Source organism: Vitis riparia, chromosome 11 (assembly GCF_004353265.1).
Source record: "Vitis riparia cultivar Riparia Gloire de Montpellier isolate 1030 chromosome 11, EGFV_Vit.rip_1.0, whole genome shotgun sequence".
NCBI lineage: Eukaryota > Viridiplantae > Streptophyta > Magnoliopsida > Vitales > Vitaceae > Vitis > Vitis riparia.
Window position 1 is genome coordinate 8916387 of NC_048441.1, and position 72089 is coordinate 8988475.

At 31.9% G+C, this 72089-nt stretch overlaps 2 protein-coding genes across 2 annotated transcripts; both read right to left on the minus strand.

Annotated features, from left to right (window-relative positions):
• Nucleotides 1-12506: 12506 nt before the first annotated feature.
• On the minus strand, nt 12507-33484 carry LOC117924473. Its single transcript, XM_034843088.1, has 4 exons — nt 33240-33484; nt 32996-33151; nt 13877-14032; nt 12507-12958 (listed from the first exon to the last, which is right to left on the minus strand). The coding sequence occupies exons 1-4, from the start codon at nt 33403-33405 to the stop codon at nt 12930-12932; spliced, it is 507 nt and encodes a 168-aa protein (XP_034698979.1). The 5' UTR covers nt 33406-33484; the 3' UTR covers nt 12507-12929.
• A 16446-nt stretch (nt 33485-49930) lies between these two features.
• LOC117925113 (very-long-chain aldehyde decarbonylase CER3) lies at nt 49931-56296 on the minus strand. The gene is made up of 11 exons (XM_034843979.1): nt 55908-56296; nt 55573-55793; nt 55230-55462; nt 54887-55106; nt 53914-54041; nt 52890-53146; nt 52676-52783; nt 51432-51638; nt 51172-51282; nt 50500-50673; nt 49931-50336 (listed from the first exon to the last, which is right to left on the minus strand). The coding sequence occupies exons 1-11, from the start codon at nt 55962-55964 to the stop codon at nt 50154-50156; spliced, it is 1899 nt and encodes a 632-aa protein (XP_034699870.1). The 5' UTR covers nt 55965-56296; the 3' UTR covers nt 49931-50153.
• Between the last annotated feature and the right edge of the window lie 15793 nt (nt 56297-72089).

Below are 72089 nucleotides of genomic sequence, written 5' to 3' on the forward strand. Positions count from 1 at the left end.
ATCAATCATCATTTTTCTCTTCACAAGACATAAGTCTTTCAAAAACTTGGCATAGAGTGGTTCTTGCTTCACTATGTTCAATATAATAATATTTACTTTCAATTGCTTTAAAATTTTAAAAACTTATAAGTGTTTGTTCTCATTTTTCTTCCATTTTAAAGCTCGAGGAAATGGCATAGAGATATGTAATATGTTGTCCTCTTTTCATTCAATTTATCTTTTTTCTTGATTTTTTCATTTAGTTCATCTTTCTTATTAGTAATAAGAGGAATTGATTCTACTTCTTGTTCAATTTTTATTTCTTTCTTCCTCTTTATTTCCAACACTTTCAAAGTTTCTCTACTTCTTAAAGCAACTACAATCCTCACATCTTGATGATCAAGTGTTAAATTTCTAGATTCACTTGCTTCACAAACTGCCTTAGGGTTATGATGTGGTTAAGTTGGAAATTTACATCTCTTCTCAATTGATTGCATGTTCAATTTATTCAACATAGTATAAATGTTTGTAATGACTTGAGAGGTGTGAGCATTAAACCTCCTCTATTCCTCATTCCAATTATGTTTTTGTATAACTAATTTTCTAAATTCTTCATTGGTTTATCCTTCTTCTATAATGAATGATTGCATGAGAGTTTCCAATAGAAATGGTACTAATTTAGGTTGTTGATGATTCTAAAATTAGTTTGGATTTTGGAATTGTTGTTGAGTTGGTTAAGCGAATTTATTGAATTAATTTTCTTTATTTTCTTGGTATTCAAAATTTCCTTAGAAATTTATAAATTATTCCATGGTCATTGTCTAAACATACATACCCTATTTCATTACAACTAGACATCCCTACCACAACTACCTGTTCACTCAAAATTTCCTTAACTATTGGAATTGTTGAACACTCACCTATGGTGTCCTTAAAATCATAGATAGCACACTCACAAACTTGCTCAGCATCTCATCCATAATTTTTTTCTTTTAGTTTCTAACTCTTCTACTCTTCTAAACAAAGTTGTGGTATTCACTTGCAAGTCCATATCTTGATTTACTATATATATGTCCTACCAAGATTTACTAGTTGCATTAGATTCTGATGTTTCCTTTGGTACATTAGCTATGCATTCTAGGGAATTGAATAGCTTCATCATGGCTCTTACCCATGAAGTCACCCCCACACATAGTTTCAACTAGTTGTTTCATTTGGGGGGGCATACTCTCATAGAAATAGGAAATCAACATCAAGTTATCAAAGCCATGATATAGACATGCATTAATCATTTCTATAAAATTTGTCTCAACAGTTGGTTTGACTTGGACTTTTTAATAAAAATAGAAAACTTGAATTTTCCAAACCAAGGTGGAACTCTCTTTTGCTTCTCAAACCAAAAAAAATCTAAAAAGAAACAAGCTACTATAGTAATAATAATTTGGTCTATCCCACAAAGAATCTAGGTATGTTAATCCAATTGCATTTGTTGAAATGATTAATTATTGAGAAAAGTGAGTTTTGACTCACTAATTTGAAAAAATTTTAGAATAAGGAACCTCTACTTTTATAAATTAGATTTATCTTCATTCATTTAAAAATATCTAATACATGAAATTTTTCATAATTCAGATGATTGTTTCTTGAAATACCTTTTTACTTGATAATATTAAATAAAATTATTAAAAAATTAATTTATCATTTTAATTTGATAAAAGTACCCTACAAAAAATATATTATAAATTTTTTATTATATAATATGAGATACAAATCATTGTAGAAAAATTCTCCAAGATCCTTAAGTGATAAATAAAATATTTCTAATTTCCTAATTAATAATGAATTTATATCCTACATTATATAAATCCACTCATCTTCTTATATATATTTTTTAATAAAATTAAATAAAAATTTTGTTAGTTGATATCAACAATAAAATAAGAAATTTTAAAAATTAAAAATATAGTTAAAACTAAAATACTTAAAAATTAAATAAATTAAAACAAAAAAATAAAATTAAATACAATTAAAATTTAAAAACTTAAAAATTAAAAAAATAAAATATTGAATCCTATTGTATTTTCAACTCTTTCTCGAATCTATATTTTCTACTAGTATGATTTAGCGAAGTGAAAGTTAAAATTTATTTTTATATTTTTAGCTTTAAAGTTTTTTTTTTTAGTTTTAATTGTATTTTTAATTTTTAAAATTTCTTATTTTATTAATCTCAAATAAGTTTTGACAATAAAAAAAATGTCAATTAATGTTATTAACCTAATAAGTAAAAGGTTATTTTATGAAATAATTATCTGACTTGTGAAAAAGTGCATATATTTTAAAATATTTTTAAATTGATGAAAATAAAACTAATTTATAAAAGTTGGAATTCCTTTTTCTATATTTTTTCAAATTAGTGAATCAAAACTCACTTTTCCTTTAATTATTGATGCAACCTAACAAAACTAACATGAAATAAAAACTAAATTGATTTATGATAAATAACAAATAAAAACATCCTAAAAATAGGGACAACATTGCTTACCTGAAAATGCACCTTGTGTTTGAGGACCTTCCAAAGCAATCCTTCCATTGAATCAAAAGAACTTAGCCAAATATAGAGAAAAGATGTATCTTTACAAACATGAGTGAATGAGAGGAAGAGAAAATAAATGAAAAATATAAGAATTTTTAATATATAGATATATATATACATACGAGGATCTTCTGAAGCAATCCTTCCTCTGAATCAAAAGAACTTAGTCAAACATAGAGAAAAGATGTATCTTTACAAACATGAATGAATAAGAGAAAGAGAAAATAAATGAAAAAATAAAAACTTTATTAAACATGGAATTATGGAGGAGAAAATAAATGAAAAAAAATAAAAACTTTATTAAATATGGAATTATGGAGATGCACTCACACATGGACAAAAACCTTGAAAAATATGTATTTGGAAGAAAACAAGTTAAAATGGGTCGAAGTCCACCTAGTCTCAAAGCAAAATGTTGAAATTTGCGGTCGCAAATACTTCAACTTTCTAAATCTTACCAATCCTATAAATTTGGTATCTCCATGTCTTGCAACATATCAAGATATGATGTATCTAAATTCAAGTCTCATATCTAACTTATGCTGCAATAAAGTGCAATATGTTTTACCTTATATCTAATTTTTGAGGTTGTATCAAAACTGTATTTTTTTTTATCGAAATTGACACCTTCTACTGAAATTGTATCTTCTTGTATCAAGTTGTGTTGAAATTCTCTTCTTGTAGCAAAATACATATGAAATTTCGACAATGCCTCCTTTTCTTTTCATGATTTTGTGCATCTCCAACCTATATATGTATTTCAAGTTTATCCACCTTGCTTCCATCATCCTTGGATCTTCAAGTTGCCTTGATACTTGCATTTATACATATTTTATCCCTTTTTTATCGCATTATTTACCAAATTCAAATCTTAGTCCATAATGGAGGCTTAGCATACATTCAAGTAAAAAAAAAAAAAAACAATGATTGCACTCAAAAGCTTTACAAAACCCTATTTTTATACATGGAAAAATATTAGTTTTGAGTGCTAATCAATACCTTCCATTCAATAAAAACCTATTCTCAACCAATTAAAACTTAGGATATTATAAAATACTAATATTTTTAATCTTTTTATTTATTCAACTGTTTCTTACATGATTAAATATTATGATCATTTGTTTGTTTTTGGACTTTAGTTTGTTGTCATTTATTTTTTAAATTGATCTTACTTTTTAATATTTTGTTTATAAAAAAAGTCAAATATTTTAACATTATTGGTCTATAATTAAAAGTCTAAATCATACTTTTATGTACATCTCTATTTAGGTTTTGGACAAATTGAGAGTCATTTGACAAAAAACAACAAAAGACTCTTGTATCTTTATTTTATGGATCATAAATTATTTAAAAATTAAGACGTAAAAATTGTTAGATGTTGAAATTATTAAGGCATTTATATTGTAGCAGAAAACATATTATATAGAATGTGTAAAAATCAAATGGGGTGTGTATTACAACTTTGAATTTTGTTTAGATAGACAATTCCACAAAAATTGATGGAAAACCTATAAACATCTAAGCCAAAATGCAAGGGTGTAGGTGTGGACAGGAACAATTAATGGGAGTTGAAAACGAGACCAAAGAAAGAAAATACTAGAGATAGTGATCGATGGGAGGCAAAAAATCCCCCGTGATTTAAGCATAACCCTACACTCATTCTTAAATTTATTTATTTTTATTTTATTTCATTTTTTTTTTATTTCCCTTTCATTTCTTATTTTCTTTCTTTCATGCTTACCTTTGACTCTCCATGAAACAAATAAATTATTTAATTCCATTTCATAAAAAATAATGCTTTTAGATAGATATATGCTTAGAGAAAATATTAGAATTTTGTATGATAAATATTAAAATAACTATTTATTTATTTATTTATTTATTTAAAATAGTGTGAAGTAATGAAAGAAAGAGATTAAATTACAAGTTTAAAAGAAAGATGAAATTCCAGAAGTAAATGAGAAGAAAGGACTAAGGAGGGAGAAGTGGATGAATAATAGGCAGGGCGTTGCAAAGGAGAGAGGAGAGAGTAGAGAGCAGCATTAAAGTTGGGGAAAGGGGTAGGGGAAGGGGGAGGTGAAGAGCAAGGGGAAGGCGGTGGCAGACCTCATGTGCACACATGGATGGACCCCAAGTCTGTCCTTGCAAAGCTTTACAACTCCTACATGCTTCAATCATCACTCCAATTCCCACCTCTTGTTTTTCATTTCTACCTTCACCCTCTTCGCATTCCTTCATTTCTTTATTTGTTCTTCCAAATCATAATCTTAATGGCCTTTCTCCTTGCCCTCTAAAGTGAAAACAATTGGGGCTTGGGTGGCTCCCACATTTCCAATTTCAAGCTAGCCAAGAATTTTGTGTATAAATTTGTATAAAATATTTATTAATATTGACATTTGTTATATCAAAAATATTATTTTTCAAATTTCTTCTTAAAAGCATCTCATATTTTTTTAAGTCATATTTTAAACCACAATAAGTAAAAATAATTAAATTTATTCTCTCCTCTATTTTATTAACTGATTTTATATCATTCTTCTTTTCATCATATTTGAAATGATGAAATAATTTATTTTATTTCTCGTTTCTCGTTCATTATGTAATTTAAATTATTCATTAAAAAATATGAATTAATTTTTTTTTTTTTTTTATAAACTAAAACATATTCTTATTAAAATTTTAACCCCTCTTTTACATAATGTTATAATTTACATTCATTCCCATTCCCAGCTCTAATCCTATCCATCAAATTCATCATATTTATGAGCTAATACCAATTCAATTTCAACTTATTTATTTATTTTTATTTTTAAATTCTTAGAGAATATTTTACTGTTCTCATGTAAGCATTGGATGTATGTTAGAAATCTTTTTCTTTGAAACTTGAAACCTCTATGGTTTATCCATGTCCTTGATGTGATGCTTTTAAGTTGTGTAAGTTGAATCCATAATAATTCATGTTCTAATGTCAATAATTCTCCTTTCTTTCTGCATTTATAAAACCCACTTTAGTTAGAATTTTGATTCCTCCTTCATATCATAAAGTTTCCTTTTGTGATGCTCTTGAGTTGTGTACGTTAAGTCCACAGTAAATTCAATACTGAATATCATAAGTCTCTCTCTTTTATATTTTTTTAATTTACATAAGTCAAGAGTTTTTTAACTTGTCAGCGCACTTAAAAGCAAAAAGAGTTTATTGAATCCCATTTTGTCAACGACATTGTCTTTAGATAGATGAAAACAAAGCAATGTCTTCGGGTACCATGAAAAGTATCCTCAAAAAGTCAGATTAGAGATGAGATTGACAAGTTTGGAGCTACGTTTAGTACTACTCCTACATCGTTACAGTAAGATTTGTATGGATTAGTGTCTGGAAATGGTTTTGCTACTCTTTTAATTATTTTGTTTTTGAATTTAGTTTTTGTTATGATATGTGGAATATGGATTTATTTATTTATTTATTTTTTTAACTTATCACTACTTTTTAATATTGCGGACTGATATATAGAAGGGAAGAACACATGAACACATGGGAAGCCTAAAAGCTGCAGTGTGTGAGTGGGTCTATAAGTCAAAAGAAACAGAAGACATGCTTCTATGTAGGAGTAGTGGCGTAGTCAAATAGGGAGTTGTGTTTGTTTGAAAGACTTTACAGCGAAAGGTCGGCTAAGTGTCCATTTGAATAGTGGTGTTATGTTCCCTTTAAAACAGGGCTTTGCTCCCTTCCCACTTATTATAGAGCAACTTTTTTGCCCTTTTTTTCTTCTTCTTGTTCAAGCAATGGCCTCTTTCAAATGTGGGATGCAATATCATTGGTTTGCTGGAGATTTTTTTTTTAATTTTTTTTTTATAGTGCTATTTACATTTTTCTTTTTAAAAATGTGTATCATGGTTATGGGTCACATCAATATTCTATCATACAATTGAAATTTTAGCATGAGAGACATTATCATTTAATTAGATGTGGGCCAAATGCTAATTTTACTTATTAAGGACAAAAATAATACATTTTGTATGTCAAAATATGAAGGAAAATAGACTCTTGAAAGAATTATAAAAATCTTGAGAGACTTAGGGTCTGTTTAGTCATTTTTTTAAAACTTGTTTTTAAAAATTATTTTTTTATTCTTAAACTTCAAAATAAGTTTCAAAAAACATAATCAAATAGGCTTATATTTTTCTTTTATTTTCTAAAAATCGTTCTCTATTTCACTTTATTTTAAAAACAGTTTTCTATTTTTAAAAATAGAAAACTACTTTTAAATCACACAACCAAACAAGCTCTTATGCTCTTATGTTGCGTATCAAAATTTAACTCTTATGACTTATTAAACTAGGCAATAGTTCTCTTGAAATATTAGGTGTGCAAGAAATGGACTAATAATGAATACTAAATTATCAAATTGGCTCATAACTAATTGTGGGAAAGAAATTTTTCCAAGTTGAATGCTCCCTTTTGTATGTCTCATCATTTTAAATGGGTTGTGTTAATCATTTAGACTCACTCAAGTGTGGGGTTCGTTTGAATTAATAGTGGTTTTAATAATGTTTTTGCAAAGAAAAATGCTGATTAAAATGGCAAATGATTAAGAAACAAGCAGTAAAATCAAGGGACCTAGCAAAGACTTTTGGAGAATTTAGGTGTTGCAAGGGTGGTCCAATAAAAAAGGACGTGGTACAGAAGGAAGGGGGCATTCAAGACATTCATCAATGTGGCATTGCCTCTTTTTCAACCATATAGGACATTAATAACTTTTATGGCCATGCCCCCTTCTTCAAATTAAACAAAATAACAAAATCTTAGTGGAAATACACCTATTAGAAACCCATCCATTTCCATATACAAAATATTATTGATATAAAATGGTGATCAGCCTCATTCTTATACGGCATGTTTGTTTGTTAGTTTTTTACCCTTTTATGAGCTATGCATGTTCTTTCGTGGCTCGGAGATCTGGGCGCCGAGAAAATGAAGGAAAATTTTGTTAGATTCTACCATTCCTACTTCAAATAATTGTATGAACCTAAAACCTAATGCGTCAAATAAATGGACAGAGCCAAAAGCAGTAAGGAGACATGCTATATATGACCATAGTACATTACATTAAAGAAGGCGGCCAAACATTAATTCATCACTTGATGTACAGCTAGCTGAGTAGTAGCTCCCTCATCAATTCTCTCAATCAGGGCTATCTATTACATTATTCAATTAAGTTTGTGTAAGAAAGCCAGTTGGATTTGTGAAGCTGAAGGACCATGGAGACTTGGGGTTTTTTTTCTTCTTGTTAAATCCCATAAAAACTGGACAGTTTCCTGAGAAAACTCACTTGGGATTCCAGTAACAAGATGTAACTTGCAGTGGTTTGAAACAAGCTGTCAACATCCATATCATCAGACCCTGGGATGATCTTCTGCAGTTGCCTAAGCTTCCTTTGCAGAGGAGTAATACTTCTAACAGCCTTTGCTTTCTGAATGGAAGAAAGCTTCATCCTTTTCCTTACTGATGATCTCATATGCACCACTCCTCTTCTCCAATGGAGTGAAGAACTGCTCCTTGATGATCTCATACTTCCTCTCAGAAAGAGCGTGTGTATGTGAGTGAGTGAGAGAGAGAGAGAGAAAGAGAGATGGGGTGATAAAGGGTTGCAGCGGAGAAATAATATATAGGCAATTATAAGAACTCTTCCATTAAAAAGAAGAGGTAAAAAACCAGTTCCCTTGGTGAAGAAAGTGAAAAAAGAAAAAAGAATCAATCACCCATTCAATCATTCAATTGAAATGAAAGAGCTGAAAGGGCTAAAAAGTGAACACAATCTTAAAGGGTAAAACCAGACTCTCTTCATGTCTAATCCTTAAAAAGGTTCGGGTGGTTGGTTTTGTTTTTGGGTGGAATAGAAGCATGGAGTAGCTAGTGGCCAAGGTGGTTCCACTCAATAGTTCATATATGTAGACCTACCATCTACCAATAAGTGCTTTCAGTTCCTCTCTACACTAAATAAATACGTCTATGGATCGACTTTAATATTAGTGAGGAGATTATTAACTCCTTTAGAACTACAAAGTTTACACCCTTCCCATGAATTAATTTCGGTACATAAGAATTCGATAAAGAAACTAAACTCCAACATTGATATCATGTTAATTACCCATCACTGCAAAAACTTAAATTATTAGAAAAAGAGCTAACAATTTACACATCAAATTTAAGCTACTAGATCATGATATAAATACTCAAAGCACTTACATTGAAAATATAAGTACTTTCATCATAATCTTTTTATTAGCAAATTGCTTTCGCTAGTACTTAAAATTCAAGCAAGTTTGATGTACATTATTATATTTCATTATCTGATGTGGCTTACGTTTTTAGGTTAATTAATATCTTAATGAAGTATCACAGCTTTGTATTAAGGAAGATCATGTGGCTCTCTCAATCTCCGCTTTAGTAACCATTGAATCTAGGCAAGAGCTTCTGACCATGTAAGCCTCAGTTTATTTAAGTTTGCATCATGGTGTAATTACTAGAATGATGAAAGAAAGATAGATAGGAAATTAAAAAAGAAAAGAAAGGGAAGAAATTCTGCTAAAAAGGTGAATTAATTTGTAGAAAGAAACTTGCAAATTTTATTAAAGTCCAACCTAAAAACTTTTGGTAGCAAAATTTGGACGTAAACAAAAGATAAAGTGCAGGTGAATTGTCATTTTCCAAGTTGATCTGAATCTTAATTAATTAGGTAACCCATACCTAATCATATTAATTAGACTACATTACAATTCACTATTATTGAAGGCTATTTGACATGTAGTGTACACGTACGTGCTTATCCTTCATGTCTCTTTCCTATCTTGATTCATCCCTACAAAACCTTATGAGGCCACTCAGTTCTCTTTCCCACCATATCTCGCTTTTCTACCAACCCAGAAAGGATAATTTGTGAGAGTAAGCCTTTGATTCATACATTTTCAGATCATGATAAAAGTCTGAAATTAAAGTTCAATCTCTATCAAACTGGTAGTTGTAGGAGAGAAAAATGCTCAAAATTCACATGGTTAGGTGGAATAACCATCACACGACAACAATGTGTTTTTTTACATTAGATGCATGTTATTTGTATAAAGAATGAAGAAAAGTCGGAAGTGACTACTAAAGATTTGGAACTCTTTAAAGACTTCAGAAATTATGAGTTTTATCAAAAACACTTATATAGATACATCAGAAAAGGTAGTTTTGAAAAGACTAACGCCTATCATGTGGTAACCTAAGATCTCTTCAACTGAATTTTGTATTACTAATTCCCCCAATTTTTATAATTTTGTGTTAGTAAATCGGTATATAAGTCAATTGCCCAAAGGTTAGAGGGTAATGGGGATGGAGGAAATTAAAGGAGCGAGAAGCAGTGAGGGAGGTGAATCGGAAGAAGTGGCGTGCATGGACGCATGTAGAGGGTGTAGGTCAATTTGTAGGGGGGAGTAGGTGTTTGAAAGTGGCCAACCAACAGCCTAGCCCAGATTAAGATTGAAGTGAAATGGCATTATTGTTCATGAGAGAGAGAGAGAGAGAGAGAGAGAGAGACGGGGGGGAGGTGGGAAGATATATCATTTTCTTCAACCCTTGCAATTTAATGTCACACACGTGCAACACCCCTGTCCCAGATGGGGTCCTCGCCCTTTACATATTCATGCATTTCGCTCTTCCTTTCACTTCATTGCACTCCCCACCAACATGTGGCCATCCTTTTCCTCTTCTTCTACTGCTACTATTACTTCTCCCACTTTGCCATATATATGTGTGTATACATATATAGATAGATATATATGGACCATAGATTTACACAGTATACCATCCTTACAAGAAAAAGAAAACAGGTCTTTTAGACGCTATCTTTCTCTTCTGATTTGGCTTTCCAAGTCAAACAGTAGCGTGTAAGGACTGAGGAGACTGCCTTATCCAATCATGCAACTGAGAGATTGTGCAATGTGGGAATAGATCATGGGTCTTGTAAAGTGGGACCGCCGTAGTTAATGGTTGAAGTGGCCTGGTACTACTGCTAGTATACAATGTTGGATCTCATTCATTCTACATGTAGCTCTTCATGCATTAGTGTTTTAGCTGTGAGAGTGGAAGAAATATGGGCCTCTATTAATACATAGTACATTATTGAGAAGCATGGTTACATAATTGAAGGATATAGCCGTTGGAAGACATAACCACCGTCATTATTGAAGTCTAATGGCATCAATTGATGTTGAAAGCGATTAAGTCACGCCATGTCTCTCCTAATCTTCACCAAATCCCCTTGGATGTCTTTTGTTTATGAATTTTTCACTATTTTGTCCGACTCTTCTCAAATTCATTTCTTCCTCAGCTCTCATCTTTTTGTACACCACCAGTTTTAGTGAGAGGGAGAGAGAGAGAGAGAGAGAGAGAGCAAGAGGAGGAGGAAAAAAAATAAAGAAAAAAGAAAAAGACGTCCAATATGGGATCCAGCAAAATTTACCGTGACAAAATGAAACATTGTAAGCAAATATCAACCATATATTATATTCATAAAATACCCTCACTCTTTTTTTTTGGGTTCGTTTCCGCCTTGTCTCTGAAATTGAAAATACGCTTAAAGCAAACTGAACGCTTATCAGCTCAAGTTCCTTGAATTATGAGATTCACACCCTTTTAATCGGGAATAAGAATGGGAATTGTTTTTTATTTTTATTCCCAATTCTAATAAAACATCCAAAATTACATTCATACTGATGGATGAGAAATCTATTTCCATCTACTATTTGAACGTTCCAAACGTGGCCTTCATTTGGCATGGTTCTGTTCGAATCTTGCACCAAAGTCAAGTATAACACAAAAGGGAGAAAACCATTCAGAGTCAAATCACCTTTCTTGATAAATCAGCCACACTAAGTTTTATGGGTTAAAGTTCAAGCCTGAATGCAGTCTCAAGGTAGAGAAAGGCTGAATGTTGGTCACTTGACTACCCAATCCCTCCCTCAGAACTTCATTAGAGGGAGCAAAACCTGAAATCTAAAGTTTAAGCGTTGTTTGCATACAAAGGTTCTGCAGTTTTGAAGTTAAACAGGGTCAAAATTGAGCTCAATCAAGGGCAAATGCATTAGTTCAGACAAAACTAGGCTATAACATTATAAACAACATTCGAGGCCCACCTTTTAAATCAAATATAACTTTGATTCAGACAATACAAGCCAATACAACAAAACTTAGGATAGCTGTGAGTCCCACACTACTTAAGTATCCTGATTTCAGTTCCGTGTCAAAGCATCAAACTAACTAATAACACAATCATAATAATGAAAACAATGACTTGACCAAACTACCAGCACAACTAAAACGATAACATTATTGTGTCACAAAAAGGCTCGTACTACACTCACTGATCAGATCGCCTGAATCAAGTTTGATTAAGCCAGCACATGGTGGCAAAACTGAGTCCCCTGTTTTTTTTTTTTTCCTCCAAATCCTACCGTCAAAGCACCAAACAAACTAGTACATGAGAAGATGCCATAATTGTGTCAAACACACATGCTATGAGCACAATGATTAGATCCCATGAATCTAAACAAGGGCATAGTTCCCTGTGAATGTCAGCTATCTAAACAAAAGTATAGTTAGTTCGCAGTGCATGTCAACTTATCACAAGGATTCTGGTTAGTTTCCAGTGCATGCCGGCTTTTGCTTCCACTATACTGAAGCTCTACTCAATTCAACTTTTTGTCAATGCACGGAAGATTTCTGCTACTAGTTAATAAGCTTTGAGTTTTGAAAAAAATGGGAATTAATGCAAATGTCAGAAGAAAGTTTTCTAGGGGCCCATTTCTAATATCTTCCAACCGAAAAGCCGCAAAACTTGACAATGGGCTCATGTTGGGCTGGACCAAATCTAAGCCCGACTACAAGAAAACGGACTCCTGCGAAAAATATCAAAACCATTGGGACAGTAACACTACATGTATTTTCCTTCATGCTCAGGACAACAAACAGCAGCAAAAGTTCAAAACAATGGTTTCAGATCCCATTTACATTAGATAAAAGAGAGCAGACATGTGAGCACAAAACAGTAGGAACTCTGACCAAAGACCATACATACATCAGTACCCCTTGCCCATGGAATTTTAGTCATCCAAGCAATGTACATTAAAGACGCAACAGTGGTCTTTCTCCACAATGAGATTCCGACGTTGTGGCTCTAATAATGTACCTTAAAAGTGCAATAGTGGTCAACTTCACAATCAGCATCTGTAGCAGTGACTTGAGCATCCCTTTCCTGTGTCAAGGAACAAAACCAGTGTGCTCTTTGCAGCCTTCCACGACAACAATAGATGGATGCAATTATCATGGTTTTAAACTAATTGGGGATTTTCCTGGTGGCAAATCAAACCACAAATATCAGTAACCCAAAACTAACAAATCAAACACAAAAAAACTGATATTTTTGCTGATATTTCCATTGAAATATTGATAATTTGGGAGTATATCGAGAGGTTAAAAAAAATTTACAAGATTTCTTCAGAATTTCCAGATACTTTGGTAATATCTTGGGAAAATATTAACATTTCCCTCATGACCAGTTCTGGCCTATCTTTACTGTTTCTGATGATAACTTTTGAGCTCTAACGGCCAGTTAGACCCCAAATTTTTATAAATAAGTTCCCCCCTCATATTCCTCTCATTTGGCTTCCATCATCATCTTCTAACTCTGGAGGTCATAATTTGGCATTAAATATAAAATGTTTTTAAATACTAGAAGTAAATGAAATAAAACTTTATCTCCACATTAATATTCAGTGTTTGACTTTCAAAAGTCATATTTGTTATCAGCGCATATTGTAATATTGATTAATGACACCAATTTTATCATACATATTGTATTTTATGATTAAAAAAAAAAACAAATTCAATATATGCATTATTAATTGTTTTATTTTTCAAATTTTCCATATTTTGAGGTAAATTTTCGTGATTTCTTTAATTTTCACTAATCAAAATTTCTATAAAATTGAACCACTGATATTTTCATTGATTTCGATATTTTCATCCTTTGATGCAATCAAAGACTCTTAAATCAACAACCTTATGCATAATAGAACAAGTTTGTTTTGTTGTTGGTGGTGGTGGTTTTCCATTTTTTTTCTCTTGTCCTTCTTGTTTTCCTCTATACTTTATTTATAATAAAATATTATAATTCCAAATTCCCCAATTCACTAGCTATATATGAATGCCTCTGAAGATTAATAATGAATTAATTGGACAGGGTCAATTCATGTGGTAAAGAATGTGACCTGACAAGACTGAGGATCGACAGTTTTGGTGAACCACATGCTTCACCATTACCCGGTGCCTACGAGTTTGTTGCCTAGCTTGCTGCTCGGTTGGTTGGCTGCTTTTCTTAGTTATTTTCCTTGTCGAAATGTCTGTGCTTATGCTTTTGATGTAACCTGAAATTTAAAACAAAATAAACAAACAAATAATAAACAACAGTAATATATTCTGAAACTTACAAAATTCATGAATTTTCTGGAAGCCCATTAACTAGCTAATAAGCATCAATGTATTTGTATAAGGCCATCATGGCCTATCATTTTATCTTCTCTAAGAGGGCATTAGGTAAATCAACTTGATGACTTAAAGTGACTTAATAACTGAAGTTCCTAAGTTGGTAAGTAGATTAAGCATAATTTGTAAAATAACTTAATATGACAATTTAAAGTTAAAAATGACTTTTTTAAAAATATTTGAGTCAAAATGGTTATTTATTCTTAATCCCAAATTTTTTTGTCTTATTTGCCCATATCTAATGAAAACATATTTCACAATCATGACTCCAAATCTATGACTTATTTTTCATAGTAAATATTTTAAGGTTATCTTATAAATTTAAGATACTTTTAAGTATAGATGTTTAATAAACAATACAATAAATATTAATTAAAATTTTTAATAACACCTATTAATTACAACTAATGGGGTAAATATGTCAATTTAATAACTTAAAATAAATTTTAAATTAGTTTCACCCAACAACCTTAGTACTTAAAGTAAAAGTTAACAATTTAAAAATAATTTAACTTAAAAGTCAACTTGAATCATTATGTAATAAATATTAAATTTTATCAAACAACCACTAAGGATTGTACATGGTTCAAACAAGACTCAGCTTGAAGCATTCCAGCAGGTCCTAGGGGAGCCAAAGCTACAGGACTCTCCAGGATAATCATGGAGGGAGACTCATCATGGGGTAATAATGCTTCTGATGGTCCATGGAGACATTTGTATTTTAAGGAGATAGGTTTTAAGATGCATGCTAATATATAGAGACCTAAGAAGACGGCCTTATTCTTGATTGATATCTCCAATCAAGCCTATCCAATAAAAGCTCTTGTTTCTCACAAATTGGAAGTTTGTTGATGAGTTTTCCAACAAGAAATTTATTAAGTGCATCATACGGGTGCTGCTCGGCAGCTAACAATATTCTCAAAACAACAAGATAGCAACCATGACTAAGAAGCAGCCCCGGGGCCTTCAAGATGACTAGTTGGTCATCTCTGATTGTAATCATGGTTCATTTTTTTACTTTTGTAGGTAAAGGAAGAGAGAGAGAGAGAGAGAGAGAGAGAGAGAGGGAGAATAATTTGCTTTATTCAGGTATGGACCAATCTCCATGATAAATCACCTTGAGAATACAAGTAACTCTACAATATTACACAGTTCACAAAATATGATTTTATTGTATTCTCCATTTGCACGGTAACACGCAACTTAGCACCACTGCTTTAATTTATTGGACATTCTTCAAAACCATTACCACATATTGTCATGTTACACACACGATTTAGCTTAAAATATATGGACTGCACAAATACAAGATGTAGCTTAATTACATGGACCTCCTCCGATTTTCAAATGGAGATTAACCTCTTCACTCCATTGAGAATAAAGTAAAATTAGATTATTAACCTTGTTTCAGCTATTTGTATTTCTCCAGCAAGACTTCACTCACTATTACTGAAGAAGTTGAATATTGGGTATTGAAATAACTAGATTGCCACATATTTGACCAAAAACCAGTTAAAGGACCAAACATATTGATTTTAGGACACATTTCATCAGAGACGTGATTCAGAAAGTGCTATTTTAGTGAAGATTACTAAAAAGAAGAATTCACCCAATATAGTGACTAAGCCTATCATCTAGAGTGAGTTATTTTCCTACAATATCTTTCCTTTCCACTTTCAAAATCAAAATTTACAGGTAATGGATTTTAAGTTTTTAACAACAAAAAATAGATTCTTATGCCAATAGAAAATAACAAAGAACACTTTCCTGTCCAAGAACCCACTCTCAAGTTGGAACAAAATGACTCTTCTACAAAATATAGTTAAAACAGAAAGGCCCCAAAGAGGGGCTTAACTCATGTGTATAAGGCACATAAGAGGAACCAGAGAAGTATCAACTTAAAATTTTCAAAATTAATAAATATAAAATAAAAAAATAAAGACAATAAAAAATAAAAAATTATAATTAGAAATTAAAAAATAAAATAAACTAAAACAAAATAAAAAGGATGGAGGAACAAAGAAAAAGACAAGGAAAAACCAATCCAATCTCCTTAAATAAATCTCCAGAAAGTCAAAGAAAGGCATATAATGGGGAAATAACAATTGAATGAACCATGAGAAAAGTAAACCTAGAGAGCTATTCTTAGATTATGGCAGCCTACTTTTGTAATAATCAAATATTCACATGTTCCTATACTTGATAATGCACCAAGATTTGCAAATGAGAACAGCCTATACATATCACTCCTAGAATAGACCAAGTAATCCACATAGCCTTTCTTCCTTTATAATGTAGTAGCAAATGAACACCTGACTGGTTATGGTCTTATGGCCTTCTCACATCATCCTTCACTCATACAAACACTCAAGCACCACTATTAACTCCCTCTCCCAGCCTTCCATTGCCCTAAAGAACCTTTGATCCAATGCTCTTTCCTCCCAACAACTCAAATAACCTCCTGGCATTTCCCACCCCTCAACCCAAAAACAAAGATTGCTTCCTTGTCCATTCCAATGATGAAATTATGAAATGTCCTCAAATGGAATCTCTACAAGAAGTAAGTATCATGCAAAAAGGTCATGCCATTAGCCACAATTACAACAGCATGAGCCCCTCCTTTAGGAAACACAAATCCTTTCAAAATACCTTCTTCACAAACTTACTCTATATTGACCCCTTTGTCTCCTCTTAGGTACAAGCTATATTAACTCTTATCACGCTTCCACTGCAAAAGAATCCTCCCTGGCAACAAATCTTTTATCATTAGGGATTATGCCCTAGTGGAATGTGGCAGGAAGTTCCACTTCAAAAGCTGTAATGTTAACCTAGTTAGCTCACATTCAATCCAGCCTTCAAGTCGTGGTGTGTAAAGCCACATCAAAATTAAAGTTGGTTATTTTGTCCTCAAATGTAAATATAAGGTGCAAGGGTAAAGTTGGGATTTTTGTGCATAAAAAAAAAAATTTAGAAAGATGTTCTTGAAGATGCACATATTATAAGCTAAGGCAATTAAAATCATATTCCCAAATTTATGGTAGCTAATCCCTTAATAAGCAGATCAAATGGTTATGTTTTCAAGAACCTGATGTCCATATGAATAGGCCTCCTTGACCAACCAAGTAATCAAACACTTGTTTCTGGCAGGTTTTGAAAATAGTTTTAATTTGATTTTCAAAGAAAATCAGTGGTTTCCAACTTATGAAACCTTCGTAAATTTTTTAGTCCACATCCCCTAAGTTTTCTTTGTTCCAAAATCTGTATAAACCCATTAAAATCCATGGGATTTGAAATAAATTATGCTCTCCTTGAATTCTTTTAGAATACAATACGTAAACCCTATTTATACACAATCGGAACAAAGAAATAAATACAAAAAAAGAAAAGCAAAAAAACAAGGGATCTTATTCACCTACCACCTTTATCCTATGATATCTCCTATAAATCATATTTTATCAAAAAAAGAAAAGGAAAAAAATAAATACAAAATTATTTAGAATTTGACAGCACTCCCCTTCAAGTTAGAGGATAGATGTTGTCCCTTCCCCGGTTGCATGTAATTATTTGAAACTAGTGACTAATCAATCATTTGGTCAACACATCTGCAAGTTGCCTTTTTGTTTAAACATAGGGTGTGCAGATCAAACCACTATCGAGTTTTTCTCAATGAAGTGTCGATCTACTTTTACATGCTTTGTTCGATCATGTTGTACTAGATTGTGAGCAATATTGATTGTTTCCCACTTGATTCCTAGATCATCAAAGACATTCTTTATCCATAATAGTTCACGAACCCCACTTGATTCCTAGATCATCAAAGACATTCTTTATCCATAATAGTTCACAAACCCCATGTGTCATAGCTTTGAACTCTACTTCTATACTTGATTGAGCTACTATGAATTATTTCTTACTTCTTCATGTCACTAAGTTGCCACCTAAGAATGTATGGTAACCGGAGGTAAAACGTTGATTTGCCACTACTCCTACCTAATTTGCATCGGTGTACACCCCTAGGCTTAGCTCTTCATTTTTTTTAAAGAAAATTCCTTTTCTTGCAGTAGACTTTAAGTAACGTAGAATCCTATAAATCGCCTCTAAATGGACTTCCTAGAAGAATGCATGAAGTGGCTTATGACACTAATAGCATAGGTTATATCCGACCTTGTGTGTGATAAATAGATTAACTTTCCAATTAGACGTTGATACATTCCACGTTCTATTACTGCATCTTCTTAAGCTTCCCCTAGCTTATGATTTTGTTCAATGGAGGTGTCAATAGGCTTACAACCAAGCATGTCGGTCTCCTTAAGAAGATCTAAAATGTACTTCTGTTAAGAGACAAAAATAGCCTTCCTTGAATGAGCCACTTCAATCCCCAAAAAATACTTAGTCTTCTCAAGTCTTTTATCTTGAATTTTTAGTTAGTTTCTTCTTAAGTCTTTTCTATTTCCGCATAGTCATCTCCTATCACAAATATGTTATGAACAGTCTATAAAAAAAAAAAAAAAATATTATGTTATGAACATAAATTATGACAACGGTAAGTTTACCCATATGTGAGCGTTTAATGAAGAGTGTATGATCCCCTTGGCTTTGTCAAAACTCTATACCATTCATAGCTTTTGCAAATCTTTCAAATCATGCTTGGGAAGATTGTTTAGGCCATAAAGCGCCTTTCTTAGTCTGCACACATCATTTTACTTCTGAAGTCTCCATGGAAACCTGGTGGTGTTTCCATATACACATCTTCTTCTTAATCACCATGCAAAAATGCATTCTTAACATCAAGTTGCTACAAAGACCAACCAAAGTTAGCTACCAAGGATAGTAATATAGAATGGTATTCATCTTTGCTATTGCAGCAAATGTTTCTTGGTAGTCCATCCCATAAGTTTGCATACACCCCTTAGCCACCAACCTAGCCTTGTATCTCTCCGACGCCCCATCAACTCTATATTTAACAATGAACACCCATTTACATCCAACCAGTTTTCTCTCTATGGTAATTCAACTATTTCCTAAGTTTGGTTTTTCTCAACAGCTGACATCTCCTTGTCCATGGCTTTCCTCCATTTCTTACTTCTAAGTGCTTCTTGGCCTGTTTGAGGGATATCAATATGATTTAATTGGTAAGGAAGGCTCTATGTGATGGGGATAGGTTTTCAAATGAAATAATATTATAGAGACCGGGTGTTGAGTGCATTTTCTGGTAGCTTTCCTAAGGGCAATTGATAAATGCAGATCATAAAACACTTTTGAATCTTCATTCTGAACAAATTGATCATGAGTTTTTGGTGAGAGCAACAAATTTGAAGTAGGAGAAATGACACTACAAACAAAATTAGTGGAGTTTGTGTGTTCATTACTGGGCTCAGGTTCAGACTCTTAAGCTTACATTCGATCCAGTTAAGATTGTTTCTATCTAAAGTAAACCTGTAGTGGTATGTCAATCACAGTAACTCCCCCTTGCTCCATTTCTTATGAAGGTTCTTAACCAAATGACAAGGAGGTAGAACCTATAGGTGAGACCTTAGGTGAAAGAAGCATGAATTCAAAAAGTACAGTCAAATTAGGCAAACCATAAGAGAGAAACTTATCTTCATCTAAGCTCTCCCCTTGAAGGTAAGTATTAGGAAAAAAATTATTGATTTTTAGTAAAAGTAACATCCATGGTTGTAAAAAAATTTCAAGAAGCAAGATGATAACATCTATAACCCTTTTTGGTTGGAGAGTATCCCATAAGCATACATTTTAAAGCTCGAGGATTTGTTGCAATTTGGAGGATAGATATGGACAACGACATGCAACCAAAAACTTTGGGAGGAAGTTTACTAAAGCTATTGAAATGCGGGAAAAATTTTGGAAGTGTATCCAATGGAGTTATATTTGTTAGGAAGTGTCCCAAATTCCTAATTAGTATAGATTCCTTTTTGTAAAGAATATTATATAGAATATTTCTAGGTTGATATATTATTGTAATATTAGACTTCCTTATAGAATAAGGAAGGTTGTTGGAAATATCTCTATAAATATTCTAGGTCATGAGGGGAAAAAGTTATGAGATGGAGATGGGCCTGTAGAGACTATACAAAGTGGATAGAGATGTGAGGAAGAACGGGAGGTACCCAGTGGAGCGAGATGACTTGTAGTAAGGTATGGATACAAGGAGTGGGGAAACATGGGATGTTTCGGGAACCCAATAGTTGTATCTAGTTCTGTCCTCTATAATATTCTCTATTGTATAGTGGAATCATTATCTCTCATCCGTGGACGTAGGCATGGTTGGTCGAACCACGTTAAAACCTCGTGTACCATATGTGTGATTGTTTTATCTTTGTGTTCTTGAAATAACATTGTTGGCATCAAAGCTTTCGTTGGCACTACAATATTTTCAAGAACTTTTGAGGGTAGTTGGTTAATCAAATGAGTTGCAATTAAGATAACTTTTCTTCAATATGATTTAGGCATATTTTTCTAAAAAAATAGCTTGAGAGATTTCTAATGGATGTATATTTTTCCATTCGCCCACATCATTTTGTTTTGGGGAATTAATACATGAAGATTGGTGTATAATCCTCCTTTTTCATCTCTCCCATCATCAGATTTAATTGGTTTTATTTTAACTTCAAACTATGTCCTAACCATTTGCTGAAAGATAGGAAACATAAAATTAACATTTGATTTGTTTTTTATGAGATATAACTAATTCACCATAGTACAATCATCGATACAAAACACAAACCATGTTGTTCCAAAAAGACTTGGGATTCCAAAAGGACACCAAACATTAGTATGAATTAACAAAAAAGGCAATGTTGATTTTGTATTACTTAAAGGAAACCGAACACGATGATGTTTAGCAAATTGACAAACCTCACAATGAAAACTATTAAAAGCATTTTTTTGAACAAAGAAAAAAAATAGATGCCCTAGACAAAGATGATGCAACCATATTTGGGCTTTATTCCATGAGAATTTTTCGAAAAAATAAGAGTGGCATACAATCACCCTTGCCAAAATTGGATCCAAGCAGGTCCAGACTCTCCTATTCCTTAGCATGCCTAATCGTCCTCCCCGTGTCTCAATCCTGAACCACACAATGAGATGGGAAAAAGGTGACTATACAATTCAAATCTTTAGTAATTTGATGAATTGACGAGGTTAGCTGAAAATTTTGGAACATGTAACATGGATTTTAATGTGAGAACTAAAGTTAAAGCAATTTTTCCTTGGACTACCATAGTTGCTAGTATGCCATCAGCAAATTTAATTTTTTCATCCCCAAAACATAGATTATAAGAAGATAAATGATATGAAGAAAAGGTCATATGATCAATAGCACTTGATTCAATGACCCAAGTACTTGTGAAACAGTCATTTGAAACACTAAGTGTTGAGATTGAACCCCTAAAAACAAGACATTTTGTAACAAAGTCAAGCTTGACTATCCCCTTACTATTCCTTTTACATATTGATATTGATTTGAGCATTCAACCCATATCTCTTTCATTGTACATAATTTGTGTGCATTAAGAGTTACATAGAGGATAAAAGTCTTGGATTCCTTGTAAGTAGATAATTTGTCTACAATCAGTTCATAGATTTGGGCAATCCGGTAGAGATTGTAATTGGAGGGATGACTTATCTTGGCTGTTAGGATGAGTTTCCCCTAGTGAGTGCACTTGTGTATGTGATGCACACTAGACAGAACGTACGATGAATCATGATGTAAGGCTATCAATTATCATGATTCACCTACTATACTGCATGGACTCTTAACCTTGAGAGTACATTGAGATTGTGTCAAAATTAACAAAAGGTTTTGACCAGTAGGTGAAACTTTAAAATGATCATATATCTTTATGAATTGGGTAATTGTTGATGAAGGTTGGTGGCAATAAGTATTCTCAATAAAAGCACCATGATATCTCCTAGTATTGAAATAATGTGTCTCATTAGTTGATCCAAAGGACATGTGATCATGAAATTTGTGACCGTAGTAATTCCTTTAGTGGAATTTGACATATGCTTCTTGTCGTAGTAATAAGTGAGATTCATAACTCAATAATTGGAGAAGTAATCTTGATAGGTGATGACAATACCTTGTTAGATTAGGAACACCAACTCACGAGGGGTTTGTATGTGGTGAATAGTAGGTCACGAATCTAAGCCTTGTCTTGTTGTTATTTACATAAGGTACTAAAGTATAGTATATTCTCTATAGTGAGATGTTGAATCAACTTCAAAATTGAATTCTAAGAGAGTCAATACTCCTATGGGTCCTAGTGGCCTCACTCTGAGCTCATAACTATATTGACATGGTTTATAAGGGTTGGTTTGGCTCGTGGTTTACTCTTGTGCATAAGAGCATTTTGGTAATTATGCAAGGTTAGATAGGGGATAGTGAATAAGGTCTCTAAATTGTCCTAATTGATTAATTAGATAACCCTGTGTAGTTAATTAATTAATTAAGACCCCTTTTGGACTAGATTGAGTGATCTAAGTCCATGTGGACTTAAGTCACTTAAGCCCAATAAGGGAATCTTATAATACTCTTTTATGGATTAGGGTTTCCTAATGGCCTTTCGACTGTTGTCTCCTAGATCCAAAGAGAGAGAGTCTAAGCATCCACCCTTCCAAAGTTCACTCTTCAAAGTGCTATGGACATGGTTCGAGTCATAGAGCAAAAAACTTTGGGTGTATGAGACTTCTAAAGTATTCGAGCAAGTTCTTTATTGGATGAATTTTGATTTGGGAACATCCAAATCCAAGTATGAGTGTTATCTCTCGATCTATAGTTAATAATGGTTTTTTGTCATTTTATTCCACTATGACAGATTTAGAAATCCCTAAGGATAGATACATGCACCCAATGAGATCCAGGGCATGGGATTGGAGTAATTCGAGGTTCCCAATACCAAGAACATGAGAAATTAGATGCTTACTTGATTAAGCAAGAGAGCATAAAACAGTAAACTTATCCATTGAAGTCAAAAGACTACGAAGACTACGAAGCCTCTTAATTAGAAAAACAGTCCTTTTAAACACCAAAAACATAAGAAATTGGGTACTTGATTAGGAAAGAGACCATGAAGTAGTAGGCTTATCCATTGAAGTCAGAAGGCTATAGAGCCTCTCAATCTCTTCTCTGTTTAATATACTAACATTTGAATCGTTAGAAGCTGAGATTTTTGGTTTGGAATTCTCTTTTAGATTGAGCGATATGGGCTTGACCATTCCGTTGTCCAAATTGTGCATATCGATTTCCATTCCCTCTACCAAATGATTGTGGCTTTCCATAGAATTTCCAACATGTATGCCTCGGTTTTTTGCAATAGACACCACAAACCATTTTTGTTGATTGGCAATCTAGACACTTCACTTATTCCATAATTGTTGTTTGGCAATGTGGAGTTTGGCTTCATGGTGACAAGAGCTGAACCTTCTGTTATTGGAGTGTCAAGCATAACACTCCTTCCTTCTTCTGCTCTTATAATGAAGAAGACTTCATTTAAGGAGGTACATCTTCCTTTCAAGGACCTGAATCTTAACTTGATCATATTCCAAATTAAGACTCACTAAAAAATCAAATATCCTTTCCCTTTCAACATATTTGAGAATCATGGCAACATCTTCCCTACACTTCATCTTAATATTCTGATAGTAATCTAATTCTAGCCATAAGCTTTTCATGATATTATATTATTTAGTAACAGAAAAAGTACCTTGCTTGGTAACACTAATCTTGGTCTTTATTTCGTAGATATGGCTAGCATCCCTTACTTTGAAGTATATTTGCCTAATAATCTCCCAAATATCCTTAGCTATCATCAAGAACATGCATGTCTCGTTCATCTTTGGTTGCATTGAATTCCATAACCATGAAAAACATTGTGTCCTCTTCATCTCATACAATGAACTTTGGATTTTCACTTGGGACATGTCCAATTAAATGACTTAGTTTTCTTTTTCCCTCCAAAAACATTCACACCAGTAGAGACCACACCAAATAATTATGGTCACTAAGTTTTAATGGATTTTGTAGATTTTGATATTCTACATAAGGGTTATTGCTAGTCAAGTTGGGAGCAAAGTTTGAAGATAGGATGATTTTTGATATGTCAAACATATTAGAGCAAATCAGTAATAATTTTTGTAAATCTAGGAGGGGGAAATTTTATAAGGCTATGTAGACCAAAAAATTCAAAGGAAGGAGATAGGCATCAATGAGTTTTGCTGCTAGCAAAGGTCTACAAGTGCGGCAAAATTCTCCACAATTAAAGGCTAAGAAAAGAAAAAAAACAAAAAAAAACCTAGGATGCAAAAGAGAGCCCTATGTCACAGGATGCTTCAAATGACCCTCCCCATGGGCTTATATAAGAGGAGGGAAGCTTCTGGAGACTCCTGGAGCCATCTACACTAAGCCATTGGTGGGAAGAGTGTGGAAGGTTCTAGAAATGCCTAGAGATGTCCACACATCTCTACACTATGGTGGAAGGCATGAGAGAAGTCCAGGGCTTTCTAGAGAATTCTAGAGATTTCTTGTACATAAGGATGTACATAGATTAGTGTAGGGAGTTCTAGAATATTCTTGATTTGTAAGGAACCCTCCAAGGTTCCAGAGAGTTCCCTTGGTGCCTATAAATAGGTGAGGGCCTCATTTGGCCAAGGCACCACCCAAAATCACTTCCTAATCAAGCAAGTGAGCGTCCAAGCACTTGTAAAGGCTTTCTTGAGTTAATAAGAGCTTCCATTCTTTAAGGAGTTGCCTACCAAGCTTCTTAAGCTTTTGAGTCGCGAGTGTCTTAGCCGAGTGAGCTAAGTATGGGAGCAAGGCTGACTTAGCAAGATCAAGCGTCTTGGCTTGTCTAAGTGCCGCACGAGCTTAGTGAACGACTAAGTCCGTGACACCTAGCTCTAATACCATGAAATAAATTCTGCTCTCCTTGAATTTTTTTAGAATACAATATCTACTTCCTATTTATACACAATTGGGGATTAGATTCCCTTAAAATCTCTCCTATAAATCAAGGATCCTATTTACCTACCTCCTATTATCCTATAGTATCTCTCATAAATCATATTTTACCAAGAAAGAAAAGGAAAGAAATAAATACAAAATTATTTAGAATATGTCAACAGGATCTTTCTTTCTTTTTTTTTTTCTTTTTTCTTTTAGAAAGACAAATAGAGCTAATTTTCAAGGAGATCTCATTGTTCTTGGTCCTTAAGGTTATCATCATCTAAGGTTGAATGTAGATTTATTGGGATTTTGAAAATATATTACCGTACTCTCATCTCATTATATGCAGTTCATGATCAGCTCTTTAGGGTGAAAATGAAATCCTTGGTGAAGTTCTAAGGAGGCTAATAAGGCTAGGCTTGGGTGGAGTATGAAATGACAAACTGAGTTCATATGCATCCTTGAGAAGAGGTTAACAAACATCATTGACCTGTTAAGCCTTGAAGCGTTTCAAAAGGTGAACTCAAGTCCTATGACTAGACCGAGATCACTTAATTCAATGAAAGTTTTTATTTGATTTTAGTGGAACCTAGGTTAGTGATTTTTCCCTATGAATAGGTAGAAAGAACTTTGAAGGAAGGTTTCCATGTGATTTTGCATCTTGCTCCCTTTTATTTTTTTCGCCTTGTGGTTGAATTGCGAAATCAAATAAATCATACTAATGGATGAATGTGAAAAATGTTTATAATTTGAAACGATATATTCAACACCCACAACCTACACCTAACAAGGGAATCTAAACCAAAGCAAGCTTTTTTCTCTTTCTTTTGCAAATCTTCACATCTGCATCTCTAAAGTTGCATTTTATTTCACAATCTATACCCATCCCCCTTCATTTTCATATATGAATCATTGAATCCTGATAATGCCAATAGAATAAGTTGGACAATTCTAGAAACTGTTCGAAAGGAAATAGGCAGCTTGGAGCCAATATCAAACAAAGGAGCTGGGAGATTTACAAATCAATTAATCAAGCATTAGAAGACTTGGAAAATTATGAAATGTGTGGAATTAATGTCAAAACCTAGAAAACAGAATATGGAATATAACTTAGAAGCTTTTACTGATTCCAAATGAGGCCTAGGATCAGAAAATGTATGATAACAAATTGATGTCTAATTTATTGTTTCATGCTAGGGCACAAAAAACATGCTCAAGGGAGCAGTTTGGATAGGTTCACCATCAAGTAACAAAGATCCACAACTGTAGTATGCCAAGGAACATTATACATATGTTCTGAAAACCATGTAACTTGTATTGATATTTTCATCTGTTTAATTAACAATGAACATTTTTTGGTCTCAAATAATGTAGATTCAATAACTTATTTTGGAAGTATGTAAATTAGACTTAGGCCATTTGTTGTTTGAACTCTAGACTGGGAATATAAAATTACATTTTTAATTGCAACCATATGATTTGATTCTAAGGACATGCTATGTTTTATATAAGACTCATGTTATTTGTTTGACACTAGTTAGCATCAAATGAGATATCCCTCGGAGATGACCACAATGCACTGGACCTCAGCAACTAGGAGATAAGAGGCCTTCAGGACTGTCACTCCTGTTTGCTCATCACTAATAGGAACAACCATGAGGTTGTCCACCTTGTTTGGCCTTGGCTTTGGAGGGCAATGTTTTTAGCCTTCAGTCCCCCCACTGATGATGCATTCTTTTTAGACCCATATTAGGATGGTTGTTTATGAGGGAACCAAAGAATTTGAGAAAAACCATAGTTTGAGAAAATAGGATGTCTAAACCCTCTAACAAAGCTAGGAATGATTATATTTGAAAAATTGATGGAATTTTCTTTGAACAGATGTATCTGGTTGACATTATTTGAAACACAATGTTCTTCACTTTGATATTTTGCTCTGAAAAAGACACTTGACCTAACTTGATATAATATCATTCCTTACTAAGTTGTAAGCTCACCCCATTTTCCACCCTTTCAAGTGACCATAAGGTGGATGAGGTGTGAATATGATGACATGTGTTTGAATTTACTCCTAGTTTTAACAAAGGTACAGTTAACACTACTATTTTATATCTATCATTTCTGAGGTCTGACTTGAAGGAATAAGGGTCTTTGACTAATTGTTTGAGCTAGTGGAAAATTGAATCTATATTTTGAGCAATAATAGAAAAGACAATTCAATTCATGAACAAAGACACAAGGTCTTGACGTAGTTCAGCCAACTATCTCTAAATATTTACATCATCTTAAACTCAAGCCCCAAAAAGTCATCTATTCTTCACCCATCAATTTAACATATCTCTATATACATGAGATAGCTTCTACAAGTACAACTTCATTTTTTTAAAAATTTTTTCTTTTCTTATACCAGTAATATTTATAGAGATATTCCCAAATTTTTCCTTATTCAACTAAAAACCTATTTCCCAAAATAAATACCAGAATTGGAGATCTCCTAAACAATATTCTTTTCTAAAAGGGACTCTCCTGAAAGCAAAAGTTAACTTAATAAGGAACTTGAGACTGTTGAAATCTGTGTGATATCAAGATTAATTGGGAAAGATTGTATAATTCTAAACCGTAAATTAGGTAGTTATATTTTTCCATTTAAATCCCTAACTTGTAGGGATAAATTACCTGATTTGTAGGGATCATTAGTTAGTCAACCTTCCTTATTTTTCTTCTATAGTTATTTTTGTATAAATAGGGATCAAATTCTGTACAGTTTGAAGCAGAGAAATACAATTCATAGTTCTCCACATACTATCCAAGCATTTCTGAAACCTACACTCTTGAAAACCTACAACCTTTATAGGCAGAAAAACCACAATCCTGCTTTACTTCCAGCCCTGTTAGAAGCATCCAAAATTAATCCCATCATTACAATAGTTGAAAATCAGTTCATAGAAACTCAACAAAACTCAATAAAAGAGGAACTTCAGAATCTCCATCTCTCGTACCAACTGAATGGCAATAACTATTTCTAATGGTAACAACTGGTAAAGATGTTTTCCAAGGGAAAAGGCAAGCTGACTCATTTGATAGGTACTAGACCATCTATTCCCACATTTATTGAGTGAGATGAAGAAGATTCCATGGTCATGTCATGGTTGTGGAATTCCATATTGCCAAAAATAATGGAAAGTGTAAGTTATTATCAACTACGAAGGAAATTTGGGAAACCATTGGATGAACCTATTAGAAAGTATATGATGTAGTCCAAATCTAAGATCAAGACCAAAATCTTAGGCATCAAACAAGGTAACTTATCCATTATCGAGTACTTTAATATGATGAAAGGTGTTTGGGTCAAATTAGACTATTATCAGAACTTTAGAATGAAGTGTAGCAACAATGCGGTGATGCTACAAAGGATTGTCAAGAGGGAGAGAATCTTTGGATTTCTCACAAGCTTTATTGTTGAATTTGATCAAGTCTGGGTGCAAATTTTTGGGAAGGAAACTCTTCCTTCATTAAATGGTATTTTCTTTTATTATTCAAGCTGAAGAAAGCTGACAAAGTGTGATGCTCAGTCCATTGAAGGATCAACCATGATTTCATCTCGATTAAGTGATGGAACCAGTAAGAATGTTGCCGAAGCTCCAGTGAAGTACACTGATGCAGAATCCTTCAAGGCGAACAACCAAGAGCGTGTATGGTGCACCTACTGCAAGAAACCTTGCCATGCTAGGGAATGTTGCTGGAAACTTCCTGGGAAACAACAAGTAGTAGTGTGTACAAATGCTTTAGAGGCAGAGAGCAGGAGCTAAGTCCACTTAACTAATGTGGAGAATCTCCTCAATGTGGATAAAATTCAAGTTCTAATTGTTTGGACAGAGGAGAAATCAATAGAGAAGAGATAGAAACGCTAAAAAATCTCCTCAATACTCAATAAATGTTCATTGGCTCAAACAGGTAGGTTTCCCAACTCTTGCACCTTTAGCGCCTCAAAAATTGTTTTTGGTAGTTTTTGGGTCATGGACTCAGAAGCAACCAACCACATGACAAATTTCTCTCAATTATTTGTTACTTATAACCCATGTCCTAGAAATAGAAAGATAAAAGTTGTAATTGGATCTTCAGCAACAGTAGCTGGTCAAAGGGAAGTGTTTCTCACCTCCTCTATATCATTAAAATACTTGTTACATGTTCTAAACTATCTGTAAACTTGCTGGCCAAACATCAAATTGCCAAAAAGTTAAATTGTTGTGTAACATCCTATCCTACTCATTGTCTTTCAATTGGATTATGGGGAGGAAGATTGGACATTCTAAAAGCAAAGGACAAACTCTATCTTCTTGAGACCAAGAATGGAAACGATTATCAACCTTGTTTTCCTTACCCATCCAAGAAAATTTATTCCAATAAAAATGAGATTTAGCTTCTTCATTTCTGCCTTGGACATCCAACATTTAGTGAACAATAAGATGTGTCCCCTTCATTGTTTACAATTGTTGATGTTGACTCATTTCGTTGTGATGTTTGTGAGTTTTCCAAACACCACTGTGTTTCATTTCCATTAACCGGTACAAGGTCTTTCTCTCCACTTACTTTAATTCCTTCGGATATTAGGGGACCATAAAAAATTCCCAATATTTTTCAGGTGCAAGATGATTTGTGTCTTTTGTTAATGATTGCACTAGGATAACCTAGCTTTTTCTTTTAAAACACAAATCTGAGGTGGAGTTTTTCCAAATTTTTGGAATTGGAACATCTATTAAAATAAACTCTGTTCAAATTCCTCAAGCATTACATGAGGCACTAAAAGACAAGAATTGGAATCATGCTATGGAGGAGGAAATGAATGCATTGAATAAAAATCATGGGAAATAGTGGGTCTTCCAAAAGGAAAGCAATCTACCAGTGTTTATTGTGAAACATAAGGTTGATGGATCCCTAGAAAGATATAAGGCTAGGTTAGTAGCCAAAGGCTACACTCAAAACTTATGGGGTCGACTATCAAAAGACTTTGGCACTCATGGCTAAAATGAATACTGCTTGAGTTTTCTCATCTTTAACAACTAATCTTGATTGGTGTTTGCAACAGATGTCAAGAATGCTTTCTTGCATGGCAAGCTAAAAGAAGAAGTGCATATGGAGACAAGAGGTGATTTTGACAAGTTTTTTTTTATGGGAACAAGGTTTTTCAGGTTAAAAGAAATTATTGTATGGACTACAACAATCTCCTAAAGCATGGTTTAGATGATTTAATAAAGTGACGAAAGAAATGAGATAGAAGCAAAGCCAAGGAGATCACATGTTGTTCATAGAACAATCAGCCAAAGGAGGTTACAGTGTTAATACTGTACATTGATGATATAATAGTGACAGGTAATAATCCAATGGAAAAAGAGGCACTTTGAAAGAAATTAACACAAGTTTGAGATAACGGAGTTTAGAAAGCTCAAATACATTTTTGGTATTAAAGTGACAAGTTCAATTAGAGAAATTTTTGTGTCACAACAAAAGTAAGATGCTAGGATGCAAGCCGATTGACACCCAATTGAGCCAAACCACAAGCTAAGGGAGGCTAATGATGATGCTATAGTAGATAGAGGTGTGTATCAAAGGTTGGTTGGCAAACTGATCTATTTATCTCACATACATGGCCAAACATAGCTTATGTCATGAGCATAATCAATCAATTTATGCACAATCCAAAAGCAGTACATACGGAGGCAACATCTAGGGTCTTCTGCTATCTGAAGTATACTCCGAGGAAAGTTATAGTGTTAAAAAAAACGAACTATTGTGGATGGAAGTATACACAAACACTGACTGGACATGTTCGATTATAAATATAAAGTCCACCTCAGCGTATTGCATTTTACTAGGAGGAAACTTGGTGACATCGAGAAGCAAAAAACAAATAGTTGTGACTAGATCAAGTGTGGAAGCTAAATTTTGAGCCATGGATCATGGCATTTGTGAGCTTCTATGGCTGAAAATCATCCTTGATGACCTAAAAATCAAGTGGTGTGGTCCTATGAAACCATACTGTGACAAAAAATTTGCCATCAACATTGCTTACGATCTGGTCCAACACAATTGCACCAAACATGTTTAAGTGGATGACATTTCATCAAAGAAAAATCAAAGAGCAATTTGATTTATAGACCTTATGTCTCAACACATGGACAGCTGGAGGACTATTAGTCATATTGGCTGTTTTAAATCCCTGGTTTGTAGGGATTATTAGTTAGTCAACTTTCCTTATTTTTCAGTAGCTAATCTTGTACAAATAGGAATCAATTTTGCACAGTTTGAAGCAGAGAAATACAATTCATAGTTCTTCATGGAGACATCTTCCAACACTTCTAGATTTGAGATGTTAACTCTATGGATGTTTAGTTGGACTAGCAACTTGTTATTTTGGATTCCAATACTGCTCCTAAATTAAAAAAATTTCCACTGCTCAACTTTGGCAAGCTAATGGTGGGTTAGTCATTTATATTTGAGTCTACCCATATGAATTGGTAGTTTGAATTCCATCTTTCCTTCCCAATTCACCCCATAGGCCTTGTAGCCCGTTGGTTTTTAGTATGCTTCTTACAATCCTAGTGCACAGCTGTGAGTTAAAAGAGGAAAGATATGCCTCCACCCTCAGGTCCCGAACCCTAGAATGGCAAACAAAGAAACAACAATAATGGAGAAAGGCAAAAAGATTACTTTTAGTGAGCATGAGTCTCCCCCTTTAAAAGAGAAGATTTTTCCATCCATCTAAAAACTTTTTTCTCAGAATTCAATCACAGTATCCCAAAACTGCCAACAATGGTCTAGAATCAAAAGTATAACTGTTAGCAAGCTCAAGAGGAATATTTGGAAGATCTCCTACACCATAACTTATATGCCTCACCAAGAGACTAGCATTGTCTGAATCCCAAACTAACACCTTGTAACTTTTCCCCATGCTCATCCTTAAAAACCAGAAGCCGCCTTAAAGCAAATAGAAATAATTCAAAGAATCTTAACTGCCCATCGCCCAAAAAAGATAAGCATATCTGCACATTAAATGTTAGGAACTTCTTCAAGAGGAGATCCTCCAGCCCTCACCCTAAAAGCCCTCCAACACTATTTCCTCGAATGCTTGGAGATAAACTTACTTAGACCTTCCATTACCAGAAAAAACAACAATTCCTACAGAGAACCAACCAATCAACAGCCCCCTCACGTTTCCAAAAGTCCCTGAAACTTTCCATTCACCTCTGGTAAGCAATAATGATTCTGATTCAACACAAAACAAGGACAAGGAGAAGAACATGGATTAAGCTGTGGCAAAAACAGAGAGAGACTTATGAACTTAACCACACATAGGCCATAAATTAGAGCAAATAGCAAAAGGGTATTACTGTAGCAGACCTCAGATAGTAGTGTAGCAAGTGTATCACCTTATATTAGAAATTCATGCTTATAAGAATATTTACTCTTATAAAAAATAAAGAAAGTGCATCTGACTGCATGTCTATCACTCCTTGTAAACACTTCATTCTCAAGGATGGACTTGCACATTCAAATATTGTGAAGATAAACAATTTTATTTCCAAGGGAGATACAGAGTTCAATCAATAGTAGAATGAAATGAATTCAACTTGAAAGGAAATCTAAACATGATAAAAAAAATAAAAAAATGATTCTGTATAGTTAAAACAGAATGAAACAAGTTCAAATCCAAAGGTGATCAGGACAAGATGAATAGAATAAATTAACAATTTACATCACAAGAATATTGGGTATCACAGAGTAGCCAAACACTCTGGAACCACTTCTCTATGCCTTCCTATAAGGCTATAATTGCTATGTTTCAATTCTCACAGTATAAGTTTGGAGTGAAAGTAAGCACCTGTCTGAGGAGATTCGATAGCCTTAGCAGCAGGAACATGCATCGGTTGAGTAATAATTAAGGGAGCATACATGTAATTATCAGATTTCAGATACTCCTCCACCTTCTCTAGCAGTGTCCTGTTGTCTTCCTTGATGGGTGTTGTCATTTCCACCCCTGACCCATAATAACATTCTATTAATTTTCCGAAAACCCACTAAACAGGAAAAAAGGGGCAGCAAAAAATGCATGTATAAATGAAAACCTGGGGCAGCAGCAGAATTTGTTGGGTGAAAAATTAAGGGAGCAAACATGTAGGAATCGGATTTAAGATAGTCTAACACTTTCTGCAGCCATTTCTTCTTGTTGTTCTTCCTCATAGGTCTCTTATTCTGGACTCCCGAACCCGAAGCCACTCTTTTCTCGATCATTGATTCTTTCGCTTTGGTTTGTGAATAGCTGGAGGGAGGGCTTTGATGGGCTTTGGTGTGAGGATTGTGGCGGTTGGGAATCTTGGGATCGTTGCTGACAGATGTTTATTGATGAGGACGCTAACGTGTCGTGTTTCGGGGCTATTGCTTTTGCGGAGACTGGTTACAGGTGGCGCCACCAAGACACTAACTGCTAGCGGTTTTGCAGCTCGGGCTCATCTCTAAGGCATCCGTTTGAAAAAGGCCCATTTCCACATAAGAAAAGAGGCCCAGTCGATCGTTGAAAAAGGCCGTCGCTGCTCAACCCAAGCCATCACTGCTGAGTTATTAAGACAACCCATCTGAGAGGACTCCCAAGCTTGGCATGAAAAGCCCAATAAGCTCCGACCGAGCATACCGTCTCAAAACCCCAGTAGTATGAAAACAGTCCCCTTCACGTGGCTCTCAAAAAACCTTTGGAAACAAATAGCCCCCGCAGCCCGGTTGGTTAGTAATTTTTTATGGAAATTAGTTTGTAAGAACTTGTCTCAAAATTAGATGTTTTATGATAACATTTTCTAATTGTTTTAAATTATTTTTTATTGGTTTATCACTAAGTTGTTTTTTTACAAATACTTTTTATCACTAGATAATTGACATTGAAAATTGCTAGGAAGAATTGTGTTTTTAATCCAACTAGACATAATAATTAGCCCAGGTCCCTCTCCTATCGCCCATAATTAATTATAAGGGTACGGACAAAAATACCTTTTTGAGTTATCACATCAAATATCTCAAATAATAAATTGTTCTAGCTCATATGGTGCTTGTGGGATCCATCATTTTTGTATTTATTCCAAGGGTCCCTCTCCTATGGCCCATAATTAATTACAAGGGTACGAGATAGTAACGGAAAGAAAATATCCATTTGACTTACCACATCAAATATCTCATATGGAAATGATATAAGATGTTGAAAGACTAATATATCCTTCAAATTACCTTTTAAATGATAATTGATGGATTTTTCATTGTTTTTAAAATTTTTTATAAATAATTGAAAATCAGCATTATTTTCTATTTTAAATTATAAATAAAGAAAAATTATGTTTAAAAATTATTTTTAAAAATACTTTTTTAAAAAAATGGTAATATGATTTATATTTTTTATATATTTTTTTTCAAAAAACATTTAATTAAAAAATGAAAACTATTTTTAAAAATAAAATTTGAAAACCTTCTTTAGTACTATTTTTTATATGAAAATAAAAAAAATAAAAAATTTCATTCATTGATTATCCATTTTTATTTTTTTCCATTAGTTTTTTTAATAATAATAAAAAATATAGTATGTTTACAATTAAACATAGAAATTGATCAATTATGTGTTTTTTGTGGGACTATCTTTCACATGAAAAATAATTAAATAACTAAATTATATATATTTATTACTCTTTTTAATTTTATTTTCTTAATTTTTTGTCTAATTGAAAATTTTAATATATCCATAATTAACAAAGTAATAAATCAATTGTACACATTTTAATCTATTTAAATAAATTACTTTCTAATTTAAATAAATAAAATGAAATAAGTAAATAAATTTGGGGTTATTTCTATTTTTTAACATATCTTATATCAATATTTTTTTCTTTAATTCCAAAAATAAATGAAATAAATAAATAAATTTGGTATTTTCTAACTGATCTTATATTCATATTTCTTATGGTTAAATAAATTTTTTTATTCTTTTTTCTTTATTTCCAAAAATAAAAGGAAATAAATAAATAAACTTGGCTTAAAAAATAGTTTTTAAGTAATTTCTTTGTCTTATTTTTAATTACAATTTGCATTGAAAATAAAATAAAATAACATTTTATTTGTTTTAATTATTTTAAATGTCAAACTATTGAAAATAATGTATAATTTAAGGATTATACGTTCTCCTACCACAAATTCTTTTATTTCATGCAGTTTATTTAACTCGCATATAACAATTCAAATACTTACCTTAATAATGATGTTTAAAGAAAAATTTTGGTTTTACGTTTTATATCATTTTTTAAATCAAACCATTGGAAACATGGTTCACACATTATATGTGGTACATAATGTATGCAAATGGATGAAATTTGCACAATTGTACAAGGGTGTTGTACTAATTGTACAAGGTAAATGTTCAATTGGACAAGGCAAATGTTCTAACTATACAAGGGGTATACAAGGATATCATTTGTGAAAGATTTTAATCAATTTTGGATAACTTTTTTTTTTGTCTTGTCATCTAAGGATTGCACACTCTTAAGGTATACTTTCCTCTATTACACACTCATCTTATGCACTTTATTTAACTCGCACATAATAATTCAAATACTTATCCCACTAATGATGTTTGAGAGAAAATTTTGTTTTTCCATCTTCCATTATTTTTTGAAACAAACCAATAAAAACATGGTTAACCTACCTATGGTTACACATTGAGTAGGGGGTATATGGAATTTGAGTCATCGTACAAGGTATTTACACTAAGTGTACATGACAAATACACTAACTATACAAAAGTGTACAAGACTATTATTTGTGAAGGATTTTAAGTGATTTTGAAAAACTTGTTTGTTTATTTCCCCTAATCGATGATAAATGACATTCCTTACACATATTGGTTAATCATACATTTATCTTATGCACTTTATCTAACTTGTATATGATCATTTGAATAGGTACCTTACTTATGATGATTGTAAAACAAAATTATACAACAATTTTTCTTATTTTTTAAAACCAAACCAATGCAAACATGGTTAACCGACCTATTACCAGATATTCATGAGATGATGTATGAAATTTGAGTTATTGTATAAGAGTATTACACTAACTGTATAAGACAAATTTACTAATTGTACAAGGGTGTACAAGACTACTTTTTGTTAAGGATTTCAAGTGATTTTGAAATATTTTCCCATTTTTTTCCACTCAAAGAATTTTTCACCACTCAAATTCTCTTACTCAAGAATTGTTTCGAATTTTATTTTTAAATTTCATCATCAAAATTTTGTAATTGCATATTTTGTTTTTGTAGTTTTAGCAATGTTCTTTCTTTCCACTATTTTTTTTTTTCGTGAAATTTTATCCAAATGAATCTATATTTAAAATTATAATCATATTTATAAAAATTTTTACTAAGATTATCTTTAATTCTTTTAATATATTTATACTAATTTATTTAAAAAATGAAAAACTATTTTTTTTTTTTTTTTGTAAACATGTTCTATTACCTTTCAAGTAAAAAATTAGATAAATTTGAAAGTCAATAAAAAAAATTAAATACCACTTTCAATAATTTTTAGATAAAATTTTATATAATATATTTTATTTGAAATTTAATTTCTAAAGTTTAACTAAAAAATTGTATTGACAATTTACTTGTTGTGAGTCAAAATACTTTGCATTAGTCTATCTAGATAAGAAAAATTATTAATATAATATTAAAATTTCATATCTTAGTTATTTTTTTCAATAAATTTATCTTTTTAAAAATTTTAAAATAAAAACATTAAAAATTAAAAAGTGAAAGGATATAATATATATATATATATATATATATATATATAATAAAGTGAAGTGATAGTCAATTTTAAAATTTTTTAAAATATGTTTAATGTAGAAAATATAAAAAATAATTAAAAATAAGAGAAAAATGTAAATGAAAGAGTAATATAAATTTAAAATAAAAAATGAAAATTAAACTAAAAGATAAATACAAAAAGATAAAAAATATTTGGACGAAAATCCCAAAATTTTTATCAGTGTTTATAATAAGAGCAAAAAGATTTAATATCTTTAAAAATGAAAAACAAAAAAAAAAACATTATTGTTTTTTATTTGACATAAAATAGAAATATAGATTGGAAGAAAAAGAAAGAAAAAAGTTAGAAATGAGTAATATTTAATGGGGAATAGAAAAAGGAAAAACAAAACACAAAAAAATTGAAATTCACACTCACTTGTGTCTATGTAAGGGTTAAGGGTATTTTAGGGATTAATGAAGGATAATATCCTTCATCTTAATTTTCATACTTTGTTTGAGTCTTGAGCTTAAATATGCATAATATATGGACTAAATGTTAATTTTTGAGCCTAACTGAGCCCAAAACACAATTCTCCCAATAATAAATTGTACTAGCTCATATGGTGCTTGTGGGACCCATCATTTTTGTATTTATTCCACCACTCTTCACATACCAAATTATCTCTTATTTAACAGAGTTTTTAAAATTGTCATTGTTTTTTTTTAAACTTTTTTATAAATAATTGAAAAATCAACATTATTTTTTATTTTTAAATAATAAATAAACAAAAACTATTTTGAAAAATACTTTCTAAAAAAATACGTTAATTTAAATGAATAAAAACTAATTTTTACATTTTAGAAGTAAAAAAAATTAATGATTAAAACACTTTTTAAAATAAATATATTCACTATTTTCTTTTCTTTTATACTAAAAAGCATTTTAAAGTTTTTTTTTTTTTTTTACTATTCTAAGATAAGAAGTTTAAATTGTCTTTTAATCTTCTTCTTTCCTTATTTTAATAACATTTTTAACATGACTTTTGGTTATAAGTTATATAAAATGTTGCAAATTTGTCTAATAAATATTTTTTTAATGATTTGAATTAATTAAAAATTTATCAAAATAAATAAATAAATAAGAGAAAAAGATAATGAACGAAGATTTTTTTATTTTAAATATCCAACAAAAATGTTTTCATATGACCTAATTTTAGATGTAGATTATATCAATACATAGTGTAGTAAATATTGAATTTTTCTTATATAAAATGGTTGAATGATATATTTATTCATTTTAGGTGAAAATTACATAGATTATGTTTGAGTTTGGTTTAAAAATATTTTTCTAGTTTTTATTTATTTATTTTAAAAAAATGATTTTCATTTTCAATATTGTCTCTTTTTGAAAATATGTTTAATTAAAAATGAAAACTATTTTTAAAAATGAAAATTGAAAACCTTATTTAGTACTATTTTTTATATCAAAATAACAAAAATAATTACATTTTATAAATTAATTATTCTTTTTTATTTTTCCCATTAGTTATTTTAATCATAAAATAAAAAATATAATATGTTCACAATTAAACAAAGGAATTGACCAATTGTGTATTTTTTTTTCACAAAAATATAATATGTTCACAAAAAAAAAAAAAAAAAAAAAAAATCGGATTTAAGTTTTCTACTTTTTTCTCAACCGAACTACTAAAATCATGTTTACCACACCTATATGCATACATTTACTACGAGATATGAAATTTATGTCACTGTACAAGGATATTTGTTAATTGTACAAGGGAAATATACTAAGTGTACTAGGCTATCCTTTGTAAAAGATTTCAATCAATTCTAAATCACTTTTTTATTTTCCTTGTTACCCTCGAATTGCATACCCGTGTCATGCATTTTATTTAACTCCCACATGGAAATTATAATAATTTCCCTAAAAATGATGTTTGGGAAAAAAAAAATTGATCATAAACTATTCACCTTTTACTTAACAAAATCATTATAAATATGGTTAACATAACTACGTGGGCACATAACTTAGGAAGGATATGGAATTTACACCACTATACAATGGTATTACACTAGCTGTACAAGGCTACCCCTTGTGAAAGATTTCAATCGATTTTGAACCATTTTTTTATTTTCCTTGTCACCCATGAATTGTACACTCATATAATGCACTTTATTTAACTCCCAAATAGGAATTCCAATACTTCCCAAATTATGATGTTTGAGGAAAAAATTTGGCCCTAAGTCATCCACTGTTTGCTCAACCAAAACATTAGAAACATGGTTAACACACCTATGTGGACACATAAATTAGGAGAGATATGAAATTTGCATCATTGTACAAAGGGTATTACACTAACTGTAGAAGGGAGATGTACTAAGTGTACAAGGGTGCACAAGGCTACCCTTTGTGAAAAATTTCAATTGGTTGTGAAAGATTTCAAGGCTACCCTAGTCACCTATAGATTGTACACCTATGTTATGCATTTTATTTAGCTCTCATGTGGAAATTCCAATACTTTTCCCAATAATAATGCTTGGAGAAAAAAATTTGACCTTAAGTCATCCACCATTTTCTCAATCAAACCATTGAAAACATGGTTAACACACCTTCATGAACACAACTTCAAAGAGATATGGAATTTGTGTCACTGTACAATGGTATTACACTAACTGTACAAGAGAAATTTACTAAGTGTACAAAGGTGTACAAGGTTTCTAATAGGTTTTGTACTATTTGTAAACAACTTGACCTTGACCTTGACATTAAAATTAACCATGTATGAATTGCTCATTATAAGTAAACTAAATGAAATATATATTTTTACCATTTTACTCTTATAAACATAATTTCACCGTCATTAGTGGAAATTAAAAAATCATATTTAAATGGAATTAAAAATAAACAAAAATTGTTTTTGTAACATTTTTATTTTTTAAAAATCATTAATTTGAATTAGTTTTAAAATTAAAAATATTTGTTGCAATTACAATTTTGAAGATTTCATGATTTTTATCTTATTACTTTTAAAAAATTGCTTTAATAAAAAAATATTTATTTTTATGGTTTTAAATATTTAATCTTTATTTTAAAATATTTAGGATTAGTGTAGGGAGCAATTAGGTAATTTTGAATATCTTGAAGACTTTGATTTTTCACCCTATTTACACTCATAAAATCATTGGAAGGGTGGTAAATTTATCTTAAAAATATTGTCTTCTTGATTATAAAAATCAGTTTAATTATATATATATATATATATATATATATGCCTATGAGTGTTTACATTATTTCCAAAATAATAAACACCATGTGTCTAATTTGTAAGTTAGAAAAAATAAAATAAAATTCTATGAGGTATTTAAAAATTGTATAATATATATGAGAAATAATGTTCAACATATTTATTGTTTTGTAAGTAAGAAACAAAAAAATAAAATAAAAATTTCTAAGGTATTTTAAAAATATTTATTAGATATTCTATATGTTTGAAAAAAATAATAATATTTGATGATGTTTAATTTTCAAGTTAGAACAAACAAAGAATACTAATATTTTATGAGGTGTTTAAAAATTGTTTAATATATATGAGAAATAATGTAAGTTTAAAATAAAAAATAATATTTATTATGTTGTAAAGCAAAGTAATAGAAGAAGAGGAAAAAAAAAAAGATAATAGAATGCACTGAGAGAATTGAATTGATATTCATTAGGGATCTCTCTCTTTTATAGGGAGTCACAAAGAGATAAACATTATTACGGATTATCATTCACAAGTTCCTATAATGCTATAAATTCTCACATTTTATAACACTCTCCTTTGGATGATCATAAGAATATGACAACTACTTCATTAAAAACCTTATTAGTAAAACTTAATGGGACAAAACCTGGATGAAGGAAAAAAAATGCAGTATATCCATATTAGTATTCTCCTTGTCATGTAGACATGATTATGATTTCTTCAACATTTCAATTAAAAGATCTCTCAATCTTCGCATTTTAATGTGAGAAAATAAAGGTTAATCTTAAATGAGAAAAAAACCTAAGAGGGGGGAAATGGTGAATTGGGTTTTTTAAAAGATTTTTTTAAAAGCTACAAATTTAAGTACAAGAGAAGCAAAGATAAAAATATGAAGTTAGAGAAATCAAACTCGGATTTTATAGTGGTTCGACACTTCCTTGCCTACGTCCACTCTGCTAAAGCTCCCAACCGAGTGAGGGTTCCACTAACTTGAAGCTTCAACCAAGCTTCCAATCACCTTTACACTTGGATTCCAGATCCAATAGGCTCTTACTCAATCTCTTCAAGTTTCAACTTACTTGAAGGCTTTAACACTCAATAAACAAGAAAGAATCTCTCAACCTAGCTCAACAATAGCTCAACAATAGCTCAAATACAACTCAAGGCTATGATGAATCATAAAGGTGCACTAAAGGATATGTAAATGGAGATTTAATGCACCAAGAAAAAAATTAGAGCTTTTAAGGCAAGAAAAAGTGGGTAGAAAAATAAATGAAAGTGTTCTCTTCTTCATAAATGAAGTGGAACTCTTTATTTATAGGTTTCTAACTTCGGGAGCCAAGAAAATAAAAAAGTAGCCTCAACCAGTCGAGTTGGGGGTCGACCAATTCACTAGCTGTTGGAGCATTTAATGTTTTGGCAAGTTATCGTTGCTTCGACCAGACCTCGACCGAAGGTTGACTGGACCTTGATAGGAGGTTGACCGAAAAGGAAAGGCTACTAGAAGAGAGAGAGTGCTTTCTGTACTCCTCGATCGGACCTCGACCGGGAAGAGGAAATCGGTCAACTGGTACCCTCTAGCAGATTGAGCCGGTTGGCCAGTGTCTCGACTGGTTCACCATTTTTGGCCCGAAAACCTATCTTTTTTATGTTATTTTCTCTTCTAACACTTAGGCAAAGTTTTTAGGTAAATTAATATGCCAATTTTGAAGTGATTTGCCTAATGTTCATTTGATAAAACTTGGGTTTTGATGGAAATGTAACTTTAAATAACAAACCGAGTTTTTGAAAGATGCATGAAATGATATGTAAAACCTAAGTGCACCCATGCATTCATCTTACATTTGTTTCCTATGATTAAAGGTCTTCCAAAGGTCTTGATCTTACATCCATTAGGTCCTTTGATGAATTTCCAAATTAATACCTGAAATTCTTTATAATTCAAACAAATTAGTAATTTAACCATGGTTTGTTATCATCAAAACCTGATTAGGAGAACCCTTGGGCTCACATAATTTCATACCTTAACTTTTTCAATATGGTCAAAAGTAATGCCTTTATGAATAAATCTGCTAAATTATTGCATGATCGAATCTATTGAACATCATCTCACATTTCTCCTAAAGCTTGTGAGTATAAAAGAATTTAGGGGAGATATGCTTAGTTTTGTCACATTTTATGAATCTCCTTTTAATTTGTGCAATACAAGCAATATTTGTTAGGATAGAGCCCTTAAAAGCATGACATGATCTAATCAAGTTTGAATTCATTATTTATTTAATAATGTTTCAGTTTCACCTTTATATATTCTTATTCTATCTATTATACTTTATGAGCATTCTTGTCTACATCTTTTGCATTGTATGTGACTTAGGTGCATTAGGAGTTGCATAAAAGATCTAATTTATGGGTTCTTTACAAATAGATCACTTGTTCACAACCGGTTCATGGGCTTAAGCAACCCATTAAAGGTTGTAGTACATCACATCCTAATTGGAGGGATGACTGGTCTTGACTATCTGAATAAGTTTCCCATGGTAAGTGTACTAGTGTGTATGGTTACACATTGGATAAGACCTACAGCGAGTCAAGACTTAAGGCTATCAAGTAGTCATGACCTTACTAAACTATTTCATTGTGTTGTCTCTCAACCTTGAGAAAGTATTGAGTTTGTGCTAAAATTATCAGTGGCTTTGACTTATGGGTGAGATCGTAAGTTGATCATATATTCCCTATGGATTGGATCAGTGTTGATGGAAGTTGGTAGCAATAGGTATTCTCAATAGAGGCACCATGATATCTCTTGGGATTGAGACAATGTGTTATATTGGATGATCCTAAGGAGGTATATTCATGAAAAGTATGGTCATAGTAGTTCCTTAAGTGGAACTTGTCAATAGGTTCTTTGAGAGCTAAGACATGTCAGTTGAATACATAATAGGAGGATCTACAATTCAAGGATGGTAGAGGTAGTCTTGAAAGGTTGATAACTTTCACCTTGTTAAACCATGGACACTAGTTCAATGGGAGATTAAACACAATGGATAGGAGGTCACGGACCCGAACACTTGGTGTTTCATTGTTATTTGCATAGAATACTGGAATCCAGTTGATTATCTATAGTGGGATGTTGAATCAACTTTATAATTGGATTATGAGGGAACTAGTATTCTTATGGGTTCTAGTGGTCCCTACTCTAAGCTCATATACCTTGTTGGCATGGGTTATGAGGGTCGAATTGGCTCGAGGTTCACTTTCGTGCATAAGGGCATTTTGATAATTACGTAAGGTTGTATAGGGGTAAATGAACAAGATCTCTGGATTGGGTTAATTAATTAATTAGTAGGCCTTATTGGGTTAATTAATCAATTAGAACCCATTTTAGGCTAAATTAAGTGACTCAAGTCCATGTGAGCTCAAGTCACTTAAGCTCACTTAGGAACCCTATAAATACCCCCTAGGGGTTAAGGTTTCCATAGCCTTTGTCTTCCACCATCCAAAGAGATAGAGAGCCATAGCCTCCACCTTCTTTTTCTTTCCACTGAAAGTGTGCCAAGATCAAGGTTCGAGTCATCAGGTGGAAGACTTTGGGTTTACGAGACTTCTTCGATATTCATCTTCACCATATGGATTTGATTCGAGAACATCCGAATCCGAGGTATGGTTTTTGTTGGCATTTTCTGAATCCTATTAAAGTATAAAAATGATTTTTTTTTCCCACTATGCATAGGATTTAAAAAAAGCCTAGGATAGTTATGCATGTTCCTAACCTAATTCAGACTTGAGAAATTGAGAGATCTAGGTTTTTCCCTTCAACATTATCTTCATGTAACTTGGTTGCATTGCCTTTAATGGAGGGTAGTCCACATTTTTCTTCAATATGTTGAATCATTGAACTTAGTCATACACATTCACGACTTGCTTCATGAATTACAAGAATTTATGAATGATTTGAAGATGTGGCTACCATTGTTTGCTTGACTGGTCTCCAAGCTATTGTCATACCACCATAAGTAAAGACATATCCCATTTGAGATCGAGCTTTATGAGAATCTGACAGATATTTTGTATCTACACACCCAATCAATTGTGATTTTGATTCTTTTGAATAATATTAGCCCATGCCACTTGTTTCATGAAGGTATTGCAATATATGTTTAATCTCATTCAAATGCCTTCTATTTAGGCCATAATTGCATCTTGCTAGCAAGTTGACAGAGAATGTTATGTTTGGTCTAGTACAATTTGCAAGATACATTAATGCACCGATTGCACTAAAATATGGTACTTTTGGACCAAACAATTCTTCATTTTCTTCTTTAGGATGAAATAAGTCTTTGTTCACTTCAAGTTAACGAACAACCATAGGGGAATTGAATGGATGTGATTTGTCCATATAAAATCGTTTTAATACTTTCTTTATATATATCAATTGATGAACTAATATGCAACTTGAACAATGCTTGATCTATAGGGCAAGACACTATTTTGTTTTTCCCAAATCTTTCATTTCAAATTCCTTCTTTAAATAATTGGCTATTTTTTTGAACTCTTCAAGAGTCCTTATAAGGTTCAAATCATCCACATATATTGCGATTATTGTAAGCCCAATTTCTGATTTCTTGATAAAAACACATGGCCAAATTGGATTGTTCATATATCTTTCTTTTAACAAATACTCACTCAAACGATTATACCACATGCATCTGAATTGCTTTAATCCGTATAGAAATCTTTGTAGTTTGATTGAGTACATGTTTCGAGGTTTTGGATTAATTGTTTCAGGCAATTTGAATCATTCAGAGATTTTCATAGATATGTTAGTATCTATATACCCATATAAATAGGTTGTAACAACATCCATAAGACACATATCTAGTCCTTTAGAGATTGTTAAACTTATCAAGTATCAAAATGTGATTGCGACCATTACAAATAAATAAGTTTCCTCATAGTCTATACCAGGTCTTTGAGAGAAACCTTGAGCAACAAGTCGTGCTTTATATGTTATCATTTCATCATTCTCATTTCGTTTTCTCATAAAGACACATTTATATCCAACAAGCTTTATGTTTCCAGGTGTTTGAACCATAGGTCCAAATACCTCTTGTTTTGCTAACAAGTTCAACTCTGTTTGGATTGTTTTTTTCCATTTTGGCTAATCATTCATTTTTCAACATTCTTCCACAGTTTGTGGTTCTTAATCTTCATCATTTCTCATGATGTCCATAGCCACTTGGAATGCAAATATATTGTCTATGATAATGTCACTACGATTCCTTATTTCTCTTGTGTGACTCATTGAGATCTCTTTAGTTTTGGATATCGGTATTTGATCAATTTGTGTCTCTTTAGGGGTTAATTGTTTATCAAGCTAGGTTTCATCATTTGACCCTTTCATATTTGTGAACTTTTCAAGAGTACCAAGCTTTTCATATGTCGTTTATTCTTTTTTTCTAGGAATTGAATCCTTTGAGCCAATAGATCTACCACTCTTCAAGCGTGCCTTAGATTCACTTGCTATGGCATTGTCCAATTTGTCTTTAGTGGCATTAATATGTATCAGGGTATTCACAGATGGTATGTGTGACTTTGTTATTTTCTTTATATCTATGAAAACATTAGGTAACTGATTTTCAAGTCATTGCAAATGAATAATCCTCTGAACTTCTAGTTCACATTGCCTTGTACGGGGATCAAGATGAGACAAGAAGGATACATATCATGTAATGTCTCGCCATTCTTTTGGAATTGACTCGCATCCCCCTAATAATAGAAAAACATTTTCATCAAAATGACAATCTGCAAAGCGAGCAGTAAAAACACCACCTATGAAAGGTTCAAGATAATAGATAATAGAGGAAGAATTAAAACTAACATATATACCAAGTCGACGTTAAGGACCTAACTTAGAACGTTGAGATGAAGCTATGGGAACATAGACAACACAACAAAAAATATGTAAATGTGAAACATTTGGTTGGGAGCTTAAAGTAAGTTGTAAAGGTGAACATTCATGATTAGTTGTAGGATGAATCTAAATTAAAGTAGCAGCATGAAGAATAACATGCCCCTAAGCAGAAAAAGACAATTTTGGTTGTGCCTCTAAATTATTCCACTTTTGGTGGTTTGAGTTGTTCTTGTTACTTTGAGAACCACTACGATGAGAAGAATTATGTCTACCACAACCTTGACCGTGACCATGTCTTCTACCTCTGCCTCATCCATATCCATGTCCTTGTCCATATCCAAGAGTTTGAATAGATGTGACATTTGCTTCAGGTAATGACACAAACCCAAAAGGATGAGATTAATGGTTTTTTTTTTTCAGTAATTCATTGTTTTGTTTAGCCACAAGAAGACATGAGATTAATTTTGAATATTTAGTGAAACGACGCTCTCGATATTGCTAGAGCAAGAGTACATTCGAGGCATGAAAAGTCGTTAATGTTTTTTCAAGCATATCTTCTTTAGTGACTTTTTCTCTACACAATTTAATTGTGAGCTAATTTTGAATAAAGTTGAGTTGTAGTCACTAACAAACTTGACATCTTGTAATACTAAGTGCATCCAATCATAGCGTGCCTTCGGAAGGATTACTATCTTTTGGTGGTCATATTGTTCATTTATATTATTTCAAAGGATGAAAAGATATTTGACCGTAAGGTATTCGCCTTTTAATCCTTTATCAATATGATGACGAATGGTGTGATCCTGTAGGGATGCATCATTTCCTAATTTAATGGTATTTTCAAGATTCATTGCATCTAGAAGTTAAGATAAGTAGTTCTTGCCCAAAATATTGAGGGCAACAAATTCAAGCTTTGCAAGGTTTGACATTATTTGAAAACTATATATAGAATAACATTAATTAGAAAAATATTTCAATTTATTGGAATAAACTATGAATAAATTAATAAAATGCTTTAACAATATTTCAAGTGAATAATATCTAAAAGTATAATAACCTAAGATTTATCAATTACAAATATGGTAAAAATGTATAAACACAAAATAGGAATTAAAATCTAATATATATATATATATATATATATATATTTTCATAGCTTCGGGTTATGATTATTTTGTCATAACGAAAATGTGCAAATTAATATATAGCTTCAGGTTATGAACTATTTTTATGTAAATTTGTGCATAGCTTCAAGTTATGAATTTTCATTATGTAGATTTATACATAACTTCTAGCTATATAATATTGTTTGTTATAACTTCCAATTATACCGTATAATTAAAAATAAATAATTAGGGATCATATACATAACTTTTGGCCATGTATTTATAATTTTGTAATTTACTTCATAACTTCTAGTTATAGGGATTGAACATATTTTTCATAACTTCTAGTTATGAATTTACCTCATAATTTTGCAATTTACCCTATAACTTCTAGTTATAGGGATTGTACATATTTCCATAACTTTTAGTTATGATTTTTTTTTTCATGATTTTTGACTAGAAAGAAATCATATTCTCTAAGTAATAATTGTACATATTTATGTATTCAAATAAAATAAGCGAAATAGAAAATCAAAGCATAATTTTATCACATATATAAATAAAATAGAAAATCATGATATAAGTTTATAACATACCTTTTCGTGAAAAAGAAGAAAGAAAAGTTTTTCTATTTCTTTTGTAGAGATTATTTGTGTTGATAGCATATTGTAAAGCAAAGTAAGAGAAGAACAAGAAAATAAGAAAGAAAGAATAGAATGCATGGAAAGAATTGAATTGAATTTCATTAGGAGGTCTCTCTCTTTTATAAGGAGTCATAAAGAGATAAACATTATTGCGGATAATCATCCACAAGTTCCCACAATACTACAAATTCTCATATTTTATAGCATATTATATATTATGTAAGTTTGAAAAAAAGAATAATATTTGATGAGGTATTTAAAAGTCATTTACTTCAAAAATGCATTTGACAATAACAATTTTTAACCATTTATCTCTTATATTTAATTTATTGGAGAAAAATAATTGAGAAATCATTCAACTTGGTCCCACTAATAAATAGGTGACAGAAGGGTGATGTAAATAGAGAGAGAAAAATAGAGTGAAAGGGGTGGTTGGTTAGTTTTTTTTTATTTAATAGCCAAATATATTTTAGGGATTTTTTAAAGGCAATATCCTTCACCTCAATTTCTACTATATCATTGGTTTTTGAATTTAAACATGGGTAATACGAGGACTTTGGGCTAATTATTAAACCCAACTAACCATAAAAACAAATCTCCCAAATTATTATCCTAAGAATGTTTTTATGATTAAATTATTTGTCTCTAATTTTTAATTTTTAGTGATAAATCATTTTTTCCACAAATGAAAAAATATATATATATTTGTGATGAAATTATTTATTATTAATTTTTTAATTTCTAGTAATAAATATTTTGTCATTGAATCCTCAACCATTTTTTAGAAAATATATTTACTATTTATAATTATTATAAAACATTTACTTTTTTTTGTGACAAGTTACTTTATTATCAAATTATTTATTTATTTGTGATGATAATCTTTAATCATAAAAAATAGTCTTGTTTTTATATTTTTATAATATATTTTAGAAGAATTATTTTAATATCATAAATTATATATATATATTGAGAAATATGTTATGTCTTAAATTTATTTATTATTAAAATATAGAAAGCTTCTAGGATTTGACAACTTAAAAATAGAAGTTAAAATAACTGCTCAAAGTAAAATATTCTTACTATATCTAATTATAATATTTAGAAGTTCTTTAAATCAAGTTTAATTTTGAAAAATGTTCCTATATGTTGAAAATCGACTATTTAGGGTCTATTGGAAACTATTTTTTAGAATAATTTTCTATTCTTTAGAACAAAAAATACAGGAAACATGTTTAATAACTAAAACCTATTTTTTGTTCTTTAAGAACTAAAAATAAAGTGTTTTCAAATAAGGTCTTTTAGTTGTTTTATATTATTTTTACTTGTTTTCTTAAGGTTATTTTAAGAAATAATTATATGAACATATAAAATTATTAAAAAATAAAACACTACATCTAAAATTTATTTTCAAAAATATTAAAAATAGGTTAAAAAAAAATTTAAGTTTTCAAACATACTTTTGTTTTATAAAAATTAAAGAACAATTTTCAAAAACTATTTTTCAAAATTGTTTTCGAAAATAGTTATCAAATAGACAAGATACCTTGCTATTTTAACTTTGATAACTTAAATCCATCAAATCCATTACAAGACTTTGAAGGTATGTTTAAAATTTTCCACGCCATCATAAATGAGAAAGAAATTAGCAGGTTGGGGACATGATCATTAAGCAGACAATTCTTAGCCCAACCATATGATGATGATGTGTAAACAAAACGACATCCTAGGTCTATCAAAGTCATCATGTTCATACTTATTAATGAATCAGCCTTCATTATGGAATTTTGTTTTTGATTATAATTCAGAAGATTTTTCGAGCAACTTAGAAAATTTGTTGTGTTAGGTAACAGTCCTTTCAATTCTTGTTTTAATCTGATGATCATACAAACTGCCTGTCTATGCAAGGAGTTTCTTTTCCGTGCTTCATTGGAAAAGTCTTGAGTCATGGACTGACTAAAATTTGTCAACATTTTCATTTTTAATATGTTTATCTTTTGCTTGAGAGAGAGAGAGAGAGAGGGAGAGGGAGAGGGAGAGACGTTAGGAAATAGAAGCGAAGGAAGAATAGGATGGTAGCTTTGCTTCATTAAGGTATGAATCAACTAGTACAATTATACGACGACACTTGAAGTGAATTGCAAACTAAACCACTTTTTTGTTTGCTCACCTATAAAAGTAAAAATAAAAAATGATAACAAAGCAAAAACAATGGACTTGTTACAACCAAAGGCTTCATCATCTTTCCAATATAAGATTATTTTTTGTGTTGTTTTATTGAGGATTTTGTTCCATGGCCTCATTCACTGGCTTCAGCCCATGTTTTAATGCAGCTTTCCAAACCACATCGATTCTGTCCACGTCCAGAGCCCCAACTTCATGGTGAGTCCAACCTTCCAAGAGATGGACCACGCCGCCCGCATGACACGCGTGGACTACTCCTCTTTCCATGGTATACTGTTTCAACAACCCCCAGCAGGTTAGCCATTTGCTAAAGCTAAGTTCAGAGATACTTGTAGAGAAGACTAATTCAAGAATGCTTTGTATGTAAGGAAAATAAGATACCAAAGAATTAAGCAAGGATAGAGATGAAAAAGAAATGGAGATGAGGAAGGCTCACCTCACAGCTCCCAAGCCCTTGGACATCTTCAGGTAATTTTAAGGCAGCAAGGTCGCCATAGGTGCAGTCTCTTCTGAAGGGCAGAATGGGAGGGACCACGAATTGATGAAAATGTGCACCTGATGGGGCCCAGTTCTGCTGTCTTGGTGTGATCCACTTGCCCACAATCCACGTCTATCATTTCATCCAGTTTATCATTATCGGACACCACAAATACTTCAAATTCCAACACTAGACCTCATTTTCATGTTAATATCAGTTTTGAATTCTGCAGATCTCATCCTTCTTCCAAAAGATATTAAAAAGACTTTAAATTTGGTTCCATTTTGGAGAGGTTTCCAATGGTGGAGCCAGAAGAGAACTGCCCTTGTGTTCCTTTGTCGAACACAAATTAACAAATGATGAGAATTTTTGAAAAAAAAAAAAAAACAAATAGGATGTCCCTTTTAGAGAAGGCAGATGTGGTCGTGCGCCTCCAGCCAATTATGGCCACAAGCACTAGTTATAGACAGTTCTTTGTGGTAATCATGCATGCATTTAAGGTCATAGATTTTATTTTATTTATTTATTTATTTTTTTCTGTTTTTTCAAGTGGCCGTACTTAATCGTTCAGTATTTTCCATGAAAGATGATTTTGGCTTACAACTGCCTGTGGAATAAATATCTGCATACCTTACAGTTTTGGGCAGCTTGGTACTTGGTCACTTGGACTAGGTAGTTTTGAAATTCGACCGGGGCTTCCCTCTGAATCTTTTGGAACCTTTCCGTTGATAGAGTCAACATCTGCGGTGTTCCTCAACAAATTAGCAACATGCAATTAAGAACAGTAATAGCCTACATTCAATTTCCTTCTCTTCATCATTTTGAGACATTCCCACCAAGTGCATGCGTTGGGGTTGAAAAAAAATATGATTGAGCACGGCGACACTTACCAGAACTCGTACTTTTCGTTGACAAAGGTACAGGGCAATTGCTCTTCCCAGCTTTGAAGTAGCTCCTGTTAAGAACACCTCTTTGACACCTTGAGGGATCTCATGAAGGATAACTGCAGCTGTCAAGGTGTTCCCATGGACCACTCGAACTTTAAGATTGGGGTGCTTGTCAACAAAGAGGGTTCCACCCCCATTCAAAGCTTCATTCTGAACAAAACATACATTAACAAAAAACTGTCAAAAAAATATTCATGGATCCACCAAAAGTGGTATCATTAGCTTATTTAAGTCAATTTTCAGAGAGGAAACAGTGATTCAGATTATTAATTCAATGACTCTATTAAGGGTTAGGGAACTTGATCAATTCTACCAGTTGGGCAGAGGCTTTAGGGTCCGTTTGACAAAGCGGAAAGAAAAAACTGCATTCCTATGCTGGGCAAGCTGAAGATTTGGGCGCCCTGTGGAAGAGTGGAGCTTAGCTAATACAGGAAGTTAAGTTGTTTCAAATCCTTTGTTTCTCATTTATTGTACCTGTTTCCCTGACAATATTTAGGATGCTCCAACAACCACCTTGTTCTTCATTTGTAGCGTGGACATGATAAGCCTAACAGAGTCAGAAGCCACACCAACGTGTTGGTTGAACGGATCACGGGCTGATCCTTACAACCAATGAGCTTATGTAACTTTCCAAGCAGTGTTATAAATGAATCGAAGGGTCCACATAACATTAATGAAGAACATGGATGATGTGATAAACCTTGCATGTATCAATGCCTATGTGGACCTTCCCATGTTACATTTTTGCTTTTCTGAAAATTAGCTTCTGCAGAGACCTTGAATTTTTAAAGAACACGCAGTCATTGTTATTGCTATATACAACCATTTTGTTGCTTCTATAATTTCAGAATTAAAGCATTTGATCAGGCAATAAAGGCCATAAAGGCAACAAAAATCAGATCAAGATTAATGCTGTTAATGGTAAATGGCTTTAACAAATGGATCACATGTCACTAAGCTTTTTCCAGAAGTATGTTGGCAAAAACTATTCAGATAAAAATCGTTCTTTCTTAGAGTTTGTTTGTTTGTTTTCATGTTATTTGTTTTTCATTTTTTGTTTGCTTTTTGGTTTCCACAGCTTCCCATGTGCAGCTAGCTGTCCATTGTGCTCATCGAGTTTGCAGCAAATGAAATGAGACAGTTGTAGTAATAGTGATGCCCGAGTAAAACAGAAAAGGGATACCAACCTTATTTAATGCAGCAAGGCTAATGACCTTGACGCCTAGCCTATCAGCCCTTAAAATGGCCTGCTCTATTTGATTGTTGATGCCCTCTGTAGCAAATGGTAGGAAATACTGCAACAGGTAAATCCAGCTTATTTCATTAATGACTATTCATAACTTAGCTAAAGTCTAAAATGTAATTATAGTAAGCTAACATAAAAAATTAATAATAAAATACCTGAAAACCGAACCTAGGAACAGCCCATGTCTGGTGCAACCTGCCTCTTAGATTGTAGAAAGTGACAAGGAATGTCTTGGACCAAGCCCACATCAGTAGCATTATAACGAAAGCCTGAGGCCACAATGGCAGCAAGAAGATCCTTGTTGCAAATGGCAATGATCCAAAAGATCGGAAAACGAAAGGCACATGCAGTGCTGATATTACATCCACCACATGAGCCAGAAACACAAAATCCGGTACTCTTCCATATTTTCCTGCATTAATGTGGATTTAGCCCATTGGTCATTTTCTATTGATTAGTTAGAAATTTCTGGAACCGTGCATTTGAGATGAAGGATGGTGATTGATCTTTGCCATTTCTATATATGCAGTGCCGTAATAAATACTGACCCTTTGGAAACTCCTTGGGTGGTTCTTATAATTTCAGCTACATAGAGTCTTAATCTTAAATCATTCATTTCTATGTGGGGTCTTGAATCAGTATAACACATATGCCACATATGCCACTGGACATCACGATGATGTTTGATGACAGTTTTCAAAAATAATTTTTTTCAAATGTTTTGTAAAACAATTTGAGAAACTAAAATATTTTTAATATATTTTCTATGTTTTTAAATATATTTTAAAAATTACTTTTATATATAATGTTCTATTTGTCATATTTTTATATTTATATAATTATTTTTTAAAACAACATTAAAAAAATATTTTCTAAAAATACAATATTTTTTGTTTTTAAAAATAAAATAATGGTTTTTAATTTTCCGGATGTCAAACAGACCTAAATCTTCACCTTCATGTATGCTTGAATAGCAGTTTTAAATATTTATGGGCTTATCACAAAAAGAAAAAAAAAAAAAATGGTCCCAAGTTTTCCTGTAATAATTTCAAATAGCCCTACCACCCCAATCCCTATTAGTGAGCCTTAAAAAATTGATCAGCCAGAAAGGGAATTGAAGGAGCTAGCAAGGGAACCCATTAATTTCCTTTGTTTTACATAAGTAACCTTAAAACCAACCTGTATCAGAGGTTATCTTCTTGTGTAGCTCCCATGATTTGCAGTTCATGGTGTTCCCAAGTGCATCAAAGAGGGGCATGAAAAGGCAGAAGTTGGTTCCCATCTCAGTGTGGTGCAGGCTGTGGTATCTGTATGTTCGCTCCACCAAAAGAAGACAAATCAATAATTGCTTTGAGGCAGAAAACATCCTGGTGTAAATACTATCGTTACAAGTTACCGCCAACTTTGTTTTTCTAAATTTTTACTAAGATAGACGTCCATTTCCATTAACACCAAAGTCGTAATATTAATTAGGTGGGAGCTAGAAAATAAAACTAATTAATAACAATGCTTGTTATCCAGAAAATTTCAAGACACGTGTTCATTGGGGATGAAGACGGGGGAGGCCCCACGCAGTGAGTCACGAGAGAATAGTTTCCAAGAATTTCTGAGAAAGGATTACCTTTGCCAGTGTCTTTTTTCCTAGAACAAATATGCAATTTAAGACGACAGAAGCAGGTGAATCCAACTTGCCATCGAACTGTTTACGTAGGAGGGGAGATGACCCCCTAGTACAAGTGAAAGTAAATGCTATAAACAAAGAAAGAATCTAAGGATTAACCTTATTCAACTCTATGTTAGTTCCTCATTTACTGTAGAGACAGGTGCAGTGGTGAAACCTGACCTTATATGTGAGACTGTTGGGGCTTTAAATGAGCCTCCCCATTAGAAACCAGGATACGGAAATATATATAATATGCATTGGATGGACCAGCTATAGATGGGGGTGCATACATGAATGCCTCAAAGTACTGCAGGCATGTGATCCAATAGTGTGAGTTCCGTTAGCCTCTAGGAATCTACGGTATATGTTGTGTGTGGGATAGATGATTAGATTACGTTTGGTTGTAGATAAGATATCTAAGGAGAAAAAGGCTTCAACCAACGTAAAATCATCAAAATAAAAAATCCAAGAGGAAGAAAGAGAGCTTACGTAGGTGTGTAGATGAGGTACTTGAGGAAGGGAAAGGCATGGAACATGGCATGAGGAACAACTTCAACATTGGAGTGCCCCAAGCATCTGAGAAAATCAAAGATGAGGACATATCCGTATATCATGCTGATGGATCCAAATCCCATGAGCGAAGAACCCAGTATTGGAATTCCAACAACCGCACTTAATATCAGATGCTCCAAAAACGTTGCGCTCCCGGCTGCAGTAAACAAAATCAAAAAAGGATTGAATAAACAAACAAGAAATTTTGCCGTCCTTGAATGAGTTGTGAGGTGAGAAGAAGAAGAAATTAAATGGGCAGATGGGTTTTTATTCCTTTCACCTGTAAAGGACTGTGTGACTGTAGACGCATGGTGCAGTGAATGGTAGCGGGTAAAAAGATAGTTTCCATGGAAGCGTCGGTGTACCCAATAGTAGAGAGGCTCTGAAACCCCAATGTGGAGTATCAGAGCAGCAATAACGCCTCTTGTATTCCATACAGGTATATCAGCAAGGAATGGAAAGATGTAGAAGGCCACTGAAGCAATGAGAGCTTGAAGAAGTATGAAGTTGTCCCTGTAAAAAATGGGAAATTAGAAAAATGAAATAAATACCAGAGTCATGGTACGGGGAAACCCATGTAAGAGACCAGGAAAAATCTGGACTCTATTCAGAAGAACAAGTACCAGTCCCATTCTCTGTCAATCTGCTTGAAATCAACCCCTTGTTTCTGAATTCTGCGGTTTCGGGTGAAGAAAAGCATGTTGCTGTAAGAGCACCATAACTGGTGAATGAAACCTCTAAGTGCACATAGGATGAGAATGTGCAGGCACCATGTATCCGTTTGGGCATCCTCATGAAACTTCGAGTATAACAATTTTCCAATAAAAGGTCCATACAACAGATACTGTGCATACAAAAATATTTGAAAGAAAAACATATTAGCCCACATCAGCTGAAATAGAGAAGAGAAAATCAATTAAAAATAAAAACAAGTGGGCTTCAAATCATATAGGCATACCTTGAAGGTGCCCAAGTTCTCCCATGGCCAAGCAGACAACACGGCACGAGCAACCATTTTTCCGACAAAATTATTCCTTTCTTAATCTATGTGCAAACTCTTCTCTATCTGTACAGGCTTTTGATGAGGAAAAGTTTCAGTTTGGGAACAGAAAGATCCGAGATATTGTATCCCAAAATAGTAGAAGAAGCCAAATACAAGAAAAAGAAAGAGAGGAAAGGGAAGGAAACAATTCCCAGATAGAAGCAGCAGAGAGAAGGAAAGAGATCGAGAGGTTAAGAGGTTGGAATTGCCTTATAATAAAATAATTGGATAATGAAATAACTTGATTAAGCCCCTGTATTTGTGAAACTTGGTTGCAAGTCTCCCAAACTCTGGCCTTTATTTTTCCCAACTCCAATGCACCTACTTATAGCTCCAAAAACTAAGTGGGCATCCAAATACAGTTAAAGCTCTTAATCAGTCTCTATCGGTTAGCTTGTAATATTGATCAATATTTTGTCTCTAGGCAAAGTATGAACGTCACCGAAATTGACCAAAAAGTGTCCTCCAAGTTGAGAACGCGTAGGGCATTTGCTAGGGAGAATGGCACAGCTGTAGTGATGGCCTGATTCTCTTAAGACATTAATGGCTCATGGTTGGGAGGAGGGTTGGAGCTTTTCAGTAATTGCGTATTGCTAAGTCATGGGGCCGGTTACCCTATACCATTCAGCAGCATGTTCTATTTTTCCTCCTCTCTCTTTCTTTCTCTCCATTTTATTTCCATCTTTATCCATCTTAATGTACCAATACACACCACTCACACGTATCACACTGTACACTTCCAAAATCTCATCTCTAAGTTCATTTTTCAAGATGAATGAGGATGTGTGGCGGTGTGCCTATTAAATGATGAACTTGACGATACATCTTTCTTCTCATCATAACTTTTTTTTCTTCAACTTGTGAAATTTGAAAATGGACTATACTATCTAATTTTCATTCATTTGAATCTCCAAAATGAATTATGAGTAGAAGAAAAATGAATCATTCTATGTACTCACTCCCTCAAAATTTTGGAAAATAGTTGGATTTCAAGTAAATAAAAAAAATAAAAATTAACAATTTATTTTAATTCTGTCTTTTCTTGAGAACTACATTCAATTTTTATAAATATTATTTAGGAGGATAAGTATTTAAATATACATTAATTCAAAGTCTCAAAGTATTATGTTCATTATTTATAAAAATATGATTATATTATCAAATGAAAAAAAAAATCTTACATATTTTTAAAATTATTTATATTTCCTAAAAATAAAAGGACTAAAAAAAAAGAAAAAGAAATCAACTTAAAACTTAAAACTCTTACATTTTTAAGGTTCCTGAAAAATAATAAGGAAAGAAAAAAAATATTAAAAAAAATTATTTTTTCATGTTTGATTTCACCATGAAAAATATAAAAAAAAATAGAATATACTTAAAATTAATTAGAAATTTATATATTTTAAAATTATTTAATCTTAATACAATGGAGAAAAATAAGTTTATCGAATTTAAGAAAACATATAAAAATAATTTATTTTTTATTTTTATTTATTTATTTTCTTTCTTTCCACTTTTTTTTTTTTTTTTTTTTCAAATTTTCCAAAAACTAAACATAGACTAAATTTTCTTCCCTTAATTCTATCATTTTCTTTAATGTGATAGGCAATAAATTCCTTTTTGCCTTAAATTTGTTTAACTTTATGAAATGATATTAATTTCTATGGTTGCCTTCATAGTATAAATAATAAATGCTATTTTTTTTTTTTCATGAAATTTCCTTCAGCTTATATGAAATGATATTTGCATAATCCCTTTCACACTATAAACAACAATAAATGTACTGCTTGATAGGAAAACTCCAAGCAAAAGGGAGGTAATGGCAGGCAAATTGTGAATGATGGAGCCGCCCTTGCCACTAACCTTGACTTGGCAATTGCAATTGTCCAGCTTCCAACCTAACTGAAAGCTATATATCAACTGATATTATATTATATTGGACCGTCCAATATTTCTTATGCATAAAAATCAACTGCAGTACGGAACAACTAACAACCAGATTGAATTAGGTTGATTTTTAATGTCATAAATATAATCTAAACTTTTCCTCTACTCCCTGACTATATTCATTTCTTTGTCTGTTATGCTAAGTACAATTTTAATTCAATTTCCTCATCCGTAAAAGCAAATGCAATACGGAAAACTAACAACCAAGTTGGATCGGCTCTTTTTATTAGTTTAATAGTTTAATTCAATTAATTGAATCATGTTTGGTTGTTAATAGGACAAAAGAAGAGAGAGAAAAAATATTGAGTTTTGCTATTTGATTTTTTTTTTCTTTCTCTTAAAAGTTTGTTAGTTTGTATTTTATTGTTAACTCTATTAAAAAAAAAAAACCTTAAATCAATTTTCCCTAATCTAAATAGGGAGAATTGTGTTTCTATCCCAATTGGGTTGAATAATCGAGATAAGGTCCTCATATAACTTACAATTAAACTTAAAACCCAATGAAAGAGTAGAAATTGAGATGAAAGATATTGTCTTTAAAAAATTCCTAAAATACCTTTAATGTTGTAAATAAAGAGCAATGAATGACCACATTGATGGTCATTATGAACTCCATTTACTCATCTTTAAGATGAGTAATGGGAGTTCATATTATGAAGCCTATAAAAGGCTTCTTACCCCTCCATGTAAAAGCATCCCGAGAAAGAAAGAAAGCTCTTCCTCTCATTCTCTCTCTCTCTCTCTTTCTTTCACTTTCTCAATTCTCTTCTTTGATTCCTTCTTCCATATTATATATCAAAGTAAGATATATTTTATCTCTACTTTGATTTGCATTATATTTGTCTTTGTTTTACAACACGTTATCAGCACGAATTGCTCTAAAGTTATTTGACAATGTCGAATATCACAAAACTCGAATTTGTGGCACTTGACATTTCGGGAAAGAACTATCTATCTTGGATCCTTGATGCTGAATTACATCTTGATGCAATGAACCTTGGAGCTACGATCAAACAAGGAAATCAAGCATCCCTGCAGGATCGCGCAAAAGCATTGATTTTCCTTCGCCATCACCTCCATGAAGGTTTAAAAAATGAGTATCTTACGGTAAAGGACCCTTTTACTCTATGGAGTAATTTGAAGGAAAGATATGACCACCAGAAAACTGTGATTCTCCCAAAAGCTCGATATGATTGGATGCACCTAAGGTTGCAAGATTTTAAAACTGTTAGTGAATACAACTCTGCACTTTTCAAAATCAGCTCTCAATTAAAGCTATGTGGAGAAAAAATCACAGAGGAAGACATGTTAGAGAAAACTTTTACTACGTTTCATGCCTCGAATGTGCTCCTGCAGCAGCAATATCGAGAACGTAGATTTACAAAATATTCTGAATTAATATCATGTCTTCTTGTTGCTGAACAAAATAATGAGCTTTTGATGAGAAATCACCAGTCTCGTCCAACTGGATCTGAACCATTCCCTGAAGTGAATGCAATATCGTCCCAAGCTCGTGGACGTGGACGAGGACGAGGACGTGGTCGTGGTCGTGGAAGAAATCCCCGATACCATGGTTCTTATAGTAATAATTCTCAGAAAATGAAAGCCTCATTGCACCACCAGAAGTGGAACAATACTGAGACAATTCAAGAAAATGGGAAGCGTTTACAAGATAAACCTCCTAAGAACCATGAGAATAATTGTTATAGATGTGGTATGAAGGGGCATTGGTCGCGTACCTGTCGTACGCCCAAACATTTGGTCGACCTTTACCAAGCATCAATAAAAGCTAAAGGAAAAGAGATAGAGATGAACTTTACCGATGGTGATGGATTGGACCTAACCTACTATGACATTGATTTCTTTGGAGGTCCCAATGAAAAAACAGACCATTTGATAAATGATGAAAAAATTAACATTGATTGATGTTACTTTATATATAAAATAATATATTATTATGTCTTATATTTACATCTGATTTACTTTGTTATTTACATTATGCCCTGTTTTTTTTTATTATATCTGAAATCCATGTGTTATTTGGTCTCAAGATGAATGAGGATGATGTATGTCTCGCAGACTGTGCGACCACGCACACAATTCTTCGAGATAAAAGATATTTTCTCGAATTGACATTAATTAAAGCTAATGTAAGTACCATATCTGGTACTACAAACTTAGTTGAAGGCTCTGGAAGAGCAAACATAACGTTGCCAAATGGAACTAGATTCCATATAAATGACGCATTATATTCTAGCAAATCCAGAAGAAATTTGCTCAGTTTTAAAGATATCCGCAGAAATGGATATCATATTGAAACTATGAATGAAGATAATGTAGAATATCTTTACATTACTTCCATTATATCTGGCCAGAAGCTTATAATGGAAAAACTCCCGGCTTTCTCCTCTGGGTTGTATCATACAACTATAAAGCCTATTGAATCATATGTTGTCGTGAACCAGAAGTTCAACGACCCAAAAGTTTTTGTCCTTTGGCATGACAGGCTAGGTCACCCAGGGTCTTCAATGATGCGTCGAATAATCGAACACTCACATGGGCATCCACTAAAGAACCAGAAGATTCTTTCGCCCAATGAATACTCATGTGCTACCTGCTCACAAGGTAAATTAATAATCAGACCATCTTTTACTAAAGTCATATCTGAGTCACCAATCTTTTTAGAAAGAATACATGGGGACATATGTGGGCCTATCCATCCACCATGTGGACCATTCCGTTATTTTATGATCTTAATAGATGCTTCTACTAGATGGTCACATGTTTGTCTCCTTTCTACACGTAACGTAGCCTTTGCTAGACTTCTTGCACAAATAATCAGATTACGAGCACAATTTCCAGATTATCCAATTAAGACAATACGTCTTGATAATGCTGGCGAATTTACTTCTCAAACATTCATTGACTATTGCATGTCAGTAGGGATAAATATTGAACATCCTGTTGCTCATACTCATACCCAGAATGGTTTAGCAGAATCCTTCATCAAACGTCTCCAATTAATAGCTCGACCATTACTAATGAAAACCAAATTACCTACTTCCGCCTGGGGACATGCTATTATGCATGCTGCAGCTTTAGTCCGTATTCGACCTACAACTTACCATGAATACTCTCCTTCACAACTTGTGCTTGGAAAACAACCAAATATCTCTCACTTACGAATCTTTGGTTGTGCAGTATATGTACCAATTGCACCTACACAACGCACTAAAATGGGTTCCCAACGAAGACTTGGGGTTTATGTAGGTTTTGATTCTCCATCTATCATAAGATATCTTGAACCTTTGACAGGCGATGTTTTTACAGGCCGCTTTGCGGATTGTCATTTTAATGAGAGTGTTTTCCCATCATTAGGGAGAGAAAAGTCGATTCCTGAAGAACGACGAGAAATTAGTTGGAAGGCATCTACTATGACCCATCTTGATCCTCGTACAAATCAATGTGAACTAGAAGTTCAAAGGATCATTCATTTGCAAAATCTTGCAAATCAATTACCAGATGCATTCATTGATACAAAGAAAGTGACAAAGTCACATATCCCAGCTGCAAATACTCCAGCACGGATTGATGTCCCTGTAGGACAGTTAACAAATGAATCTAAGATACGCCTGAAGCGTGGTAGACCTGTCGGCTCAAAGGATGTAACTCCCAGGAAGAGGAGAACCCAAGAAAAACTTGGCACTCTAGAAGAGACCATCAAAATGACTGATCAGTTTAAAATTGATAAATCTATAGCCCTAGAAGAGGCACAAATAATGCAGAAAGCCCCTGAAGAGGTACATATTGAACAAAAAGCCCCCGAAGAGGCACATATTGAACAAGAAACCCCTGAAGATCCACATATTGAACGAGAAGCCCCTGAAGAGGCACAGGTACCTGAAAATTGTGAGATCTCAATAAGTTATGTACAAACGGGAGAAAAATGGGATCGAAATAATATTGTTATTAACAATATTTTTGCTTTCCAAGTGGCCTCTGATATCATAAGAAATGATGAAGATCTCGAACCACGAAATGTGGAAGAATGTCGACATAGAAATGATTGGCCAAAATGGAAAGAAGCTATACAGGCAGAATTAAACTCATTAACAAAACGAGAAGTTTTCGGACCTGTAGTCCAAACACCTGAAGATGTAAAGCCTGTTGGGTACAAATGGGTATTTGTACGAAAGCGCAATGAGAATAATGAGATCATAAGATATAAAGCGCGATTAGTAGCACAAGGTTTCTCGCAGAGACCTGGTATTGACTACGAGGAAACATATTCTCCCGTCATGGACGCAATCACATTTCGTTTCTTAATTAGTTTGGCAGTCTCAGAAGGACTGGATATGCGTCTCATGGATGTTATTACAGCATATTTATACGGATCCATGGATAATGATATATACATGAAAATCCCCGAAGGATTTAAATTGCCTGATGCAAATAATACAAAGCCTCGTAGCATGTACTCAATCAAGTTACAACGATCGTTGTATGGATTAAAGCAATCTGGACGCATGTGGTACAATCGCCTTAGCGAATACTTGCTAAAAGAAGGGTATGTGAATAACCCTATATGCCCATGCATCTTCATTAAGAAATCAGAAACTGGATTTCCAATTATTGCAGTGTATGTTGATGACTTAAATCTTGTTGGAACTCCTGAAGAGCTCACAAAAACAACAAATTACTTGAAAAAGGAATTTGAGATGAAAGATCTTGGAAAAACAAAATTTTGTCTCGGCCTGCAGATCGAGCATTTTCCAAATGGAGTTTTAGTACATCAATCAACATACATTAAGAAAGTTTTGAGGCGTTTTTATATGGATAAAGCGCATCCTTTAAGTTCTCCAATGGTTGTTCGATCACTTGATGTGAAAAAGGACCCATTTCGTCCTTGCGAAAAGGATGAAGAGTTACTTGGTCCTGAAGTACCATATCTTAGTGCTATTGGTGCACTTATGTATCTTGCCAATTGTACACGTCCAGACATTGCTTTTTCTGTCAATTTATTAGCAAGATACAGTTCCGCTCCAACTCGAAGACATTGGAATGGTATCAAACATATATTGCGTTATCTTCGCGGAACTACTGATATGGGTTTAGTTTACTCAAGGGAATCAAAGCAACAATTGCTTGGATATGCAGATGCAGGATATCTTTCAGATCCACATAAAGGCAGGTCACAAACAGGATATGTGTTTAATTGCAATGGTACTGCTATTTCATGGAGATCTGTCAAACAAACAATGGTAGCCACATCATCAAATCATTCAGAAATACTGGCAATTCATGAAGCAAGTCGTGAATGTATATGGCTAAGATCTATGATCCAGCATATTCGGGAATCATGTGGACTTTCCTCTATCAAAGGTGACCCGACAACATTATTTGAAGATAATGCTGCATGCATTGCACAAATAACAGGGGGTTATATTAAAGGAGATAGAACTAAACACATTTCACCAAAATTCTTTTATACACATGAACTCCAGAAGAGTGGTGAAATTGATGTGCAACAAATACGCTCAAGTGATAATCTAGCAGATTTATTCACAAAATCATTGCCAACCTCAACATTCAAGAAGTTAATACACAGGATTGGAATGCGTCAACTCAAGGATATCGACATGAGGGGGAGTATGCTTGTAAAAGGGTGTTAGGGTACTGTACTCTTTTTTCCTTCGTCCAGGTTTTGTCCTACTGGGTTTTACTGGCAAGGTTTTTAATGAAACAGTCCTAATATACCAAGAAAAGAATATTGTACTCTTTTTCCTTCGCTAGGTTTTTCCTATAGGGTTTTTTACTAGCAAGGTTTTAATGAGGCATATTCTTTTAATATGGTGGTCATTCAAGGGGGAGTGTTGTAAATAAAGAGCAATGAATGACCACATTGATGGTCATTATGAACTCCATTTACTCATCTTTAAGATGAGTAATGGGAGTTCATATTATGAAGCCTATAAAAGGCTTCTTACCCCTCCATGTAAAAGCATCCCGAGAAAGAAAGAAAGCTCTTCCTCTCATTCTCTCTCTCTCTCTCTTTCTTTCACTTTCTCAATTCTCTTCTTTGATTCCTTCTTCCATATTATATATCAAAGTAAGATATATTTTATCTCTACTTTGATTTGCATTATATTTGTCTTTGTTTTACAACATTTAACTATTAAATGAAAAAACAACTGGTCACTTCTACCTTTCTTATTCTCTCTTTGACTTTTTCACCATTCTCTCACCTATTTATTAGTGGGACCAAGTTGAATGATTTACCAATCCTTTTTCTCCAATAAATTGAACATGAAAGATAAATGGATAAAAATTATTATTGTTGAATGCATTTTTGAAGTAAATAATTTTTAAATACCTTATCAAATATTATTCTTTTTTTGCAAACTTACATAATATATAATAAATATTATTCTTTATTTCAAATTTACATTATTTGTCATATATATTAAACAATTTTTAAACATCTCATAAAATATAAAATATTAGTAATCTTTATTTGTTCTAATTTGCAAATTAGACATCATTAAATTGTTTTTTTCAAACTTATAGAATATATAATAAATATTTTTTAAATACCTTAACAAATTTTTTTTTTGTTTCTTACTTACAAAATAATAAATATGTTGTACATTATTTCTCATTGGTCTTAATGGCATAGTTTGGTAAAAATAAAAAATAAAAAAAATAAAAATACCATCGATAAGTGTTCTAATATCAAGTTTAAGTTGTTTAAAAATCGTACAAAACCTATTAAGAGTGTTGTACACCCTTGTACACTTGACACATTTTCCTTGTACAATTATTGTAATATTATATAGTGGTGCAAATTTTATATTTCTCCTAAGTTATGTGTCTATGTAGGTGTGTTAAGTATGTTTTTAATCATTTGGTTAAGAAAATGATAGATGACTTATGGTCAAATTTTTTCCCCAAACATCATTATTGGGGAAAACATTGGAATTTCCATATGAGAGTTAAATAAAGTGTATGACATGGGTATACAATCATTGAGTGATAAGGAAAATAAAGGAGTGATTAGAATTGATTGAAATTTTTTACAAATGGTAGCCTTATACACCCTTGTACATTTAATATATTCCCCTTGTACAGTTAGTATAACATCCTTGTATAGTTATTGTAATACCCTTGTACAATGGTACAAATTTCATATATCTTCTAAATTATGTGTCCACATAGGTGTGTTAACCATATTTCTATATTGGTGTGTTAACCATGTTTCTAATTGTTTGGTTGAAAAAATATTAGATGGCTTAAGGTCAATTTTTTTCCCTCAACATCATTACTAGGAAAAGTATTAAAATTTTTAAGTAAAAGTTAAATAAAGTGTATGACATGAGTGTATAATATGTAGATAACAAGGAAAATAAAATGGAGTGGTTCATAATTGATTGAAATCTTTCCCAAAGAGTAACTTTATACACCCTTGTACATTTAATACATTTTCATTGTACAGTTGGTGTAATACCCTTATATAGTAACACAAATTTCATATCCCTCTAAGTTATGTGTTCACGTAAGTGTGTTAATCATGTTTACAATGATTTGGTTGAGAAAATGGTGGATGACTTAAGGTCAATTTTTTTTCTCTAAATATCATTACTATAGAAAGTATTGAAATTTCAATGTGAGAGTTAAATAAAGTGTATGACTTAGGATCAAACTTTTTTGAGTCTTGTTATTATTTTCATATGAAAAAATAGTACTAAACAAGGTTTTCAATTTTCATTTTTAAAAATAATTTTCATTTTTTTAATTAAACTTATTTTAAAAAAGAGACCATAAAGAAAATAAAAATAAAAAATAAAAAGATAAAAAGTAGAAAAATATTTTTAAACCAAACTCAAACACAATCTATATAATTTTCAACTTCTTGTTTTCATCTAAAATGAGTAAATATACATTTTAACCCTTTTATTTAAGAAAGATTCAATATATATTATATATAGATATAATTCACTTCTAAAATTTAAGTGATACGAAAACATTTTAATTGTATATTTAAAATAAAAACTATTCATTCATCCTATTTCTTTCTTTTACTTTTTCTTATTTTGATAAATTTTCAATTAATTCAAATCATTAAAAAAAATTTCTTATTAAACAAATTTACAACATTTCATATAACTTATAACTAAAAGTCATGTTCAAAAAGTTATTAAAATAAGAAAGGAAGAAAATTTAAAAAAAAAATGAACTTTTTATTTTATAATAAGAAAAATAAAACTTTAAAATACTTTTTAGTATAAAAGAAAATAAAATAATGAATATATTTATTTTAAATAGTGTTCTAATCATTAAATTATTTACTTCTAAAATATAAAAGACAATTTTTATTTATTTAAATTAACATTTTTTAGAAAGTATTTTCCAAAATAGTTTTTAAATCATCAATATAATTTTTGTTCATTCATAATTTAAAAATATAAACTAATGTTGATTTTTCAATTATTTATAAAAGAGTTTAAAAAACCAATGAAAAATCCAAAAATGGTTAAACAAGAGAGAATGTGTTAATAGTGGCATGTGAAGAGTGGTAGAATAAAAACAAAAATGAGTCAAAGGGGTATTTGTGTCTATTACCATCTCATATCCTTGTAATCAATTATAAATTATAAAAGGACCTTAGTTCAATTATCCAGCCCAACTGAGGTGAAAACACAATTTTACCATCTAAATAAGCAATGAAAAGTCTGGGTTTTTTTTTTTTTTTTTTTTGTTATATTAAACCATTTTAATTGTACAATAACACATTTATTGGTTGTTAATTTATACGAGTACCTTTTGATTCCTAGAAAATATAAAAAAAAAATGTTAGGGAAGTGATTTTCTATTTGAATAATAAGGGAAAGGACAAGGGAAAAAAAAATCTTTATAAAGCTTAATTTCTTTCCTAAATTCTCTTCACATCATTCCTAATATGTTCCATATATTATAGATTTTTTAATAAAATATTCATTTCTTATTTATTATTTTAAGTCGATCTTTATTACTTTAAACTCCAAAACATCTATTTTCATATACTAAAAATTACTAATATATTTCATGCATAATTTTTTAAACATTCTCTATATAATTTAAGTCAAACTAGTTTATTATATACTTAAAAAAGTAATTATAGCTTGATGACTTTGATTCTTTGAATCATTTTTCATTGTGACATAGCAAAAGCATATATAAATTCAAAACTTGAAAAATAAATAATATTTTGGGCTATATAAAATGTTTAGAAAAATGATTATTACTTTACTAATTGCTGAAGATCTAGAAAATAGAGTTGGATTATCATAATCTTTGCTCAAGCAAAAAGTAATGACAATTGTTTTTTAAAAATGAAAGGTAAACTACATTCTCCTCATTTTAATAATGAATATAGTTACATTTTGGTAAAATATATTCTCCTTAATATAATATAAAAATATGCAATTTTAGGCATCTTATAAAATAAGTATAAAGGTTAGGAGAAAATAGGAGGAGAGAATAAGTTACTTGCTTGATATCTCTTTTTTAACTCAAAATCCTTATTTATAGGGTAAGAGTAATACCTATATTGTGATAATACAAATATATATTTATCATCCACATACTACAATAAACCATTAGAACACTCCTTTGATAACAATATGTTTTTTTTAATGCTTTTGCGTTACTACGATTGCCTCATTAAAAACCTTACTAATAAAACCGTGTGAGACAAAATATGTTTGAAGGGGGAAATAGTACATTGTAGTATATCCTTATCTATCTACTTCCCCTCATATTAATATGATTATTCTTTCTTTAGTAGCTCAACATGAAGATTTTTGAGTTGTTACATTCCGATATTATATATAAGATGCTTGAGTCTTTCATTTGACAATACTTTTATGAATAAATCTATTAAATTATTGTTTGATCTTACTGAATATTAATTTCACAACTCTTCTAGAACTCATGAGTGTAAAAGAACTTTAACAATATAAGCTTAGTTCTATCACCTTAATTTATCATTCTTTAATCTGTCCAACACATGCAATATTATATTCATTTAATATTGTCAAATCGTCTTTAATGGAAGGTATTTTGCATGATTCTCGAATATACTGGATTATAAATCTCAACCACACATATTTCTAACTTGGTTCATAAATTGCAAGTATTTATGAATGATTTGAAGAAGTAAATACCATAATTTACTTTATGATCACCATGATATTGTAATTATTAGGATAAAGTCCTTAAAAGCTTGACATGATTTAACAATAAATATGAATTATTAATATTTATGTTATGATTCTAGTTCTCCTTTCGCTACCCTATATTTATGCATTATCTATGTTAAGCAATTAGGTCTAACATTTCTTGCATTGTATATGACTTTGGTGCATTAGGAGTTACAAGAAAGATCCAAATCATAAGTTCCTTGTAAGTAAATAATCCGTTCATAGCTAGTTCATGGACTTGTGGACTTAAGTAATCCATTTAAGAATGTAGTGCACTACCTCCTAATTAGAGGGATAATTGGCCTTGGTTATTGGGATGAGATTCCCATGTGTGCACTAGTGTATATGGTTACACATTAGACAAAACCTAAGATGAATAATGACATAATCTATTAGGTAGTTGTGATCTCATTAAGCTACTATGTTGTATAAACTCTCAACCTTGAGAGGATGTTAAGTTTGTGTTAAAGTCATCAGTGACTTTCACCTATGAGTGAGACCTTATGGTGGTCATATATTCCTTATGGATTAGGTCACTATTTTTTTAGGACGATGGCAATAGATATTCTCAATAAAGGCACTATAATATCTCATGAGATTGAAATAATGTGTCCCCTTAGATGATCTTAAGAACATGTGATCATAAAATCAATGATTATAATAATTTCTTAAATGAAATATGACATATGCTCTTATAGAGTTAGAGTATATCAATTGACCACAAAATAATCAATGATTGAAGAGGTAATATTAAGAGAATGATAACGCATACCTCATTAAATTAAAAATATCGGTTTATAGGGGGTAGATCCTTAGAAAGCATGACATGATGTAAATAAATGGTTAATTCATTAATAAATTTATTTATTAATGTTTCATGGTTTTCGTTTATTATCCCTTTTATGCATTAATTGATTATCTAAGCATACACACCATCACTTTCATTGTACATGAGTTGGGTGCATTAGGAGTTGTATAAGTGGATAGAAGTCATAGACTCCTTACAATATGATAAGTAGTTCATAATCGGTTCATGCATTTGGGTAATCCAGTAGTGCAACGTCTCTTATTTAGAGGGATGATTTACCTTGGCCATTGGGATGAGGTTCCCATGGCGAGTATACTAGTGTGTATGGTTACACATTGGATAAGATCTACAGTGAATCATAACCTAAGGCTATAGGTTGTCATGATTCATCAATATACTATACTACATGGACTTTCAACCTTGAGAGGGTATTAAGTTTATGTCAAAATCAACAAGAGGCTTTAACCTATGGGTGTGACCTTAATATGGGCATATATCTCTACATATTGGGTCACTATTATTAGGATAAGGCTTTTAAAAGCATGATATGATGTAGTAAACTTTTGGATTTTATTATTTATTAATAATGTTTCAATTCACTTTTTTCTATGTTATTTCCATGCATTACACATTATAAGCATTATCGCCTAACATCTCTTTTATTGTACATGACTTGGGTGCATTAGGAGTTGCATAGAAGATCCAAGTCATGAGTTCCTTACAAGTAGATGATTTGTTCACAATTCCATAGACTTAAGCAAATTATTTGAGGCCATTGCACACTACCTTTTAATTGGAGAGTTGATAGGTCTTGGTCATTAGGATGAGTTTCCCATGGTGAGCGTGCCAATGTGTATGGTTACAAATTAAAAAGGACATATGATGAGTTATGACATAAGGCTATCAAGTAGTCATGACTCCACCAAGTTGCTTAATTATGTTGTATCTCAATCTTAAGAGAATGTTAAGTTTGTGCCCAAGTTAGTAGTGGGTTTGACCTACAGGTGAGATTTTAAAGTGATCATATATTCATTATGGATTAAGTTACTATTGATGAAAACTGGTAGTAATTGGTATTATTAATAAAAACACCATCATATCTCATGAGATTGAGACAAAATGTCCTCTTAGGTGAACCTGAGTAGGCGTGTTCATGTAAACTATAGTCATAATAGTTTCTTAAGTAGAACTTGACATAAACTCTTTGTGAACTAAGATATGTTAGTTGATCACACAATAGAATGATTTATAACTCAAAGATAGTATAGGTAGTATTGAAAAGTTGATAGTTTTTACCTTGTTAGACTACTGACACTAGTTCATGGGAAGACTCAATGCAATGGATAGTAGGTCATAGACCTAAGCACTTTGTGTCTCATCATCATGATATAAAGTATTGGAGTGTAGTTGATTATTTGTAGTGGGTTGTTGAATTAACTTCAAAATTAGATTCTAAGGGAGCCAATATTGTCCCATGGGTCCTAATGGTTCTCGCTCAAGTTCATGTACCTTGTTGGCATGGTTGATGAAGGTTGATTCGACTCTTGGTTCACTTATGTGTATATGAGGATTTTGGTAATTATGTAAGGTTGCATATGGGTTAGTGAACAATATATCTAGATTAGGTTAGTTAATTAATTAGACAATCAACTAAAACCCAATTTGGGCTAAATTAAGTGACCTAGGCCCGTGTGGGCTCAAGTCACTTAACCCTAATTATAGATTCACCTATTATAGTATGTTACTTGATCACATAATAAGTGAGCTTATAACTTAAGGATTGGAATTTAATCTTATTATTCATCATGCTTTTAAGGGCTCCATCTTTAGCAACTGTACACATCGGTATACTCACCATCTCAATAGCTAAAACCAATCATCCCTTCAGTTAGATGGTAATACACTACAATCTCAAATTGATTGTCTAAGTTAATGAATCAGCTATGGACTAATTATTTACGTGCAAAAGACTCATGACTTAGATCTTTCATACAACTTCTAATACACCCAAATCATGTACAAAGAAAAAAATGTCAAGCCAAAATGCTTATAAAATGTAATGCATAAAATGACTAGGTTGAAAGGGAAACTGAAATTTTATTAAAAATAATAAATCCGTAAAACGTTACATCATGTTATACTTTTAAGGATTATATCCTAGCACATATCAAAGTTGATGTATATACAAGTCTATTACATAGATAATTATAACCTATATAACCTATTTAATAAACGTGTTTAATTATATAAATTAACATGGATAATCCTATTACACTCATTAGCATAATTCTAACTACTTAACTTTTTCAAAATTTAAATTTCTAAATATTTTTATTATTTTTAAATTATAATTTTAAATTTTAATTAGATTTATTAATTTAGGAGTGTTTTCAATACACTTTATTTCTTGTTTTTAGTAACTTCTACATAAAATGTTGAAACTCTTATACAAGGAAAAAAAAATAGTTTATCTATTCTGTTAAAAATTACTTTAATTCTTAAATATTCAAGGTATTGAAAGTTTTTTAATGCCCTTAATTTTAAAGTAGAAAATATATTCAAAGGAAAATTTATTTGCATTCACTTCTTGTTTTTTATTTTTAAAAATGAAAACAGTAGTAACACATTTATGAAATATAGTAACTCTTACATAAAAGAATGTACTTACCTTATATTCTTAAAAGTTACTTTTTTTAATACCTCGATTTTTTTGAAACATTTTTTTTTCAAAAGTTAATGTCATTTTAATGTATGTTTCAAAGAGTTCTTGAATTTTATATTGGACTTATGGTCATTTTCTATTTTTAAAAATAAAAAATAAGAATATGTCCATATGACACATTTGTGTGCATTTGGATACACTTCCTATTTTCTATTTTTAAAATAAAAAATAATAGTAACTTTCATATAAGATCAACTTTTAGAGACTGTATTAAAAAAAATAATGATTTAATTTTATAAAAAAAAGTGTCAAAAAAATTTTACTATCTCAAATTTTAAAATTTGTAAATGTGATTTTTAAAGACTTGTGTACAAGATGTTCTTCTTTCACATAAAATATTTTTGGTTCTAAAATGAAAAGAGAAAGGAAGTATATTTAAATGG

Coding starts and splice junctions, on each gene's coding strand:
- LOC117924473 (XM_034843088.1), bottom strand. CDS start 33,405: ATGATCGAGAAAAGAGTGGCTTCGGGTTCGGGAGTCCAGAATAAGAGA. Junction 33,152..33,239: donor AAATTCTGCTGCTGCCCCAG/GTTTTCATTTAT, acceptor ATTATGGGTCAG/GGGTGGAAATGACAACACCC. Junction 12,959..13,876: donor TCGATCCTCAGTCTTGTCAG/GTCACATTCTTT, acceptor ATTTGCCACCAG/GAAAATCCCCAATTAGTTTA.
- LOC117925113 (XM_034843979.1), bottom strand. CDS start 55,964: ATGGTTGCTCGTGCCGTGTTGTCTGCTTGGCCATGGGAGAACTTGGGC. Junction 55,794..55,907: donor AGAACTTGGGCACCTTCAAG/GTATGCCTATAT, acceptor TTGTATGCACAG/TATCTGTTGTATGGACCTTT. Junction 55,463..55,572: donor ATTGACAGAGAATGGGACTG/GTACTTGTTCTT, acceptor CATTTTTTACAG/GGACAACTTCATACTTCTTC.